The sequence below is a fragment of the Eretmochelys imbricata genome, chromosome 1 (genome assembly GCF_965152235.1).
Source record: "Eretmochelys imbricata isolate rEreImb1 chromosome 1, rEreImb1.hap1, whole genome shotgun sequence".
In the NCBI taxonomy this organism is placed as follows: Eukaryota; Metazoa; Chordata; order Testudines; family Cheloniidae; genus Eretmochelys; species Eretmochelys imbricata.
In genome coordinates, this window is record NC_135572.1 from 12,352,079 (window position 1) to 12,424,167 (window position 72,089).

At 44.1% G+C, this 72,089-nt stretch overlaps 1 protein-coding gene across 5 annotated transcripts; it reads left to right on the top strand.

Moving 5' to 3' along the window:
• Positions 1-3,843: 3,843 nt before the first annotated feature.
• On the top strand, positions 3,844-50,049 carry POLD3 (DNA polymerase delta 3, accessory subunit). 5 transcript variants are annotated; one of them, XM_077834651.1, is made up of 12 exons: positions 3,844-3,983; positions 6,101-6,156; positions 7,783-7,885; positions 10,635-10,674; positions 13,324-13,456; positions 16,448-16,712; positions 21,978-22,050; positions 24,249-24,411; positions 25,763-25,872; positions 34,966-35,060; positions 35,297-35,375; positions 49,811-50,049. In XM_077834651.1, the coding sequence occupies exons 1-12, from the start codon at positions 3,924-3,926 to the stop codon at positions 49,888-49,890; spliced, it is 1,257 nt and encodes a 418-aa protein (XP_077690777.1). In that variant the 5' UTR covers positions 3,844-3,923; the 3' UTR covers positions 49,891-50,049. The 5 variants fall into 5 exon arrangements, with proteins under 5 accessions (XP_077690777.1, XP_077690667.1, XP_077690708.1 ...); XM_077834541.1 differs by lacking the exon at positions 49,811-50,049 and adding an exon at positions 42,371-44,088; XM_077834582.1 differs by lacking the exon at positions 49,811-50,049 and adding an exon at positions 42,371-44,088 and having other exon boundaries at positions 25,766-25,872.
• Positions 50,050-72,089: the final 22,040 nt, after the last annotated feature.

Below are 72,089 nucleotides of genomic sequence, written 5' to 3' on the forward strand. Positions count from 1 at the left end.
ATAAACACTTCAGAATTAATATCATGTTGTAACTATTCATATGGCACCCTCAAGCATGTTAGGTGCTTTATAGACATGTTATCCCCTCTTCTTTCTTAATCTTATTGAGATTGCAGGAGCAGCTAAAGTCTCCAATCAGGGATCAGGGCCCTACGGTCCAATGCTCTGTAAAATGAGTAAAATAAAGACAGTTTCAGATTTGGGGCTCATAGGCCATTTTAGTCCATTGTAGTCAATAGGAGTTTTGCCCTTGATTTCAACAAGAACAGGGGTAGGATCCAGAGAACTTACGTTCTAGGATTATGACAAGCCACAACAGGGTGTTAGGCAAACAGGGGTGGGATGGAGGACAAGTAACAGTGCAGATGGGCATGTGAGTATACATTAATAGACTGAGTGCTCAAAGCAGTCACTGGTAGCCACCAGCCTAACCTTGTTTAATCCTATCTGATCTCTCTTCTATTACTAACCTTTTCCTGTTATCTAATGTTTCTGATCTTTCTTTGTTTTTTTTCTTTATTTTATTTTATTCAGACAGAATTGGTGTTCTGTGTTTCCCTGGTCATATTTTTTTTTTTGTGGTTTTCAAATTTGCCTGTTTTGTACGTTTGCACCTCCATAACTTGCCATGCATAATGTCAACAAACCCAAATTGACAAAAGCATTGTTTTGAATGCATTTAAACTTCCTAGAGTTTCTATGTTGCATGTATATCAGTCATTTTATAAACTTTAATATTTTGTTGTCTTCCAAGGGAAGAATTGTAGTTGTTAATTACTGTAGATGGTATGCTTCTTAGGGAAGAAACCAGGTTTCTTTGGAAATAGAATTGAACACTCTAAGGTTAGTAAAAAAAACAACGCCCCAAAAGTCCATAGGCCTCAACTTTGAAGGAGCTTAAGTATGAAGTGACTGATGGCTAACAGAAGTATAAAATCTCCCATTAAAAACATCCACCGTTCCAGAGGATTGGAGGGCAGCAAATGTATCTATATTTAAAAAATGCTCTAGGACTGGTCTGGAAAATTATAAACCAGTAAACTTTACATCTGTTCCTGGTAAACTGGCTGAAATGATAAACAGCATAACCAAAAACCTGGAAGATCAGATGATGTGGTCTAACCAGCAAGGTTTCTGCAAAACAAAATTGTCGGTGTCTTATGTCTTAGAATTCTTTGACTGTGTCACTCACCTAAGGAATAAGGAACCGGTTGATATATTTAGATTTCCATAGGAGTTTTGACAAAGTCCTGCACAAGTGGGCTACTCATAGAGCTAAGTAGTCATGGCATGAAAGGAAAGTATTGGCTTGGATCCAAATTGGCAATGAGAGAGAAAGTAAAGGGTAGGATTAAATGGTCAATTTTCCTTAAGGAATAAGGTTAACAGCAGGCATCTCAAGGTTCTGTACTAAGTCCCATGTTGCTTAATAGATTTGTGAATGATCTGGAAAGGGGGTAAGGTGAGCAGTGAGGTAGCAAAATTTGCAGATGACACACTCAGTTATTTGCAAAAAGAAAAGGAGGGCTTGTGGCACCTTAGAGACTAACTAATTTATTTGAGCATAAGCTTTCGTGAGCTACAGCTCACTTCATCGGATGCATTTATTAGTCTCTAAGGTGCCACAAGTCCTCCTTTTCTTTCAGCGAATACAGTCTAACACAGCTGCTACTCTGAAACACAGTTATTTATCTCAGTCAGGACCACATTGGTCAGCAAGGAACCTAAGAGAGACCTAAACAAGCTTGGTGACTAGGAAACACAAGGGCAAATTAAATCAGTGTAATCTACATTAGAGAGAAAAAAATTAAACTACTGATATATTTTACGGGGTTCTAAATTAACTGAATCAGATCATGAAACAGATCTGGGTCTCACTGTGGGCAGCTCAATGGGAACCTTGGCTCCGTGTGTGGGTGCGGTCAACAAAGCAAACAATGTTCTGATGCATATTGTGAATAATACAGAGAATATTCTAATGTCTTTATTTAAGTCAATGGTGCAGCTTCATTTGGATACTGTGTGCCGTACTGGTGACCCCTTCTCAAAAAGGACACTGCAGAGTTAGAGGGGGTTCAGAGGAAGGCGGTGAGAGTGATCCAAGGCCTGGAAACACTCTCCTACGAAGAGAAGTTGGAAACATTAGAATTGGTATGTTAGAAAGGAGACGAATAAAAGGGTCATGATACAAATATATACAATAATAAATGGTTTAGAGAAGGGAGATGGGGAATTTCTGTTCTGTCTCATAGTACCTGTCTGTGACATTCAAAGACATTAAAACGTGGGAAATTCAAAACTGCCAAAGGGAAAAACTTTTTCACACATCTAATTAGGTTGTGGAACCCATTGCCACAGGAAGGTTAACAATATTTAAAAGGGAATTGGACATTTATATAGATATCCAGTTATCATAACTAACAATAACAAAATGTTGGGAAGGGCAATTAAACCTCATGCCTCCTGGTGGGTGGAATGGGGTTGGGCAGGGAGGAGAGGGGCTGGGATCATGAGGGTTAGGTGGGTGGATTTGGGGGAGGTTAGGGGGCTCGGGACTGGAATCACTAGGGATACTGCCGTGGTGGTTTACAGGCCTTGCAAGAGGCTGGGTTGGGGGGGCTGAAGGCAGCGGGGGGTGCTCAGAGCTGGGATAACTGTAGGTAGGCAGGGGGATGTTTGGGGCTAGGATCACTGGGGGTATTGCTATGGTGGCTTGGGGCCCTGCAAGATGCCATGGCTGGGAGTCTTTAGGAGGGCAAGGCTCAGGAAGGGGCTGCTGGGATAATTGGGGTTAGGAAGGTGCAGGGACTGGGATCGTTGGGGGTGGGTGTGCTGGGGGCTCTGAGCAGGGGGACTTGGGGCGGGGGCCTCAGAGCTGGGGTCACTGGGGGGTTTGGGGCGGGGGTCACTGGGGGACTTGGACCAGGGGGCTCAGGACAGGGGTCACTGGGGGGCTTGGGATGGGCGTCACTCAGGGGCTCAGACCAGGAGGCTCAGGGTTGTGGTCACTGGGGGCTCGGGGCAGGGGTCACTGGGGGGCTCAAACTGAGAGGCTCAGGGCAAGGGTCATTGGGGAGCTCGGGGGGGGGCAGCGGGAGCTCAGAGCTGGGGTCATTGGGGGGCTCAGGGTGGAAGGCTCAGGGTGGGGGGCTCAGAGCTGGGGTCACCGGGGGCTTGGGGCGGGGGTCAGCGGGGGCACAGGGCAGGGGGCTCAGAGCTGGGGTCATTGGGGGGCTCAGGGTGGGGCTGAGAGCTGGGGTCACTGGGAGGCTTGGGGCGGGAGGCTCAGAGCTGGGGTCAGCGGGGGGCTCGGGGTGGGAGGCTAGAGGCGGGGGTCACTGGGTCTCAGGGCGGGGGGGCTCAGAGCTGGGGTCACTGGGATGCTCGGGGTGGGGGTCAGAGCGGGGGGCTCGGGTCACTGGGGGCTCGGGGCGGGGGTCAGCGGGGGGGGCTCGGGGCGGGAGGCTCGGGGCGGGGTTCAGCAGGGGGCTCGAGGTGGGGGGCTCAGAGCTGGAGTCATGGGGGGCTCGGGGCGGGGGTCAGAGCGGGGGGCTCGGGGCGGGGGTCAGCGGGGGGCTCTGGGCGGGAGGCTCGGGCCTGCAGTCACTGCGGGGCTCGGGGCGTGGAGCTCGGGGCGAGAGGCTCGGGGCGGGGGGTCACTGGTTCCCGGCCCCGCGCACTAACAGACACCGGAGCGGAAAGGGCCGCGCAGCCGGCGTAAAAAACGGGCGGGGACGGGGCGGGCCGGAAGACAGGGGGCGGGTCCAGCGCGTGTGACGTCAGCTTCACGACACTAGCACGGCGAAATTCTGTCCCTGCGCGGCCGCCGTAGCACGCCCCGGAGGTTGCTATGGAGGCGGCGGGGCCTTGCTTTGCCTGGCGCTGATCCGCGCGGGAAGCGGCGCGGCTGGCGCCCCGGCACCATGGAGGACGAGCTCTACCTGGAGAACATCGACGAGTTCGTCACCGACCAGAACCGCATCGTGAGACGCGGGGCGGCGCTCGGGAGCGAGGCGGCGGGGTTGGGGCTGGGGCTGGGACTGGGGCTGGGACTGGGATCAGGAAGCTGGGGTAGGAGGAGGAACTGGGAGGCGTTGAGGGGATGAGCATGGTGCGGGAGGGGAGTTGGGGGATGGGGACACGGGGATGGGGACACGGGCGGGGGGTGGGGGCGGGGGAAGGGTGACACGGGGTGGGGATGGGCAGGGGGGGTGGGGGAGGGGAGTTGAGGGGAGGGGGTGGGAGGCACTGGAGGGGGGCGGGGAGGAGGTTGCAGTGCAGCGGGCGGGATTCCATGACTCCTAGAAGCAGCAGCGCTGGGCTCGCAGAGCCCCGTTAGGACAAGCTCATAGCACCCAGGCTCTCCCCCACGCCACCTCCCCTGTGTTAGACCAGCTCTGTGGCAAGCTCCATCTCTGTCATATTTAGGAAGGAACAGCACAACTGCAGCCTAGTGGTATGGGAATGTAGGTGGGGCAGGACTCTGACTGACCCTGCGTCCCTTTTGAACATGGGGAACATTTTACCTGCTGAACAGCATTTCCTGCAGTGCTTGCATGCCCCCCACATAATGCAGAAACCTTGGACAGGGCAGGGCATTCCTTGGAGCTACAACCTTGGTGTCATCTTAGATAAAAATATACTGCCGCTTGTGCAGCACTTAACTTTCAAGGCACACAACTCGGTCAAATCAATACCAGTTTTATTGGAATAATTAAAAGAGGGCACTTCTTAGGGAGAGCTACCGTCATGCAGTTTTCTAGTCAACTATTTTGACTGTAGAGAACTGTTGTAACATTAATTTTGTTATAAAGTATTTTTTCCAATTTTTCTTGTCCTCCCCAGTAGATGAACTGTTTTTGCTAAAATCATGTTCCTAAAATCACCATAGGTCAGAGACAAATGAGGAAAAACTTCAACCCAAAAGGTGAAAGTTACAAGTGACTGAAATCAGATTTAGAATGGAAACAGTTATACAACCTTAACTCGTACTCCAACTAGTCCTACAGCTGATGAGTATGGCTATTATAATTTCCTTGTATTACAAAAATACTTAAGCCCTATTATGGTTGGCACTGTACAGAAACACAGTAAGGACTTGTCTACACACAGTTTTTGTACCAATTTAACTATATTGTTTTAGAAATAGATGTAGTTAAACTGGTGCATCCCCATAGTGTGGACGCAGTTATACTGTTATGAAGGTGCTTATATAATTTACAGCTTATTTCAGTAAACTTAAGCATCTAAACTGATACTTAAATTAAACCTGTATAAAAACAGATGTACATCAGCCCCCAATGTCAGGCCCTGCCCTGAGTACATTAGTCTGAATAGACAGGAGGGAGGGAAAACAGACACAAGCAGATGATTTACCCGGGGTCACATAACAGTTCAGTGGTAAAGCCAGTGAGCAGAAGCCATGAAGTTGCCATGCTATGCCGCAGCACCTGTAACATAACTGGAGTTTGTCCTGTGCGTGAGACCCAAAGAGAGCCATGGCAATCTTTGACATAGATTCCAAGGCCAGAAGGGACCACTGTGATCATCCAGTCTGACCTGTATAACCCAGGCCCTGGAATACCCCGTCCCTACCCCCCCATAATTGCTGTTTGAACTAGAGCTTATGTTTTGTTTTGTTTTTTTTTTTTAAGTCCCAGTCTTGATTTAATGTGCCAGTTATGGTGAATCCATCACACCCTTGGAGTGTCCTTGATAGCAGTGTTGCGTGAACAGCAGCCACTTTTCACAGTTATATATTGGGGTTTGTTTTATTTTCTTCTCTCCTTTGGAAACGTCAACTCAGCAATGTCCGTGTGTTGCTTTCTGAACGTCATTGGCTATATCACTGCCATTCTTAGAGGTTTCAAAACAACATTCACAAATATGCACCATTTAGGTAGAGGTAGCTTCTTAAATATTTTTTAAGCACTACTAGTGTGCTCAGCATGGTACAACACACTTAGGCAAATTGCTTCCTCTCTCCATTTCTTAGTCTCCTCAAAGGCTGGTGGGATTTAGTGCGTCACTGAATGGGGTTTTGTGTGCGTCATGAATTCAGATTGAAAGCCACTGACCTGTGCAATTTTTTTTGTTACAGGTTACATACAAATGGCTGAGCTTCACCCTGGGGGTTCATGTCAACCAGGCTAAGCAGTGAGTATCTGTGTATACCACAAGCCTTTTATTCAGTGGCAATGCCTAATTAGTTGGTGGTTTTGATTAAAAAATTAAATCCAATCTTTTCCAGAAAGATGTAAAGTCCTGTGTTTTCTTTCAGATACTTATTTAGGATTGTATTTAACATGCCTTATTCATGCCTCACTTAAGCAAGTATTGCTTTAGAAAGAGATCTTAATTAGGCCCTTTTTATAGCTTTATATAATAGGTGTGAATATTATGTAGGAAATGATAATCTTAGAATTGTATTAGTGTAGGAATGTGTATAGGTCCTCTCTTGCTGAAAGGTCTCAAAGCGTTTTACAAGCTATGTCCCAGTCCTGCAATTGGATCTGTGCAGATGTAAGAGGCCGCCTCTGCATATCTAATCTCAGGATTGTGATCCCCTGTATTATGCAGCATTAAGGTGGAAATATAAAATACAGTCAGGAAATACAAAAAGTCACTGACAGCAACTATAACTGACCCATTCTACAAATAAATATTTGCAATCACTATCCGGGGGGTTAAATGCACACTTCACTGTATACTTACACGTAACAGCCTAGATATAACCAAAGCTAAATATTTGCAATATGGACAAGTTAACTTTACTATCAGAACCTTTTGGCATTTCCAGACTTCACTGTAAATTTGCAACCTTAACATTGTAGTAACATAGCTCTTTGTACTTCATTTTCTAGGAGTGTGAAAATGTGAAAGTAACTTACATTCCTTGAAGTACATAATTGTCCATTACTTACAGGAGCCATATGATTCCTCTAGGAAGTTTGTTGGGAAGTGGTCTGTACAGCGACTTCTCAGGGTAGGCTACAAGTGGCCAGTGAGAGTCCTAGGTTCCTGCTTCCCACCATGGAGGGGGAGGGCCAAGGAATGGCCCAGAGACCCATTCCTAATCTTGGATGAATACGGTCTTGAGGATGGACAGAGGAACCCATTTGAGTATTTAGATGTTCTGGGGGCTGGACTGTGTTCTAGGGTGAATGAAAAAAGTACTCCTTGGGATGAGACAGGAAGATTAAGGTGAAGAGGAGCTAGTTAGATAAAACATAAATGGGAGATGTTTCGATTCCATCTTATATGGATTCCATCACTTTGGTATCCATAAGTATCCCAATAAATACAAATACACATAGAGCAATTCACTGATGTCTGTATGTATATATAATATAAAAATCAGACACACACACACACAAATTTGTCTAAACCCGGTTTTGTGACGTGAGGTGAGGGCATACAAAACAGGAACTGGTAGTTCAGTATGTGTATTATGTGAACAGAGCCTTTAATATCCTAATGATAGGCAAGGTATAAATGCCTAGATAGAACTATGGAGTGTTGTAGCTGTGTCAGTCCCAGGATATTAGGGAGACAGTGCAGGTGAGGTAATGTCTTTTATTGGACCAACTTCTGTTGGTGAGAGAGACAAGTTTTTGAGCTACACAGAGCTCTTCAGAAGAAATAAACATATTTAGTGAGTTCAGAACATTTTACTGTTATCAATCCTATGAATATCACATAAATCAGTGGGAATTGGTAGATGATAGGGTGAAGAGTTCTTTTCCTTCCAGGTGGTTAACATTGGTTTCTTTTGTTGTGCAGGATGCTGTATGACTATGTAGAAAGGAAGCGAAAGGAGAATTCAGGAGCTCAACTGCATGTCACCTATTTAGTGGCAGGAAATCTCATTCAGAATGGACACATTGTGAGTACTCAACTCCCTCAATTGTGTGTGCCTTGTTTCTCTGTGTCCTGCCTTGTTCTGTAATCTTTGGTGCAACAACTCTATTACTGCTTTTACTGTTGTTTATTTCTGGTGGTGCCCACAATGTGCTAGATCTTATATGACCATAAAAGAAGGTGCAGTCTCTGTCCAATGAGCTTGCAATCTGACAGACAAAACGACAGACTGAGGAAGGAATTATATTGACCATGTTTTGATAATACTTTGATAACAAAACAAGGTTTTATTCTGTTGATATTACACTGTCAATTAAAATGCACAAAACCAGTGTTTTCTTTTTCTTTTTTTTTTAAACTGGTTATATAAAATTACCTTAAATGTGCTGGATACATAAGGTGGAAAAAAAATAAGCTTAACGAGACATGTTTTGCATTTAAAACTAACTAATATTTATTAAACAAAGGAATTATTAACTACAGTTAATGAATTGCAGAGTTGTCTGGTCACGCTGGGCCAGATTTGCAAAAGTAAGCACCTAAAGATGCAGACAGTGACTCCCACAAGGCACCTAAGTAGGTTAAGTGCCTATCTCCCATTGAAACTAATGGGGGTTAGGAGCCTAAATTGCTTAGTTGCTTTTGAAAATCCCACTTTAGATGCCTAAATACATTTGAAAATCTGATCCCATGTCCTTCATATTTTTAAAATTAGTAGATCTCGTCCTCACCCCACAGGTTTATCCATAGATTAGAAGAGGGAAAAAAAGCTTTGCTGCTTTTTGAACTTCTAACCAGTTCCTCAACTTTGAACGAGCTCGACCAAATGAAGAAAATATTAGTTCTGCGCCTGCTCGCTAAACTGAAACCCAAAGTAATTCGGGCCAAAGCTTTTCTGTGCAGCAAAAATTGAAACTACTTGCATTTGAAAAAAAATGTAATACCAGGATTTGTTCTATTGTAAAGACTAAATACTACAGATATTTACTAATGCTGTACATAACCTTTTGACATAGTTATAAAGCTTAAGATGACCTTGGAAGTTAAAGATAGGTTTTCCCCGTGTCTGTATATAATGAATAAAACAGAATACGTTAATTCATAAATTTGGGGAGGGCTCATTGATGCAGCATTTTTTTTATTCATTTACGTGATTTGAATAGATTACAGTAAATGTACATCTTACCATAGATTGTAGGCTGTCATAATGTCAAATTTAGTTTTAAACAAGTTTATTTTTTAAAATTAAAATGTATTTAATTTAAATATAGAACATCCATTTATAATTTAAAAAAATATTTTTATCCATTCTGTGAAATATTATAACATGCAATTAGAGTGACACGCAAGGAAGATAATACTTAGGAGCAGCATTTTGTAAGTGCTGCATGGGGGGGCAAATAACAAGTTTTGAGAGAAGCCCAGAGAGGAGCTGTAGGAATTTAAAGAGAAGGCCTGGTCTTGGAAGAAATGATAGGTTTTGGAATAGATGAGGCTTTATCTGACACAAGGTTATTTAATGTGGAGGAGACTAATGAGCTTGTGTCATGGCATTTTACATTAAACATTGTTTCTTAATTTGAGAGTTCCTGATGATCTTGCAATACTGACTCCTCTCAGGAGGGGCTGCTGCAGGGCTGTAGATTTAACACTGCAAGAATTACTTGAGTGGAGAGTTGGAAATTGAATACCTCATAGATCTCTCTTCATAGTATCCTATTTTATTCACTACATGCTCCTTTTACTGTTATCACACTGCTCGCTACCTTTTCCAACCCTCAAGGGATGGCTCAGACTGCTGCTTTTCTATCCTTGGCTCTTAGACTGTTCCCAGATTTCTCTTTCCTCCCACTTCAACTGCCTGTTTGTGGGTATTGAATGAACACACAATTGGTTAATGTTGTCCGACCCATGAATTCTGATATTCTTTGCATGGATTGCAATCATCTTTACATGGTAATCCAGCTGTACACAATAATAATACTTAGCTCTTACACAGAGTTTTTCATCAGTGGATCTCAAATCAGGAATTACATGCACATTGTGGAACACGTTTCCCTGGATCTGTGTCTCTGGCTGTTGGTTGAATGCTCAATTTCTCATTGTATAAGACCTTGTCTGCGCTAACCATGTTAACTGTAATGTGTCCATCATCTTAAATGCTTACAACTAACATGGGTCAATGCATCAGATTTGTTCCTGGCACAGCCATATGTCCGCTACCTTAGCTTGTGCACACGTACCGTGCTGCACAATTGTTCTTTAATGCATTTGGGCAGCTGTTCCGTTACTGCTTCATCTGCTGCCGCCAGAGATGGAGGATTGGGTGTTTCTCCAATGTTGTAGTGATTTGGGGGATATTGCCCCAGGAAAGTAGGCCTACAAGGCCCCAAAAGACTATTATGACAGAGCCATGATCAAGTTTTGTGCTACTATAAAGCTGCATTGAATATCCATTGACCATGTATTTTGTTTTCTTTAAATTTCAAGACCTTGGTTCCTCATTGTGATAAATTATCGTTTCTTTACAAAAAGAAAAGGAGTACTTGTGGCACCTTAGAGACTAACCAATTTATTTGAGCATGAGCTTTCATGAGCTACAGCTCACTTCATCGGATGCACCCACATTATGCATCCGATGAAGTGAGCTGTAGCTCACGAAAGCTTATGCTCAAATAAATTGGTTAGTCTCTAAGTTGCCACAAGTACTCCTTTTCTTTTTGCGAATACAGACTAACACGGCTGTTACTCTGAAACCTGTCATTTCTTTACAGTGCCACAAGGTTGCAGTAGTGAGAGAGGATAAACTGGAAGGTAGGTGATTTCGGGAATTAAGATTTTTATAGCTTTTTTTTTCTCTGAAGGAATAATGTCAACAAAAACATTGCCCATCTGTACACGCTGTCTTCGGGTATTTTAATCAAATTATTGGATTCAGGTGTATTCGCTTTTCCCCAGAACCTTTAGAATCTGAGCCCATATCAGCACAACTTCTCAAACTTGTAGCTTAGTAACTGATTTTTAGGTAGCACTTCTTTTATGGAGCAAGGGATCACTTCACCTGTCACTGAGGCAGCTGCCACTAGGCTGGAATGTAGCAGTACTGGAACTGTGCACAGCAACACCTCACAACATGTTAGGATGGCAAGGGAAGAATACTGAATCTGGCTGTGAAACTATAAGGGGAGCTTAGGCCGAATCAGAACACTGGGGCCAACAGCCCTACTTTCTGGGAAGTGCAGTGGGGATCTTCATTAGCCACAAGTGTCTTAATGTCCCATAACCCCATGCAGGGAAGTTTGATTCAGTGCTGAATGGGAAGTGCTACTTACTAAACTGCTAACATCGCTTTCTGAAGCAGCTATAGTCATTTGCTGACGGTTTTTCATCCAACTGTCTGAACCTAACCCTGTCTGTGAGATCTGATGAATCTCATCCTAAATGCTTAGGACTACAGGCCATTATTAATTTCCATCTGATGACTTTGGCATCAGATAATATACCACTATTTTCATTGTTCAGTTGAGTCTGCAAATGCCTCAGTACTAACATTCCAGCTTCACTAGTCAGGCTTTTGTCATTTCACTGTTGAAAACCAAAACTTAACAAGTCTAACATGGGATTTTTCATAACTATTCCATTCTTGTAATCTGAACACCTTCCAGTAGTACATTAGACAATGTGACTAACATTGCCACTTGTTTTGTTCTCTCATCCTCTCTCCAGGGAGAGAGTTGTGTGTATGGTGGAGCGTGTTGTTTTGATAGGGTTTTTTCTGTAGTTGTTGTCTTTATGTGCATGTTGCTATGCGTTTATATTAGACTTCAAAGCCAGATGGGACCATCGTGATCATGCAATCTGACCTCCTGCACATCCCAGGCCACAGAATCTCACACATACGCTCCTAAAATAGACCCATGTTAAAGAAGGCAGATCAAAAATATGCGTTGAACGTGGAGTGGAAGGTATTGAGGTTTATGATGGTCCATAATTCTAATGAGAGTTCATTTCACAGCCCGGGAATAGCCTCCATGACAGCTCTGTCTCCCGCACAGATAAACTTTACCCTTAAGATAGAAAGTTCCATTGTGCAAGAGGAGAGTTGTCAACCACAGCCTTCAGCCCAGCGCTTTAGGCAATCTCTTAGATATCCTGGATCCAGGCCACAGAGCACCTGGAAGATTAGGATGGAGACTCTGGAATTTACTCAGTATTCCGTGAGAAGCCACTGTAGAGTGGAGAACAGGTTTGATGTGCTTGTGGAAGCCTGAATTCTGAGTCAGTGGGTAGGTTAAAAATGGGTGGTACTAAGATCCAAGAATGCTTTTGTTAGGGGGCTTATTCCTTCACCCACTTACTTCCCTGGTCCTTCTCGCATGAACAGAGAGCAACAATACCCGAAGTCCAAAGGTGCAAATAATTCAATGTTTATTGGGGTGAACTTCCAGCAAGCATGATTCCAGTTTCCTTCCTTAGTATCCTCCTTCCCAGCTCTGACACCACAGAGCCTTACACCTGTGTCCCTGTTCCCATTACTACCCTTAGCCAAACATGATTCCAACTTCCTTACTCCCATTCCCTGTTCCCATTTCCCCCTTTAGCAAAACATGATTCCAATTTTCTTACCCCCATTCCCTGTTCCCATCTCCCTCACCCACATGCCCATGCCCACCCACACCCAGTCACTTCCTCATTGACTACAGATTATATAGTAAAACTTGAGTTCTGCTTAGCTATACCTTAACCAATCATTTTCCTGAAATTTAACTAACCAATCCTAACATATTGTAACATGATTATGTAACCAATTATATCCCACCACCTTAATTAGTTTACACCCAGCAAAGTTAATTATACAGCAGACAGGAACAATCACAGAACCAGACAGAGATTATACAGACAAACAATAGGGAAATGGGGACTATAGTGATAGAACAACAAAGAAATGAGGATTTCACATCTCAGCTATTGATAAGTAAGTTCTTGCCAGACAGGATGCTATCAAACTAAGTTTCCTTGTACATTTTCTAGGCACTTCCCTTTCTCTGGAGGTGATAGGATACAATCCTGTCCTGATAGTGCCTAACAGCCCAATAGCACCTTATTTCAATGTGACTAGTTTGGAATGTGAGGATGTGACCGGTCGCTTCCTAGCTTATGGCTGCCTCTGCTGCTTAGCCAAAGGCCTTAGCCTAAGAACAGGGCCTCAATCTGTCACAGTAAGAGAAGGCCCTTACACCGGCAGACAGTGATTTCTTTCTTTTATACCTCTAGAACTAGCCAAGCGATAAGAATACACCTAAATTCTTAAAGTACAGGCCTTTGCAGACAGGCCTGAATATCTATATCCTAACAGCTTTCTCAAAGTTAGAACCGGGTATCAAACACACCGCTCTTCAGCTTTTCTGTCATCTTCGATTGAGGCTGGTTGTGCTAATGAAGGGCTTTCCTGTTGATTTTCAGCAATGACGTCTAAGCTAGCCACGATTGCTAGTGTGCATGTCTACAGCATTCAGAAAGCCATGCTGAAGGACAGCGGGCCCCTCTACAATACAGACTATGATATCGTCAAGACAAACCTGCAGAACTGCAGCAAGTGAGTTAAGCAGTGCTATCATATGAACGTTCTTCTTGGACCCCCTTTTCCTTTTAAAATTGTTTGAATGTGGGGCTGATGAGTTGCATTTATATAGCACTCTTCATCAGTAGAACTCAGTGTTTTACAAAAACGAGTCTGCGTTGTTACTCTGTCTGTCAGAAAGGCAAATTGAAACTGATGTCCAGAAACGTGCAGTGACGTGCCTATTAGGTTGCCTATTAAGTCAAGGGCAAAGTCTCAGATAGAAGCCAGGTCTCTTGACTCCCATTCCTGTGCTCTGTTGTCTGGAGCATGCTGCCTCCCAAAAAGGTGCCCTGGAAAGTGATGTCCTTTTGTACAGAACAGATAGTCTGGGCAGAGGCAGTGCAAGCCTTCCCCATACCTGATTGGGAAAGGGATCACCCCTGAATTGAGGGGAATTCTGTCTCCATGGCTGGTTAATCCTTTTTCCTTTCTGAGATTGATAGCAGGGGGCCAAGTAATGCCAATTGTGAAGGTGATTTCTGTCAGGTCGGCAAGGGACTGGATTGAGGCCACCAAAGTAACTTTAAATAGGCCTCCAGACAGCTATTAGATAATGACTCCACATTTGAGCCTCTTGTGGAATTACTATCTCCATTGTATTTATGCACCTCTGTTTTACAAACACCTGTTGTATACTTTTTTCTTTGTACACCTGGGCAAATTAGAGTGAATTTATTTTCCATAGTGATAGCTGATCCTGTCATGAAATCCACTAGGGACTTTCCTATGGCCAATCTATTTCATGTGGAAGGCACTCCGCTACCAAAGTGATGGGCAGCAGTACATATCCTAAAATAGATAGGCATTTGCAAAGCAGCTACTTACAAGAGAATGTTTACTATCCCAGCCAATGTTCTGTAGCTCAGGGGGGCGCAGGCAGAGTTGTTTTTCCTGAGTAGATAGAAAATTATGGTCCAATTAAAATGTACAAAGTTTGGCCATAGTTGCCATACTTCGATATTAATGTATCCTAGGGCAGTGCTACTCAAAGTGGTGGTCCGCGGACCGGTGCCGGTCCGCGAGCCATCGGCTGCTGGTCTGTGCACACATTGGGGGAAAAAAAATTGCTGGTCCCCCTCATCAGATAGCTTGAGAAGCACTGTCCTAGGGCACCCTCTGCAGTGAAATCTGTATCTTGGTGTAAATCCATGTTTCTGACTTAAAAATTGCTAAGGTTTAGGCCATATAGAACTTTAAAATAACTCTCTCTAAAACTTGTTTTTAAATTCATGCGGTGTCTTGGTGCTGAATTTTCTAGCTGAATTTAAAACACGTAGCCTGTAATTCAGAGGTGACTTACACTGCAGGCAATGCTTGCTATTATGAGCTGAACTGGTTGGGCATAGCAGAGGAATAAGATATTCTTCTCCATTTTATCATTGTAGCTTGTTAATTTGTGACCTAATTAGAATAAATTTAGACTGATGTGTTTCCTCTTTCTGAAAATTGTATTAATGTAGTAGTCAGCTATTGGGTTTTAACGCACACACAAAAAGCAAAAAATCTTACAGCTGGTTTTCAACATGAAAACAGTCCTGTGGACTTTGGGCCTGATCCAAAGGCCATTGAAGTCAGTGGATAATGGGTTTTAATTTGGGGTAATCGCACTGCTCCTCATTAAGTTGTAGTGCAGATGCAAAACCTTAACAGTGACCTCTGCAGTGTTAAGGCAGATTAACTTCCCAAATATATGGAATTTGTGATGGTCAGATATGCTGACCCATTGATATAATTGATGTAAGTGAATGAGAGTTGACTGTTAAAGTTTTGCATTTTGCTGTGAAATTGGTGAAGTTGGGGTATGTATTACTTATGGGTGTCTGGAGATGGCATCTAAAGTGAAAGCTTTATGGGGTGTTGGAGTGTGTTATTGTTAGTTTTGAAGGCAAATGAAGGTGGAAAGGAATGCACACATCTTTTCCCTTCTTATTTCAATGCTTGTAAGGTTTTGGGTGGACTGGGTATGTCCTCTCGCAACCTTAAACTAGGTTAGTGACTATGTTGTTTGTTAGTGTATGTTAGTTTCTACTTAATGTGAAATTAATCATGAGCTGTGCTTATACAGTGCTAAGTCACAGTAGTGGAATGGTATGAGATTGTTTGTTTGTTTATTTCTTATGTAAATAAAAATACTCCATGATGAGTTAATTGGATAAATCAGAAAGTGCAGTTCTTATCAGCTCCCATAGTGCTTTGGTGTTTCAAAACAAAATCAGGCTGGGAGTTGATCTGGTGGTTCACAAAGGGGATAAGGATTCAGGACCTGTCAGTGAATTGTTTTGTAACCTTGAGCAAATATTTACCTTCTGCCCCTCAGTGTCCCCTGTCAACCAAATTTCAGATCATATAAGGATGTGTTCCTTATATCCAAAATGTGCATAGAAATAACTTTTGTGTACTGAGTCTCTAAATGCTTTGGATGTCCTCTGAGCCACTTGGATAGTATGGCTCAATCTATAATACTTAGCTATTTCACAGGGTGGTTTGTGAAGCTTGGCTACTACTGTGAGGGGTGCATTAGAAATTCTGAAAATAAGATCATTTGTGTTGTAGACTGTCAGATGAAATATATTTACAAAATATTATTATATTTATATGGAAAGCTTTAGCAAGTGATTCACTGGTAATACAGATGTAACCAATTTAGGAATAAAATTGCTGCTTTCCCTCCCGTTTTCCCACTGTGTAATGACAAGTGTTTTTCCTCAATGAAATTTGATCAGCTTGTTTTGTATTTTAATGCTTCAACCCCTGCTGACATGTTCAAATGATCGTTTCGGTGTGATCTCTCCCACTCTTAACTCTCTGCTAGCTTTTCTTTGTAGTCCATGCCTGAATTAAATTACTCCTTTTCCCCATAACAGTATAATATAAAACCAGGAAAGTAAGACACTACTAGAGAGGAAAGTGAGGTGGAAAATAAGACGTTAAAGTGCTAATTAAATTTTTCACTCCATCACCCAGGTTTAGTGCCATTCAGTGTGCCGCTGCAGTCCCCAGGACGTCAGCTGAAGTTCCTCAAGTTCAGACGTCTGCACAGGCTGATTCCCAGACACCAAATGACACACATGCTGTCAATGTGCCTACAGTCAATGGTCATGTCTCATCAACTGCTAAACAGCCCTCCCCTCAGCCCAAAGGGATCATGGGAATGTTTGCTACAAAATCAGCTTCCAAATCCCAAGACACAAATAAAGAAACTAAACCAGAGTCCAAAGAGACAACAATTGTAAGTTACCTCAACATCCTTTGGCAATTTGTTTGGATAATAGCCTTACTGACTTCTCTTTTACTCTTCAATCTAAATAAAATTTTTTCAGTGGCAACCCCCTCCCATTGCTTTGAATTCTAGCCTCATTGTCGCCTGAGAATATTGTGGTTGTGTTAACACACAATAAACCACTATCTTGGGAAGGTGACTTTGTTCAGATTTTTTTTTTTTTACGAAGGCTAGGTCTACACTACAAACTGATATTGGTATAGCTACGTCTCTCAGGGGTGTGAAAAATCCACATCTCTGAGTGACGTAGTTATACCTATTTAACCTCCAGTGTAGACAGCGCTATGTTGACGGGAAAGCTTCTCTTGTCGACATAGCTACCGCTTCTCGGGGAGATGGATTAACTGTGCCGACAGGAGAAGCTCTCTTGTTGCCTTAGGTAGTGTCTTGACTAAAGCGTTACAGTGGTGCAGCTGCAATACTGTATGTGAAGACAAGCCCAAAATTCCTCAAAATAGAGCCTCCCTTGTGCCAGTTTTTTATCAACTCCAGTGTTGCTAACACAACAGAGGAAGTACAATCCAAAGCTAAAGTATGAGGCAGTTTGGTCAGTTACTTACATCCAGTTCATTAAGGTCTCCTTCCCAATGACTCTATCATAGTCAATCCTTTTAACTCACATCCCCACAAATTGTATTAGCCCTAGGATCTGATTAATACTCCTAACTACCCAGCATAAACTCCTACGTTTATAACAAACTGTATGCACTGAGCGCACTTTAAGAGGCTTACATACTTGATCTCATTTTATGTCTGTGTACACTTAGAACTCAAAAGGCAGTATGAAACTTAACTGTGGTAGATGTGTACACCGTTTTATAATCTTGGTTAACAACTGTAATTTGTTTAGTTTCAAAGATACTTTACAACAAAGCTGATTGGAACCTTTTACAAAACAAGGACACACACTGTAACTGTGACACTCAACACTCTTTAACGCTCATGCCCAACCATGAATACTTCCTTACTAATTTGTATCCAATTTCAGTAATCAGTCAACTAAGAAGAACTGTATTACTTATCAGACTTTTCCTCAGCTGTCAGCTTTCAGCTCACTGTTCACTGTTGACACTGCAAATGCAGGTGGAGGAAAGAACAGACAAGTCTTCCCAGTGCTCTAACAGGCAACCTGAATTGCTGCAAAATAGAAAATGACATGGAAAGGTTCCTATACAAGATAGTATTTGATGTCACCCCCAGGACCCCAGTCTTCTACCTTCCAGATGTCTTTGGCTTTCAGAAAGTGATGTGATGCAGGAGACAGGTCGTTTTATCCCATTTCTACTGTGTGGTCCTGCTTGACTCCTGGTTTTGGAGGTGCTGGTGTGGACCAATGAGATGGTGACCATACTTCTGCCGAAGATTCAAAATGTCCAATCAAAAATGAGAGTTGTTCTTTCTCACCATCTGATCAGGAAGTGAGACATCACCTTTGAGTTTTCACAAGTGGGGCTGGAATTTTGCAGGGTTTTAGAACATAAGAACGGCCATACTGGGTCAGACCAAAGGTCCAGCTAGCCTAATATCCGATCTTCCCATAGTGGCCAATACCAGGTGCCCCAGAGGGAATGAACAGAACAGGTAATCATCAAGTGATCCATCCCCTGTCGCTCATTCCCAGCTTCTGGCAAACAGGGGCTAGGGACAGCATCCCTGCCCATCCTGGCTAACAGCCGTTGATGGACCTATCCTCCATAAACTTATCTAGTTCTTTTTTGAACCCTGTTATAGTCTTGGCCTTCACAACATCCTCTGGCAAAGAGTTCCACAGGTTGACTGTGCCTTGTGGGAAGAAATACTTCCTTTTGTTTGTTTTAAACCTGCTGCCTATTAATTTCATTTGGTGACCCCTAGTTCTCATGTGATGAGAAGGTGTAAATAACACTTTCTTATTTACTTTCTACACACCAGTCATGATTTTATAGCTCTCTGTCATATTCCCCTTTATTCGTCTCTTTTCCAAGCTGAAAAGTCCCAATTTTATTAATCCCTCCTCATACGGAAGCCATTCCACTCCCCTGATCGTTTTCGTTGCCCTTTTCTGACCCTTTTTCAATTCCAGTATATCTTTTTTGAGATGGGGTGACCACATCTGCACTCAGTATTCAAGATGTGGGCATATTTTGGATTTATATAGGGACAGTATATTTTCTGTTGTCTTATCTATTCCTTTCTTAATGGTTCCCAATGTTCTGTTCACTTTTTTGACTGCCGCTACACACTGAGTGGATGTTTTCAGAGAACTATCCGCGATTACTCCCAAGATCTTTCTCGAGTGGTAACAGCTAAATTTAGAACCCAGCATTTTATATGTATAGTTGGGATTATGTTTTCCAATGTGCATTACTTTGCATTTATCAACATTGAATTTCATCTGCCATTTTGTTGCCCAGTCACCCAGTTTTGTGAGATCTTTTTGCAGCTATTCTCAGTCTGCTTGGGACTTAGCTAACTTGGGTAGTTTTGTATCATCTGCAAATTTGCCACCTCACTGTTTATCGCTTTTTCCAGATCATTTTTTAATATGTTGAACAGGACTGGTCCCAGTACAGACCCCTGGGGGACACCACTGTTTACATCTCTCCATTCTGAAAACTGACCATTTATTCCTACCCTTTGTTTCCTATCTTTTAACCAGTTACTAATCCATGAGAGGACCTTCGTTCTTATCCCATGATAGTTTACTTTGCTTAAGAGCTTTTGGTGAGGAACCTTGTCAAAAGCTTTTTGAAAATATAAGTACACTATATCCACTGGATCCTCCTTGTCTACGTGCTTGTTGACCCCCGCAAAGAATTCTAGAGGATTGGTGAGGCATGATTTCCCTTTACAAAAACCATGTTGACTCTTCCCCCAACATTATGTTCATCTATGTGTCTGAGAATTCTGTTCTTTACTGTAGTTTCAACCAGTTTGTCTGATACTGAAGTCAGGCTTATTGGCCTGTAATTTCTGGGATCACCTCTGGAGCCCTTTTTAAAAATTGGCGTCACGTTAGCTATCCTCCAGTCATTTGGTACACAATAACTCTTTGTGCAAAACATCTTGTCATAGCAGCCTGCGTAAGACAAGTTGGTCATAGCTGTTGGTACAATCACCTTGGGACATACATTAAACACTGGATGGTTTGTTCTGGTCAGCAACTTACCTCCATAACTTACCTCACTTTCCATGGGCCCCTCTGTGGTGCCTCCCTTGGCCAGCTTTGCTGTTATGCTTGCTCAGGTTGCACTGTCTCCATCAATGCTCTGCTAGCTGCTGAAATGTCCAGTTCTAAGTTCCTATTGCTAATACAAAGTCCCTCGGCATTCTTTAAACTTGTTTTAACAGTCCATTATACAATTCAAAGTCACTTAAAGAACAGTTGCTCCCTAGCAGGCTGGTACAGCTGTATAAATCTTCCACTTCTTATTTTAACAGTGGTGGGACCTTTGTAAATATGGCTCAGCTGAGTCTGTGCTTCATTGATCCGTACAGTTCTGATTATTCTACTTTGCGATCAAATGTCTTCATAACATACTACTTCCGTCTTTTTTTTATTTACTGCCTCTTTCAACACAGAAGTATTTCACTAACTTGATAGCATAAGCATGTTTGATTGCAAATATTAGCCTTGCTTCCTCACTTTTCACTAAACTACAAGAAATCAATATGAATGCAACCCCCTTTCTCTAACAGATTTTCCCCTGAGTTAAACCGTGTCATTAAAGTTTTCTACATTTTGACCAAAGTTGTATCATTTATAGTTGACTTCCGTTTTACACAGATAACTTCATTTAATCGCAGTTGTTGATGCAGGCTGGTTCTCTGTTTTTCATTTGACTTCGATCTGGCAACACAATGTAGTATCTTAATATTTAGTATCCATTTTTAGTTCATTCATTCACAGACGGAAAAAGGGAAGTCTCTTCGGCTGCACCAATAGTACACTCTGGTGAAAGGCTGAAGAAACTCAGTCTATGTGGAAAGTTTGACGAAACCTTGCTGTTAGACTTTGAGGTTTTTTTTATTCTCTCAGCCCTCTGTCCTATCTTTTCTGAAAAGTCTTGATGTCAGGGCAATACTTAAATAGTGATGACTAAGGCCCCCAAATTTTAAGTTATTATGCCCAGTAGAACGATGCCAATTTATGCCAGCTGAAGTTCCTGCCCTTTGTAGTGCCTAGCAGTTAGTGGAATGTGAACCTAAAGAGTATCCATGAGCTCTCCCTAGATGATAACTTATGTTAGGGTCATTAAAGTTTGGACTCTGAGAGAGGCATTTGCAGCTGGCTTTTCACGTGCCCAAAATACTCTTATCCCCTGTTTCTTCTGAGAAAGGTAGGATACTCATAGTATTGAGACGTTTAAAAAAATAAATAAAAAAAAGAGGAATAGCAGGAAGATTAGACCTTAATTTAGAGTAATGTTGATAGATTTTTAAAACACTATGACAGATAAATGGATATTTTTTTTAAAAAAATGGTTATCGTAGCTTCACAATGTCTATGTTTTCATAATTTAACATACATTGGTTCAAAGGGAATTTAGGGATGGTGAAATATGCTAGCTTGATGATCTTGGAGACTAAGGGAGTTGGGCATTGAAAGTCAATGAGACTCGGGCATCTAATGCCCATTGGCACTTTTAAAACTCTTACCCTGCAGATTGGGTATGTTTACAGAACAAGTATAGCATGAGTAGTGGAAGTGCAAGCTCCTTTACACTGTTCTGCCAGTGTGTCAGTGAAATGGGGTAGCCTAATCTCCACAGCCCGTTCAGTCTTTGGGTGGTCTTTTGTCAATCCATGCAAATTGTGGTAGTGGTGTTTTACGATATGAACATTTGTTCACTGGGAATTGGTCTGAACCCCAACAACTTATTTAGTAAATGATGCTGAACAGCCATCAGATGGGAATGACTTTGCGATCTGGGTTGACCTTGAACCGGTGACCTAAGAGTGAAAAGTTCCATGCTCCTTTAACAGTTCCCTGAAACATTAAGTCTCTGCAATGGAGAAATTCAGTCTTTGTTTTCCCATAAACATGCTATTGAAAAGAAAAAAATTAGTATGTTGTTTTAGTGAGTTTTATGTATCTTAGAGACTGCAGTACTATGTATTTTGATGGCTGCATGTGCCAGGTTTGGTGGAGGTCTTGTGAAAATTCTAGTAAACACAAGAATTAAAATAGTGTATGAAAAACTCTCTTACAGTTTCTCTTACCTTTACTTCCAGGCAACTACAGTAAGCAGCAAAACTTCACCCAAAGGGAATGCAATGAGCAACTTCTTTGGAAAAGCTGCCATGAGTAAGCATGATATTATATGCATCTGTCTCCGGAAATCATTGTGGTAATGGGTGGGCTAATTGTAGTAAGGAACTACTTTGGAACATTAGGAAATCATTGTTTAAGTAAAGTATTGAAGCAGTTAAAATATGGATGATAACAAGTGTGTATTCTTTGCTATATAGGAGAGTTGTAAGTGGAATATTCCTATACTAAAAACTTACTAGGTGGAGATCAATTGCGCTGACACTTGTCATACAGATTTTTAACACAGGAGGAATTTTTATTGCATAAAATTTTTGATTTAAAATGAGCATATTTGGGCAGGAGAACTGACTCCTTGAAAATAGTTCCTGAAAACTGCTATACGCAGTGTGTGTTAGCGGTAGTGATTTGAGGAAAAAAAGCAAAGGAGGAAGAGGTAGCTGGTCTTGGAATTTAGATCATTTGTGGGATAATAAAGAGCGGACAATTGGAATGGATGAATGAGGGAGATTTTTCTAAGTGAAATTGTGAAGATTCTGAAAGGAAAGGGTTTGGGGAACAAACGTGTCAGACTTTCTTCAAATGTGCACCGGTAGCAAGGAAAGTAGGAGGAGCCAAGGAGGTGTTTCTGGAACAAAGCTGGGGGTGATATTGGTAGTGTTGCTATGAAACACATCTCCTGGATTTTGCACAGTGCAGGATCTGGCACGGAGCATTTAATAAATGATATTAGAGTAGTGTCTGATCGTAGCGATAGAGATCCGCTTAAGGTTCCATTGTAAGTCTTTGTTTTGTTAAGTATGACAGTGTAAGTTGAGGAGATTGTCATCATAAACTTTAAAATTATATGAACAGTTATTACCATGAATCCAATTAAATACTTAATATCTACAAAGAGCCCAAGATCAGAAGAACACGTTCTAAAAAGTGGAGAAGCTGACATAAAATGGAAAAGTAACTAATTTGGAATAAATGACTTTCTTCCTCTACTTTGTTGCCATGTGTGGTGTGCTATGTACTACCCTGGTACTGAGCTCCTGCGAATACACCCCTTCAATGACCTTTGTCTGGTGACTGAAAGGATGGAGCAGCATTGCCAGGAACAAGGGGGCTGAGAGAAACTTGGCTCTTGGGAACTAATATCTGTCTTCCCTAGCCTCAGAAACTTTATCTCAAGTCTCTGGCAGTGACAAACAATGATTGGGTCCTCTGACTTTTGCTGCTCAACATGCGGATAGTCATTTTGTGTCATAGGTGAGATGCGTTACCTAGCTAGGATCACTGAAATTTTGCTAGATGAAGCAGCTGGCATGTTTTTGATGAACCTTCATCCAACTGACGGCTTGATTCAGCATGAGCCAAAGGTGGGTGCCAGAAAGATCCTGATGGCAATTTTATTAGACTGTCAGCAGTCTCTGATCCCATTGATCGTGAGGTTTTGTTGACTCAGTTGTTGAATATTTACTCTTACTCCGTGAAGTATCTAAGATGTGGGTTTTAGCTTGTCATCTCTCCTATTCAGTATACATTTAAGGCTGCTGAGTGAAATCAAGGCATTGTGGTTAGACTGCTGGTGTATAAGACCACTGCCTATCATTCTGACCAATATTGTCTCACTTGTTCTTTGTATTCCCCTGTCTGTCTGTGTCCACCTGTTGTCTCTTGTCTTGTACTTAGATTGTAATCTCTTTGGGGCAGGGACCATCTCTTTAGTCTGTGATTGTACAGTGCCTAGCACAGCTGGGTCCTAAGTTATAACTATGGCTCCTCGGTGCTGTGGTAATACAAGTGATAATCGTGGGCTACAGTGTCATGACCATAGAGGCTAAACACAGCTCCATCTGCACTTCATCAGTCCTGGATTTTGCTGTTTCTCTGCTTCTTGTACCTGACTAATATTTGGACTTGGGTAGGAGTGAAGTGGCTGAGCTGAACCCAGAAGATAGAAATTATGTTGCGTTGAGGGATTCATCTAGAGCAGTAGAGGGGATCATGCCTGCCCTTTCATGTGGAAGTGTAGTGGTTCCCTTTTTCTGGTATGGCTTGCAGTTGTAAGGTCATATAGGATCCCTTGATGCTTCTGGATTTGGTCTGTAGTGACTTCTTCCATCTGTGGCTGACTGAGACTACAACCTTTCCTTTTGCGTGCAGACTCTGTTTATTAATTCCTTTGTCATTTCCAGTCCATGTCGAATAACCAGTGTGCGCTCTTACTTTGTTTGTATTATTCACAGATAAGCTTAAAGTCAACTCTGAGTGTGAACAGCCAAAGGAAGAAAAAACAGTAGCCAAGCCCTCAGTTTCGGTAGTGGAACCAAAATCACCCCCCAGTGCAGCAGTGGAGAAACCTGGGAAGAAAATGGAGCCCATGAAAATTCAGCAGAAGGACAAAAGAAGGTACAGCAGTGGTTTTCAGACTCTGATCTATAGGACCGCTTGCTGATGGTCTGCAGAGAGCTGCCTGGTCACATGGTGCTGGCTCAAATCCTTGTTTCCAGCAACATAAATTGCATTAAAGACAGCTAAAAATATATTAAAAAATTTTCCTGCTATTTCTTTTCCATGTAAGCAATAGCTGTAGCTACAATAGGGACATTATGCAATTGCAAATGGTAGGGCGGTAGTCCAGGTAATCACCAGTGGGCGGGGGAGGTGTTCTACGAGACAATCTCTTTATGAAGTTGTGGCCCAAACTGAACAAACTTGGTAACCTTTGAGAGCAATATGGGGAGCTGGCAAGAGCACCTGTATTGCAGGGTGGATTTATATTCCCAAGCTTGTGTACAGACAGCTTTCAGCATGTGAAGTTCTGCTTGATGGTTGAAGTAACTGATGTACTGCTGCATTTTAAGACACTGAATTACCTTGGGTGATGTTCCAAGTAAAATTAAGTGCAGTCCTGTGTTTTTAATCCAACCCAAGCTGACAGACCAAAAATCATCACAGCCTCATGGCTGTTTGGTGGCCTGGGTATAATTAATTGGTGGTCTCATTCCATTTCCTGCTGCATAGGTATACACATCACCCAGCTCACTGTCACAGCTGCTGCTAATTGGCTTCCTTGTAGATCGTCTCATTTGAGAAGCCAAGGGCCTGGAAACTGCACGTTGGCAGTGCAGTGTAGGGAAGGCTACTTGGGTTTACCTGTTCTATGAATATGCAGAGGCCTTCAGCCTCCAGGGCTTTTAGTCTGGCATGTCGTGCCAGCTCTAAAAGAAGAAAGAAGCTGTTTTACTTTTCCAGTAGCAAAATGCGATTACATTAAAAAAGTCTTTAAAAAATGGCTCCAGAAATCTGAGACACTACCTCATAGTCAGTGGCAAGGAGTCTATCAAAATAACTTCTGAGTGGGTCTGTTAGGACACTAGTTCTTAGAAGGCTGAGCTGTGGTGACGAGGTCAGTAATGCACTCCTGCCAGGCTACCTTGGTCAAGCGAGATGAGGTTCTAGACAAACCTCTCTGCATGCTGCACTGGAGGGGTGCTAGAGAAACTTTTGCCATATGAAGAGCTAGGACTGGGTGAGAAGGTCCTAAAAAAAAAAAAAAAAAAAATTCCATACATGTGTGCGCGTGTGTATCCACTTACGTACTTAGTTGTGCATTTTGGAGATGTCTGCAAGGTACTTGCTTTCCTTGTGATCTGAAGATTGTAATTATGAAGATTGTAGTTGCCTAAATCTGTGTCTTTTTTTTTTTTATAAGCACACCAGAGGGGTGAAGCATGTTCAATTTGTTCCTTTGTGCCAGTAGAGCGAAGAGGGTGGATATGTCAGATAATGAGGGGAAAGAGGATGAAAATCTGAAGAAAAAGAGGAGGCGAATCAAGCGACCTCAGTCTGACAGCAGTGAAGATGAAGGTAAAAAGATGTGATTACAAGAAACTAACCAAGGAAACCTGGGGCAGGGGTTCTTGTTTTGACCATATTACTAAGTGATACCACCACCCAAAGCTATTAAAGTCAACAGTTGAGGGAATAATTTGGAAGACCCAAGAAGTATTTGTGGGCCCAGTATCCATGCAAGTGGCTGCAGTCCGAGTTTTTTTCAATATTTTTGCCACAAGCCACCTCAGTGTACATTCTGGAGGCCCCAAGTAATTTGGTCTTACCGTAGCTGAGCTCAGACCTGGCTCTGTCCTCGGCGAGTATGTTGCCAGTTGCACTATCTTGTGCAAAGTGGTTTCTTTGATATCCTGTGAAAGGTATAGCGCCTCCTCAGTGTCATAACCAGTTCATTTAGTAAATTGTAAGTAGGGTGCCTCAGGAGTTAGTTTTTAGGATCTTGAGTATTCATAATGTTTATAGAAATGATTTGGATGACAATACTAAAAGTGAGACTTTCAAGAATACAGATAATAGAGAAACGGGATGCAAAACAATACAGCCTGACCCAGCAACATGCTGAGTGTTTTTGTTGCTCATTGACTTTTTGATAGAAGCTGAATGCACAGAACTTTGCAAGATAGAGGCCTGTAACAAGGAACAGCACAACCAGATTCCAAAGGATTTGGGTATTGGAGGTCACAGATGCCGTTCAATGTAGATAATTGGGAACCAAACTGGGGAATGCGTGTTAAATGAAACAATCGTTCAACAAGCTGATCAGGAAAAGAATTCGGAGGTTGTTGAAAAATGAATGAAACCATCATTCAGTGCACAACAAGAAAAGGTACAACAGATGCTAGGTTGTATTGGAAAAGGATTGGAATACAGAATGAGAATTTGCTTTATGAGAAATACTGTGCAGTATTCGAGAAACATTCCTAAAATGAATAGAGGTTGTCATAGAAGTTAAACATGGGAAAGACCTCTTAGATTATTTTGTCAATCTCCCTACTAATGCAGAATTGCTTTCTTTGTTCACGTTTTGTCCAATCTAGTTTTAGATGTCCCACATGATTTGGACTTCTACCACTTCCCTTGTGAAGCTGTTCCTCAGGCTGATTAAATCTCTCAGGGACTTTTCCCTGATGTTCCATCTTAATTTTCCCTTTCTTAATTTAGTCACATTATTCCTAAATACAACTCCTTGTACACTGTTTTAAAAAACACAAAAAAACCCTGCTCACCCTTCTTGGTATTTACATCTTCATGTTATCTGGCCTTTCCCTTTAGTTCCCAAGCTCTTATGAGGGAAGATTAAAATCAGCCTGTCTAGCCACCTGATCACTTTCATTGCTCTTCTGTGATTTTCTTCCAATTTGTCAATATCATTCTGGTAAGAAAGTGACCCGAACCGAATGCATTATTTCAAGTTTCCAGCAGAGCCAAAGAAAGAGACTATTCCCAATGTTCCATTGGCCTCTTTTTTTGCTGCTATATTGCATTGCAAGTGCATCATATTTGCTGTTCACCAACACTACTGTCTCTCTTCTGCATTAGAGTTCTTCTGGTCTCTCCCATTCAATATCTGCTCTGGATTATTATATTTTGGGTAGTTAGGTCTTCTGGGTACACTATCTTGTCACTTTCCTCAAAATTTGATCCAGGGGTATACGTGTTCTCTTCTTCCTGTCTGGGTGTGTCTAGCACAGGGCAGGCAAACTTTTTGGCTCGAGGGTCACATCAGGGAATAGAAATTGTATGGCGGGCCATGAGTGTTCACAAAATTGGGAGGGGAGTGAGGGCTCTGGTTGGGGGTGCGGGCTCTGGGGTGGGGTTGGGGATGAGGAGTTTGGGATGTAGGAAGGTGCTCTGGGCTGGGACTGAGGGGTTTGGAGGGTGGGAGGGGGATCAGGGCAGGGGTGGGGAAGGGGTGCAGGTTCCCAATGGAGGTGTGGGCTCTGGGGTGGGGCTGAGGATGAGAGGTTTGGGGTGCTGGGGGGTGCTCCGGGCTGGGATCGAAGGGTTTGGAGAGCGGGAGGGAGATCAGGGCTGGGGCAAGGAGTTGGGGTGTGGGGAGAGGCTCAGGGGTGCAGGCTCCGAGCGGTGCTTACCTCAAACGGCTCCCGGAAGCAGGGGCATGTCCCTTCTCCAGCTCCAACGCGGAGGCGTGGCCAGGCAGCTCTGCACGCTACCCCATCCGCAGGCGCTGCCCCTGCAGCTCCCATTGAAGTGCTGGAGGGGGCCATTGGAGCACAGAGGAGCCGGAGTGGGGCCATGCCGCAGCTTCCGGGAGCTGCGTGGTGCAGCCCCTGACCCAGCGCCCCGGCTGGAGCAGGGCCGAGCCACGTGGTGCAGTTCCCGACCCAGCGCCCTGGCCAGAGCTTGCGAGCCATAGATTGCCCACCCCTGCTCTAGTAAATTACCTCAGTTGTCCTTCCTTTGTTTTCAGTTTTCTGTTCATTGTCTCTTTACTCTAAGAATGTCGCCATCAGACTCTTAATTAAATTAGAAATATAGGAACTGCCACACAGGATCACACCAGTGGTTCATCTGGCCCAGTATCCTGTCTCTGAATATGTAGCTCATAGGTGTTGTAAATAGTTTTGGCATAGCGCTACCTCTCTTCCCCTTTTGCCCCAGTTCACTTAAATTGATTGTAGCCAACCCGAGTCAGCTTTGAATCCAGAAGACTGGTACCTCTATTGCTTAGGCAAAGACCATCTCAATCAAATCTGATTTAAAAACAAGGAGGGGCTGGAATTCATTGGAGTACTCAGACAAGAGCAGTGTGTCATCAGCAGAAATGCATAACATTCAGTGTGTGTGTGTAATATAAGAACAAGAATATAATCGATTCCAGTGCTTCGTGAATCCAAGCGCCCGCCTTGTTCGTATCCTGTTTGTTTTAGAAGATTTTCACTTGAGCGATGTAGTTATCAATTTGTCAAATTAGGCGTTGTCTAGGCTAGAAAGTGTTGCTGCTTTGATTTTATCGGTATAGTTAGTGTCAAAACCTTTGCTAGGGTGAATGCAGTTATACCTGTATAGCTTACTGCAGTTCAGGAAGTGCATTACACTGTATTGGTGTAAGGCACCTTTATACTGGTATAACGATCAGGAAACAGATCACACCCCTAACCAAATTTAGGCATCTAGGTAAGAGATTGAAGTCCAGGACCTCCATGGGAGCATTCTCTGCAATGCTTCCAGTTCCATGCGCAGGGCCAGTTAGACAAGCAAACCTGCAGGTCTGAATGCGTGGATGAGACAATGGTATAGGGAGGAGGGGTTTAGATTTATTAGGAACTGGGGAAACTTTTTGGGAAATGGGGAGCCTATACAGGAACCATGAGCTCTACCTAAACCAAAATGGAATCAGTTTGCTGGCACTAAACACTAATAAGGTCATACAGCAGTTTTGAAATTAATAGCTGGGGGAAAGCCGACAGGTGTGGAGGAGCATATACATGGTTCAGACAGAGACATCCCTTAGGGGACGATCTATTAATAGAGATTCTCTGTGTCCTAGTAAGGAGTAGAGGATGGAAGATGATAAAATACAGGTCGGAGCTGATGAGAAACAGTCAAATGAAAAAGAATCCTATTCAATGACATCATGTAATGGCAGACAGCTAAAAAGTGACAGTTTTTTAAAGTGCTTATATACAAATGCTAGAAGTCTAAATAATAAGATGGGTGAACTAGAGTTCCTTGTATATGACGATATCAATATAATAGGCTGTGACAAGTTGGATCACAGAAACCCCCTTGGGGACTGCCACCTGTTGAGACTACCTCTGAGCCCGTTTTCCCCCTGGGACTTCAGAACCTTGCCTTGTTTGAGCCAGACACGCTTGCCTGCTGCAAACATAGACTCAAGTCTGAACCGTGTCCCCTAAAAGCTTTAGGCTTAACTGAAAACAGCTTAAGTGTTCCTGTCTCCAACACTCAGATGCCCAGCTCTCAATGGGGTCCTAACCCCAAATAAATCCGTTTTACCTGCATAAAGCTTATACAGGGTAAACTCATAAATTGTTCACCCTCTATAACACTGATAGAGAGATATGTACAGCTGTTTTTTCCCCTCTCCCTCTCTCTCCCCCCCCCCCCCCGGTATTAATACATACTCTGGGTTAATTAATAAGTAAAAAGTGATTTTATTAAATACAAGTGGATTCAAGTGGTTCCAAGTAATAACAAACAGAACAAAGTGAATTATCAAGCAAAATAAAATAAAACATGCAAGTCTAAGCCTAATACAGTAAGAAAACTGAATACAGATAAAATCTCACCCTCAGAGATGTTTCAAAAAGCTTCTATCACAGACTGGATGCCTTCCTAGTCTGAGCACAATCCTGTCCCCTGGTACAGCCCTTGTTCCAGCTTAGGTGGTAGCTAGGGGATTTCTCATGACTGCCGCCCCCTTTGTTCTGTTCCACCCCCTTATATAGCTTTGGCACAACGCAGGAATCTTTTTGTCTCTCTGCGTCCCCACCCCTCCTTCTAAATGGAAAAGCACCAGGTTTAAGATGGATTTCAGTACCAGGTGACATGGTCACATGTCCTGTGAGATCCCAAGCCTTCATTCCTCCCAGCCTGACTCACAGGAAGGCCTGCCTGCAAATAGCACCATCCACAGTCAATTGCCCTGGTTGATGGGAGCCATCAAGATTTCAAACCATCATTAATGGCCCACACTTTGCATAACTACAATAGGCCCTTAGAGTTATATTTCATATTTCTAGTTTCAGGCACAAGAATGATACGTACATACAAATAGGATGACCACACTCAGTAGATTATAAGATTTTTAATGATACCTTACAAGAGACCTTTTGCATGAAGCATGTTCCAGTTACATTACATTCACACTCATTAGCATATTTTCATAAAATCATGTAGAGTGCAACGTCACATAGGCATCACAGAAACTTGGTGGAATGAAGATTATCAATGGGACACAGTAATACCAGAATACAAAATATATCGAAAGGACAGAACAGGTTGTGCTGGTGGGGCAGTGGCACTATATGTGAAAGAAAGCGTAGAATCAAGACACCATAATAGAGGCTCAACTTAAATATATACCCCAAATTCAAAAACATACTAAGAGAACCAAAAAAGTGCCACCATGGCTAAACAACAAAGTAAAAGAAGCAGTGAGAGGCAACAAGGCATCCTTTTAAAAAGTGGAAGTTAAATCCTAGTGAGGAAAATAGAAAGCAGCATAAACTCTGGCAAGTGAAGTGTAAAAATATAATTTGGAAGGCCAAAAAAGAATTTGAAGAACAGCCAAAGACTCAAAAAGTAATAGCAAAACAATTTTAAAGTACATCAGAAGCAGGAAGCCTGCTAAACAACCAGTGGGGCCATTGAACAATTGAGATGCTAAAGGAGTACTCAAGGATGATAAGGCCATTGCGGAGAAACTAAATGAATTCTTTGCTTCGGTCTTCACAGCTGAGGATGTGAGGGAGATTCCCAAACCTGAGCCATTCTTTTTAGGTGACAGATCTGAGGAACTGTCCCAGATTGAGGTGTCATTAGAAGACGCTTTGGAACAAATTGATCAATTAAACAGGTAATAAAATACTAGGACCAGATGATATTCACACATGAGTTCTGAAGCAACTCAAATGTGAAATTGCAGAACTACCAACTGTGGCTTGTAACCTATCATTTAAATCCGCTTCTGTACCAGATGACTGGAGGATAGCTAATGAGAAGCCAATTTTTAAAAAGGGCTCCAGAGGTGATCCTGGCAATTAGAGGCTAGTAAGCCTGAGTTCAGTACCGGGCACACTGGTTGAAACTATAGTAAAGAACAGAATCGTTAGGCATATACTGAACGTAATTTGTCGGGGAAGAGTCAACATGGTTTTTGTAAAGGGAAATCATGCCTCACCAATCTACTAGAATTCTTTGAGAGGGTCAACAAGCATGTGGACAAGGGGGATCCAGTGGATATAGTGTACTTACATTTTCAGAGAGCCTGTGACAATGTTCCTCACCACAGGCTCTTAAGCAAAGTAAGCTGTTATGGGATAAGAGGGAAGTTCCTCTCATGGATTGGTAACTGGTTAAAAGATAGGAAACAAACGGTAGGAATAAATGGTCAGTTTTCAGAATGGAGAGAGGTAAATAGTGGTGTCCCCCGGGGGTCTGTACTGGGACCAGTCCTATTCAACATATTCATAAATGATCTGGAAAAAGGGGTAAAGAGTGACATGGCAAAATTTGCAGATGATACAAAACTACTCAAGATAAATCCAAAGCAGACTGGGAAGAGCTACAAAGGGATCTCTCAAAACTGGGTGACTGGGCAAGAAAATGGCAGATGAAACTCACTGTTGATAAATGCGAAGTAGTGCACATTGGAAAACATAATCCCAACTATACATATAAAACACTGGGGTCTAAATCAGCTGAAAACATTCACTCAATGTGTAGCAGCAATCAAAAAAGCTAACAATGTTGGGAATCATTAAGAAAGGGTTAGATAAGATGACAGAAAATATCATACTGCCACTATATAAATCCATGGTGCGCCCACATCTTGAATACTGTGTGCAGATGTGGTTGCCCTATCTCAAAAAAGATATATTGGAATTGGAAAAGGTTCAGAAAAGGACAACAAAAATAATTAGGGGTATGGAATGGCTTCCGTATGAGGAGATATTAATAAGACTGGGACTTTTAGGCTTGGAAAAGGGATGACTAAGGGGGGATATGAGTGAAGTCTATAAAATCATGACTGGTGTGAAGAAAGTAAATAAGGAAGTGTTATTTACTCCTTCTCATCACATAAGAACTAGGGTCACCAAATGAAATTAATAGGCAGCAGGTTTAAAATAAACAAAAGGAAGTATTTCTTCACACAACACACAGTTAACCTGTAGAACTCTTTGCCAGAGGATGAAGGCCAAGACTATAATAGGGTTCAAAAAAGAGCTAGATAATTTCCTGGAGGTTAGGTCCATCAATGGCTATTAGCCAGGAGGGGCAGGGGTGGTGTCCCTAGCCTCTGTTTGCCAGAAGCTGGGAATGGGCGACAGGGGATGGATCACTTGATGATTACGTGTTCTGTTCATTCCCTATGGGGCACCCGACATTGGGCATTATGGGAAGACAGGATACTGAGCTAGATGGACCTTTGGTCTGACCCAATATGGTTGTTCTTATGCTAGCAGGTTTAGTCCTCTGGCTAGCCTTCAGTGAATGTTTCAAGCCTTGCCAAGGAGTTTTCCAGACCGTGGTTACTTTCAGAATAATTGCAAATGCGGAGAATTTGAAACTGTCTGCAACTTTTCACCTGGGAAAGGCTAGTAGCGAGCTTTGTCTATCTCGGCAGGTAGCACCTGCAGAAAAGATCAGTGATTAGGTGTCACGGGTGAAGAGTGCTCTGGAACCGCTCTGAATGAAGTTCAGACAGAACCCTCCTGTAGGGTGGCACCCCGCAGGGCACACACTCACAAGGGCGAGCCTGCTTGGCTTCATTGCCTCCTGGGTCTGACCTCAGAGTGTTCAGCATGCGTTTCACGCCATGAGTTCCCCACAGCGACTCCACCTGAATAGGACACCTGGGAAAGCCTTACGTGCCCCCTTAAGCGGCCATGCACCCCCAGCTTCCCAGTCAGCAGTGACTCTCAGCCAGCGCTGTAAAACAGAAGGGTTTATTAGTCATCTGGAATACAGCATAAACAGTTCTTGTTAGCAGAGAAAGTGGGAAGGTTCAGCAAAGTCCATCGGGCGGGGCGGGAGGGGGAGGCAGGGCTCTGGATCCCCCTAAGTCCCAAACCAGAAGACTGCCCAGCTTCCAGCAGCCTTCCCTCAGTCATGCCCAGTTACCCATCCTCCGTCTCTTTCCTGGGCATCTCTCTTTGGTCTCCAACTCCTTCGGCTGGCTCCTTGCAGAAGATGGACCCTGGCCATCAGTTGCCAGGATACAGTGTGTCTGGGTGTTGACTGGGCCCAGGGAACTATGTGGCAGTCAGACCTGTCCTCGAGGGGTCTCTGCCACAATCACCCACCCTTGTCCCATCACCTAGATACTTGTGCAACACGTAGGGGGAAACTGGGGCACTCATACTGTTCATGGAAAACATTAAGAGAGTTCCCACTTCATCACATTAGGTTCTAGTGTTTGCATGACACCTGCCACATATCGACGATTTGCAGCAAGGTGAAATACCGAGTCATGTGATCCTGCTCACTGTTTGTGTTTCTGTGTCTCGGTCACCCAGGTAGTTATGAGATTGAGTCCTGGTTTGAAGAACGTAATTTATTATTTAGTATTGGCAGCCAACTGTTTCACTTGAGCCCTGCTTAACCTATGAAGGTCAGCTGGCCACACGCCTGGCACAGTCAGAACTCTTAACGCTGACCTAATCGGTTGGGATAGTTACAGATCCAGAATTCATGTTACACCTACAGCATGCACGCTGCTCTACAGCCAGCCGAGGCAGGGAGGAGGTGGAGCCCAGCAGGAACTGTGTCCCCCCTGCCAACACTTTCATTGTTCTTATTAAGCAATAGGTTGGAGGAGGAAGTTTTCCCCCCACTACTACCTCTCCCCAGGTTTGAAGCCTCACATGGGAGCAACTTTCACTTGGGCTGAAGAGGACTCTTCTTATAGCCATGTAAGCTAGTCAGAACTGTGCCTCTGGAGTGATGCAAGGCACTTCTCCCCATTGCCCTGCGCTGAACTCACAACCCCCTCACATCTCTCTCCCTCTGCCGCACCCACATCTCTTACACGACTGCAAACCTTGTTGGCTTCTGTCTGGCAAAGGTATGGGAAGCGCCAATGCTGCTGCGGCTGCTCTCCACGGGCTCCAGAAGGTAGCACAGCATCAGGTTTTGTTCCATTTGCAATTTGAAGCCATTGAGAACTGGGAGTCTGCAGCACCTCTGACGATGTAGCCAGTCACTTGGGGCTTAAACCTGGACTTAGATGCCTGACTTTAGGCATGCAACTTGGAACATTTTGCCCTGACTTTAATAAGACAGCAGCTTTACAGGCAAGGGCTAAATGTGCTTAACAAATGCCATGGGAAATGCTGCAAGCCAACATGGGGGCACTGTCCCAAATGCCATCACTATGTCCAGCTCTTTTTCTCTTGGCAGATGTCTCAGTATCTCCCACACCTCAAGAAGCTACCCCCCCCTTGCCTTCTCCAGAGCCTGCACTGAAGATTGAACTAGAACCAGAAACGACTGAGGTAATGGCACATTATGGTGACAACTTGCATTTATATGTGTTTTTGTCTTGATAAAATGAAGAAATCCAGGGTGTTTGCAGAAGCAGGGCTGAAGGGTGTGCTGGGGCGGGGCGAATAGTTGGTCAGACCTGACTTTGATAACGAGACGGACAACGTTTGGTTCTTGGTGATCATGCCCATAGAAGCTCTCTACACACACCCTGCCTTAACTCTTGGTCCCTTGTGATACCCTTCAGGCTTCGACAGGAGGGAAGAAGCGGAAACGGAAGCGCGTGCTGAAATCCAAAACATTTGTGGATGATGAAGGCTGCATGGGTAAGAATAGCTAGCGTTCTCCCGCACCCACACGTAGGGGCTCACTTTATTGAAGTCACTGGGGTTTTTTGCAAGTTTTACAGACTAAACCTATCCAGGGAAGGGCCCCACAGTATCACTTTATTCTTCTTTTCTTGAGCTCTGAGGATTCCAACTCCACTTTCCTGTATGTAACTGTCCCTCTGTCAGAGGAGGGTGGAGTGGAGTTGTCATTGACTGTCTCACGCTCAATCGAAAACTTTTTGAATATTTTCTTTTGTTCCCTCTTTCCTACCATTATAACCAGCACTAGCACTTTCCCTCCTTTTCAAAAATGCATACCTTTTTATTAAAAAAAAAAAAAAATCCTTGGATTCATTGGTGACACAAAGCAGCTAGAATGGTCCAGAACAGCTGGGTTATACCAATGAATCTGGCCCTCAATATAATCCGGAATACCCCAAATAAACTGGGTAAGAGCAACAAGCAGCATGTTGGGGATTTGGGATTTAAAACTCTAAAAAGCAAGTCCTTTGTTCCTAGCAGTCCTGTGCTCTCTTGCCCTTGGGAGAGGCAGGTCTGAGCACAGATCTGGGAGCCAGGAATGTTTAAATTTTAACCCAGCTCTGATTCATATGGTGATTTTGAACAAGGCACCTATTTCCCTACCTTGCAAGAGTGTTGTAAGATTTAGGTAATGTTTATAAAGTTCTTTAAATTTGAAAAACTGGTGGAAGCATTATTTATACTAAGCACAATGTGTGCCTGATCCTACAAGATACTGAGTGTCCTCAACTCCTCTTGATTTGAATGGAATCCAGGGAGCTTAGCTTATTCCAGGAGAGGGATCAGGTCCTGTGTTTTACATCTCCTTTAAAGAAAGCTAAAGCTACCAGGAAAGTAACTGGCTTCAATAGTAGCTAAAGGCTCTAGTACTAGGTTTTTGTCAGAGGGAAACGGATTTGTTGAGAATTGCTTGTTGACATGATGGGGTGTTTTGGAAGGAAAATGAAAACCTTGCTCCACAGCTAGTGGTTTTAATAAGGTCTGCATCCAGACCTCGCCATAATGAACATTAAAGCTTTTATTTCCAGCAAAGAATTCTGCATTCCTTTTTCTATTCAGCCTTTTCCAAATGTGCCAGTACTGGGAAGCTTGCCTTTTTCCCCCACTGGACCATGGGTTTAAATGGTCTCTTGTGAAATAGGCAGACCTTTGGTTTACAAATTAATATCCACTACAGTTTTATGAAGGGGAAAATAAGGCCCCTGTGGTGTACTTGGAAAAGGCTCAGAGTAGCAAGGACAGAGTCAGATGGGGCTATGATGCTGAAGAATTGGGTAAGAAGTATGTACCAAAAATTTGCACCAGTCTGTGGTCCAGAACTTGCTGTGTCCCCATTTCATCCCGTCTCTCCCCCTGCCCCATGTGGGCCTGATAATCCTACGGTCTTGCAAAGCTCCTGGGCTGATATCAGATATTTGTATCTTTTGAATTGTGGGATTTTTCACCTTTTTAAAATGCGTTAAAGCTGCCTAGATCAGAGCCAAGATATTGGATCTTCCAATCTCATTGTTCGGAATATCATCCTGCTATATACCCTCCCTTGAGTGTCTCCATGGTTTTAGTGCCACTTTCCCAAGAACGACTACAACTAGAAACTGGTGATTGTAAAGCAAATCAAAAAACTAAGCACCTGCAGCACCTAGTTGAAGTCAGCGGGAATTGTGGGTGCTCACCATCTCCTAGGATCAGGTCCTTAATCTAAAGGCTCGTCTAATCACAAATGTTGTATAGTTTTTTAACCATGCTGACATAGCTGAAGTTCTACAACCTCCTCCCATCACCATTACCACCCCAGTGTGGATGCAGTTATACTGGTATAAAGGTACTTCTGCTCATATAGCTCAGGGCTTGTCTGCATGGGGAATGTTTTAACAGGTGCACAGCTGTGGTTCTATAGTTCTGATCACCCATGGGGACACTCTTACTCCAGTATAAGAGTGGCTTTAGGTTTAGCTTAAACACCTTTCCAAGTGACACAAGCTAAACTGAAAAAAGGCACTTTTATGCTAGAATAAGAATGTCTACATGGTGGGCTATTTTGGTATAACTATAGTGGTTTAAATTCACACCTTAAATTATACAAAAAAATAACTTTCCTGTGTATATGAGACCTGCATCCCTGAAAGGAAGGAGAGTCGCTCATACTGGTTTAAGGTACCTGGATACCGTTATAACTGTGTCCACACGGGGGGTTATTACTACTGTAACTTTCCGTTGTTAATTAATAATCACACCCCTAACCAAAAGAGTGTTACAGGTTCAAAAACTGTATGTGGACCAAGTCTTACTTAACTCTGCTTCTTATGAGATTGGTTGCTAATGTCACAGTGGGACACTTTCAGATTTAGTAAACTCCTCCAAGTATTGGGCCTGGTCCAGGCCTGTGAGAGTGTTTCAATCCCTGTTTACCATGGAAAAGCAGCACTTGAAATGTGCACTGGCTACTACAAAAACACAAGACAACCTAGCAAAGAAAAACGTTCAGCTAAATGCTAGATTCTCTGTCCTACAGACAGTCTCTTACAACTTGGGCCTAATGGAAACCCTCAATAAATGATTGCACACAGATAGGATAGTTTAACCTCCGAGGATAATTCATGCTAAGAGCAAAGGTGGGGAGTGAGTCGGCCAGGAATATCGGCCTCTTAAGGCTGCTTTTTGAAAAGCTAATTGATTGTAAAGAGAAACTGGCTTATGTTTAGAGTCCCTGTTTGACTGACTAATCACACAGAGGAGCAGGGTTTAGTACCACAGGGACTGGTGCTAAATGGTTTCTCCTTACAGCCACGGATTGTGTAGAAGACCTCATTTGATTTAGCTGGTACAACTAAAAGCCAATTTTCCAGAAGTGAAGTTCAGACCCCTGCAAAAAAAGAGTAGAGTTGCTAAAGAAAAAATGGTTTACTAGAAACCTACCAAAACGCTGCATTGGAAGCTGGTGGATCAGTGTTTACTTGTGGATGTTGATGGTTGCCATCAGTGGAGTTGGGTCCAGATCCATTTTAGTAAGCATTGTTTTATAGACCTAAAGACTCCATCATTAAACGCTATGACAGCACTGAAAGGGGGGAATCCCACTAAGTAATACTCATTCAATGATTGGTTGGTTACTAAATGAACCCTTTCCAGTACTGCTTTGAAATGCCAGCTATTTACTCTCTCTGTAGAAAAAATCAACCATCTAGGTTTAATTTGTGTCTCTCCCTAGCTTGTAAAAACTTTCAGAGAGGTGTTATGTAAAAAAAAATGAGCTCGTCATCTGAATTTCAGAAGCACCAAGCTCTCTTTATCTAGGTATACATATGACCATCATCACAACAGCATCCAAATCAAGTCAGTGGACCTTCAGGTGCTCAGTATGATGGGTTCCCCCCGGGGTGCCACCTGGAACTGCGGTACCACTGAGCCCCCCGACTCACCAGCATGGGCTCCCTCTTACACTGTACTGCTCTGACAAGCTGCAAAGCCCTCCAGGCTTCAGCCTGCACTCTCACCACATACATACAGGTAGGGCCACACCCAGTTGCAGTTACATGTAAGTGCTTTGACCAGGCCCTGCATACAAAGGCGACAGCTAGGGCAACAACCAGCTCCTCAGGCACATACCCCCTCTGGAGTATAAACCCAAAACTATACTGTATTGTGCACAGGGAAGTGTACAGCGTAAGCTCATAAAATTTGCCCCCTCCCTCAGTGTGGAGAGGAATATGCAACAGCCTTCTGCCCCTAAGTTATGATTCCCACACACTGGTTTAGATAAAGCAAAAATAAGTTTAACTACAAAAGATAGATTTTAAGTGATGGCAATCTGCTTTGAGGTGTTTGCTTAGCAAATAAACAAAAAACGCAAACGAAGCTTAAGATACTAAATAGATTGGATATGAATAGCAGATTCTCACCCTAAGAGATGATACAAACTGGCTGCAGATTCTTAAGGGCAAGCTGCACTTGCTTTGCAGCTTGGAATCCACAGGTGTTCCATTCACAGGCTAAAAATCCCTTTTGTCTGGGTCCAGCCCTTTCCCCAGTTCAATCTTTTTTCCTCAGGTGTTTCCAGGAGTCTTCTTGGTGGGTAGCGAAGAACACCAGATGATGTCACTCCCTCCCTTATATAGCTTTTACATATGGCGGGAGCCCTTTGTTTCGTAGCTTAGCTCCCAGACCGGTCTGTGGAAAAACACTAACATCGCAAGATGGAGTCCAGAGACATGTGGTCACATCACATGTCTTCGTAGAGTCTTAGCAGCCATTACTCAGAGGCTGTCTGTAGCATCCTCAGGAAGGCTTCCCAGGGGGAGATAAGCTTCTTCTAAGGCCTATTGTTTTCCTAATGGTCCATTACCCTGAATAGGCCCTTCCCCATCCACTGTCTAGAATGAAACCATCTTGTCTAGTGGGTGTTACCCAGGTGTAACTACATTGGAAATACGGATACATAGTCAATATTCATAACTTCAGATACAAAAATGATGCATGCATACAAACAGGATAATCATAGTCAGCAAATCATAACCTTTTCAATGACACCTCACATGCCTTGCATAAAATACATGATGATTATGTCATAATCTTATCATAATATCACTGTGAAGAATATGGGATGCAATGTCATGCTCAAGAGCTTGGAAAATCAGACCATCTGTGTATCATGTTTTTTGTAAGCATTGGTGGAAAAGGTTGCCCTAGCAATGCTGTTGTGGGAGTGGATGGGATTCGGATTGGGCTGTTGAACCTTTCCGTACTTGGGTAACGACTCAGATTCAGTCCTGGTCAGTAGTTACTGAAAGCCGTTACTCTCTGATGGCTGCTGCGTGTTCTGTGAAAGATGAATTGGTGTCTGCAATCTAGTCCTTAGTGGACAATCGTTCATGTTGCAAAAATCTTCAGTGTACTTGGCACCCTCCCTGTTGTAGGGTCTATGCAGTGAGAAGATTTGGCAACTGAACTGCTCTCTCACCCAGGGAGGCAGTCCCACCCAACTGGGCTGAAGGGCTTGGGTGGGGAGCCTGCTGTCTGGCGGACTATGCACTCAGATACCAAGGAGATGGGCACTGCATAAGGCCCTAGGTAGAAGAAAGGACATAATCTTCCACAGCTGTTAATGTGCCATCTTTCACTACGTAATCTCACTCCATTCATCTAAAAAGTGATGGAGGCAGTCTAGCCCAGTCGATAAGAGCACTGGACTGGGACTCAGGAGCCCTGGGTTTTATTCCCAGCTCTGTGATCTGCTGAGAGACCTTGGACAAGTCATTCCACCTCTGGCCTCTGTTTCCCCATCAGTAAAATGGGGACAATGATACATGCTGCCTCTAAGTGCTTTGAGATCAGTGGGTGAAGAGCACTGCATAAGAGCTAGGTATTGTTACTGTGTCAGTGGGAGCTATCCCAGCTAGTTCTTTTGTTTTTGGCCTCTGCCTTGTTGACATTGTCGTAATTGACATCACGAATCTGGTTGAGTGCCCTCTGCTGGACACTCACCAGACTGCTGTGAGGGGATCCAAATGCTGAATTCCACGTGCCCTTAATTTGCTGGGGCTGGGTAGAGCGTAGCTTGGCTTTAGGCCTCTAGGCACGCGCTCCAGGAGCAAATCTTGTGCCTGACTCCCTTTTTAGCAGTGTAGACTCCAGGACCGAGGCGATTGGACTTTGAAGCCGGAGTCATCTCCCCCAAGCCTCCTCAGCAGCTCTTGCATGTTCCCCAGAATGCCACCAAAGGTGTGAGACTTCTAGTTTACCTCATAGAATATCAGGGTTGGAAGGGACCTCAGGAGGTCATCTAGTCCAACCCCCTGCTCAAAGCAGGACCGATCCCCGACTAAATCATCCCAGCCAGGGCTTTGTCAAGCCTGACCTTAAAAACTTCTAGGGAAGGAGATTCCACCACCTCCCTAGGTAACGCATTCCAGTGTTTCACCACCCTCATAGTGAAAAAGTTTTTCCTAATATCCAACCTAAATCTCCCCCACTGCAACTTGAGACCATTACTCCTTGTTCTGTCATCTGCTACCACTGAGAACAGTCTAGATCCATCCTCTTTGGAACCCCCTTTCAGGTAGTTGAAAGCAGCTATCAAATCCCCCCCTCATTCTTCTCTTCTGAAGACTAAACATCCCCAGTTCCCTCAGCCTCTCCTCATAAGTCATGTGTTCCAGTCCCCTAATCATTTTTGTTGCCCTCCGCTGGACTCATACACAGGACCTGTACAAAATAACAAATGCGCCTATATGCATTTCCCTGTCTCTGGCTCCTCCCCACTCCGGAGAGGTCTTTGGGCTTGGGCAGAATCCTCTGGGGTGTCCAGGATCCTTACTCTGCATCTTGTGACTTCTGTTCTGAATCACAGAGTCTTTCCAGCCCCACTGGCTTTCTCCGACCTTGGCTGGTCCCTGGTGAAAGTTGACTCTTCAAAAACCTACCTGCCTCCTCCGTTCTCCCTCCCAGACTCTCCTGTCCTTCTTCTGTTTCCTCCTGAGCCTGTCTTTTTTTTTTTTAACCCCTGTTTGTCACCTATCTCTGCCCTGTTTGCGTATTTCTCTCTGTAGACAAGTAGGAGAAGCTACTTCCACCTTTCCATGCCCTACTGTTTGGTCCAGAGCATGTGTTAATCTTAACTCCTCTTCATTGTCCCTGGTTTGGTAGGGGGGTACATATTGCCATCTGTATCAGCAACTGGTACATTCCGCATCCACATAGAGGCATTCCCTGATGCAGCAATTTTATAACAACTTTGTAGCATCAACAAGAATTCATACACTGAACCGAGGCAGAGTCTCCAAATTGTCCCACTTGCATACCTGAAAACTGCAGAGCCAGGATGCTATTAATTTTAACTGTCCTTGTGTTGTGTGCCTCTTATACATCCTCATTGATTCCCTGAATGTACTGCTTGGTTGGTTGCAACTGTTCTGAGCAAAGGCTTAACCACTCCTGCCACGTTCTCTTTCCAGTGACTGAAAAGGTTTATGAGAGCGAATCCTGTTCAGATAGTGAAGAGGAATTCATCAAGTCCAAGCTGCCAGCTGCACACAGTCAGTCCACGGCAGCTGTGAAGAAAGAACCCAAGGAGGATCGGAAGGGCCTGAAGAAAGGGGCTGCCACAGCCAGCAAAGCCAACAAACAAGTCTCCATCATGGGCTTCTTCCAGAAGAAATGAACTGAATCTCTCCCCACGATCCCTGGGCGGTTTGGAAATGTCACTCCTTTCAGTAGCTTTCGGCTTTGGAGGAGAACAACAGACGGGTTACCCTGGTGGGAAATATCTAGTTTACTGTGGAAGTAAGCTGTCTGCACCAGGTTTTGCATCAGAAAACTTAATTGTATCCATATCTTGTAATTCTCTTTCTATGCTAAGCCATATAGAAAGCAGTAGCTGGGAGCAAGCTCTAGAGGAACACTTAGAGATCCGTTAACTTGTTTACATGATGATATTTAAAATTTTTAAGCATGGCCTTTGACCTGTCTGGTACTAAGGCCTGTTCCAGGAGTAGATGGACAAAATAAGAAGCTAATCCTTTTAGTGGAATCATTTGATTTTTTTTTTTTGTCTTGTTTGTTTAAACGTTCAGGTTGGTTAAAAACTGTAATGTAACAGGCACACACGCAAATAGTGAACATCTGCTGCAGTTATAACTGGATGAAATGAATTTGATTTCTCCCCCAAGGCTGGTAAATAGTTTTCTCTCTGCCTTTATAATCTTTGTCCAACAAAGTACCACATATAAAATTCTCTCAACCATTTCTTCCTTAAGTACGTCCTCTGTAAAGTGCTTAGATGCCTAATTATAGACCATGGCACTGCTTGTGCTCCATCACTCTTTGCAAAAACATCATTAATGGCTTCCTACGCAGTTGGATATAGTGAACCTGGGACAAGGCCGAAGCCCAACCAGCCACTGGGAAAGGAACTGTGTGCTCAGCTCTACGAGTGGGTGGTTTTTGACTCAAAGGGGGCATGTGGGTGGGTTGTCCTGATGAAAGTGGCAGTGTACTTGCCTGCATCGTAGCCAGGGACAGAAAGAAGTATGCAGCTCCTCTTTTGTTGGCTTTTATTTATTTAAAGTCTAATGGGAATGTGCCATGTACAAATGTTTTTTTTTTGTTTTTTTTTTAAAGTCTAGTGTCTAAGGAAATGTGCCATAGCAAAATACTGGTTCCAAGGAACCAACAGCCTGTGAAGATGTGCAACACACTGGGGCCCAAATTGTCAAAAATGACTAGAGATTTCGGTTGTCTGAGCTCTCGTTTACAGCTAAAATTTAGATGGGCCTCTCTATGTTGCTCAGGGGTGTGAAAAATTCACACCCTGGGGCACCGTGGTCAAGATGACCTAATCCCCAGTGTAAACGCAGCTGTGTTGATGGGAGAATTCTTTAGTCGACCTAACTAGCACTGCTCAGGGTGGTGGATTCTGCACATGGACAGAAAACCCCCTTCTGTTGAGCTAGGCAACATCGACACTATGGTGCTACAGGTGAGTAAGGTTTGGCATGTTTCGGACATGTTTTAATGGAAGTAGAGGGCCACCATTGGAAAAGGATGGAAATCTTTACAATGAACTTTTGTATCTTTCCCAGAAAAATACCACTTCAATGTTTCTATTTTTCTTGGCATAGCTGGAAGTATATTCTAAGAGTAATGTTAAATAATAAAACCCTTTAAACACTTACCTTCTTTTGTTTGTGTTACTGATTGTTCTTGGAGAGTTGTGCTACTTTCTGATTTCCTATATAGCTTGTATAAATCTGAATAAAGCAGGTTCATGGCATTCAATTGCATGGCAAAACTTCCAGATATAAAAGCAATACAAGACTTTACAGAACAAAGGATACATATATTAAAAATACAGCTGGAACTATTAACCAGTCTGGTAACAATTTGGGAGTCCAGAGGGGGTTTTGAGACAATGCTTTAAAATTCCAGTTATATCTATTTAATATGGTGCTGTGCTAGGAGACAAAGGTGCTGGTTTCTCCTGTCGTTTATAAAGATTAAAAGGGCACATTCTGGCATAACTGTTATGATAGGTTCTGGCCCTTTGCTCTATCCATTGTTCTCAGATTCCTTGGTGGTCCAGAGGTTAAGGTGCTAGCTTAGGACATGGGGGAACCAGGGGTCAGTGGGCAAGTTCCCCATCTGTAAAAACTGGAATAGCACTTCTTACCTCCCAGGGGTGTAGAGGATAAATACATGAAAAGATTGTGAGGGGCTCAAATACTGAGATAATGGGAGCCATATAAATAAATATAAATGGGTAGTAAGCCATATAAATGGGTAGTAAGGTTTTCTTTGTTCTCCCATGTTCAGATTGTTTGCCCTGGATGTAGCCCGCATTAACATTCTGTGTCTCTAGGTATAATAATACACAGCACTTGTGGGGCAGTGCTGCCCGCGGGAGCCAGCTGAGGTCACTCAGTTAGGGTGAACTGCAAACAGAACAGGGCAGACAAATCCAAGAAGCTGGTGGATAGTCCAGCCCACAACAACTTCTATAGCACCTCCCTGGTTACTCAGCAGTCCAAACAATGCAGTTCCCTTAGTACCCAACCTCAGGCCTCCTTCCAGACACACATAGGATGATAAATTCTGAAAATCTTATTACATGATAGAAAAGGTTCTCCTGACCCCAAAGGACCAAGCCCCAGACCCAGGTCAAATGATAACTTAGATCTAACCCAAAATACACGCTTATAGTCAATTCTTATTAACTAAACTACAATTTATTAAAAAAAGAGAGCGTGTTGGTTAAAAGATCAATATACAGACAGACTTGAATTCAATTCCGGAGGTTCAGATACGTAGCAGAGCTGAGCTTGTAATTGCCAAACGTCCGTTTAGAAATAGTGCATAAGTTATGGTCCAATGTCCATATTCAGGGTGACTCCAGTCAGTAACTGGGGACCTAAATCCTTATGGCTTAAGGTTTCCTCCTCTTGAAGCCCAAAGCAAATCTGAGATGAAGAAGGATCATGTCCCAAGGTTTTTATACATTTCCAGCAGCCTTTTGGCCTGAGAAAACAATAGGCTTAACTTTCCTTCTCCTAAACATCATGGCCATTAGTACAGGGTAATTTATCCATTAAACGGTTCAGATACAGGTTGTCACCACCTTCAAAGAGACCTATTGACAATAATACTATTTCACTGAAGTGTCTTCCTAAATGTTAATCTCCTTTTTTGATCTTTGAATCAAAGCTATAGCAATAGACAAGACTTGTTTGCTTACATCACAAGACCTGAGCAAACATCTACCCTTCTATCTCTAACAATACAGGCTTGCATTTCAAAGCTCTATTCATTGACATATCTTCCTAACTAGTCTCTAAAGTTCAGCCATAGGTCAGGTCAGTTTGTGAGTTAATTAACTCTTTCTGGCCCTGTCACCTTTCAATGAGATATTGTATTACACTCATAACGTCACAACTTGCATGATGCCTCTCTTCTGGGGATCTCTGAAAGCACTTTACAGATGTTGGTGTCACTGTCCTCATTTTAGAGATGAGGAAGTTGAGGCTCAGACGGAGTAAGTTACACGTTCTGACATTGGGGAGTAAAAATCAAGAAGCTAAGTCTGCCAGGCTCCTGTTCTGACCCCTGGATCTTGTTGCCTCAAGGCGGAGGGTAGTTTAAAAACAATGCACACATGCTAAGTGATGGCTTGAAAAACTGCAGATTGTTTGAAAGGTGAAAATATACATCCTTTGCTTTGTAAGAGGTCTGGAAAGATAACTTGTAAAAATGCCTCTGACAACTTCCCGCATCATTAAGCAGAGCAGATTCTGTTTGGAATGAATGTCAGCATTTTCACTCTATGCTGCCTTGGACTGGTTAAAAAGGTCCTTTGACTATAATTGCCATTGGAAAAAGAAAGCAATTTTGGGAGGGGCTGGGAAGCATTCTTATCAACTTGCACTGCCCTGTTCAAATAAATGTCTGCAGTGAAATCCATCAACGCTTGGCATGGAAGTCAGTCATTTCTAAGCCATCCCTCTCCACGCTCGGAGTGGTGTTAGCTCCCCTAAAAGAGCATGTGGAATTGTTTTGTTCTCTCTGTATCTTCATTCCTGGAATGCAATGCCAGCAGAACAATAGATATTGAACAGGAGAGTGCAGAGAACAGCAGGCCCATATAAGGAAATAAAATCACTCCACAAGGTCATGAGTGGATAACATGCATTTGCCAGCAATGTACTGTGCGTCAGTACTCCGTTTTCGTAGACTCCTCTTTTTCCTCCACTGTTAGGAGATCCTACAAAGTGTAATAGCAGTTTTAGTTGGAGCTCTTCTTCGTGTTCGTGTGCAATAGATTATGGGAGGTATGGCTTGGCCTTCAGGACGTCAGCTCACTGGATTCAGTTTTGTCCCATTGTCCAATCTGGGTCACATAAGAGCTTTAAATTCCACTGCTCTGCAGGTCCACTGTCCCTGTTCCTTCATCTGATAGCCAAGTCTCTCTAGTAGCCCTGTCCATGGGGGAGCAATTAGTATGTGCCACCTTGATTCTGCCAAAACCAGTAAGTGTATCCCAAATAATATAAGTCCAGTTGTATCAAGGAAATGAATGTTCCCTCCCCATTCCGAAGTTCACTTGCATATCCAATTTAAGTTCTATGGTCCACTGATTTCCTGGTGATGGCACATCAATGCTTAGCGCTATTACAGTGAGGAGCACTATAGATAGCAAAGGTCTGTTCCCTCAGAGAGATTTTGCTATGTACCTCTTGCCCCATTGCTTTTCCCTCCAGAGTCCTCAGGATGTTTTACCTAACGCATCTTCTCACCCTTCAGATAGACCGAACAGAACGGGTGCTTCTCCAGACTATTAGGCTGCTTTGTTCCAGCTACTGGTGAATTTCCTAGACCCACCCTTCCCTTAGTGCTGAAGACTATCCAGGATCAGCAAAGATTATGACTACTGTGGAATGGGCATTTGTTCCTAGCCTTCACATCTTTCATTACTAGCAAACCAGTGTATGGACTGGAACCTCAACTGATGTCCATCAGTGTAGCGCCATGGAAGTCAATGGTCCCATAACACTAACTACCATAGAATTTTCTCTCGACCCCTTTCTGACACCTTTCTTGGCTGTTCTTGCTTTTATCCTTTTCTTGGAAATTTTTGTAAAGCTCAGACCAAGAAATTTCACAAACCAGCGTTTGCCCCCGGCATGCTCAACAACACATGCTCTTGAATCTCTCTGTGTTTAGAATGAAGTAGGCTTGCAATGTTTTTTTTTTTTTTTATGCCATTGACGTTTCAAATTGGATCTTTCAGTAAGTATTAATACTGTACTTATAAGGCGGAAAACCTCCACCGATGTCTATAATTATTATTATGGATATGTAAAGCTGGAGAGAGAACTTCTGACCATATGGAACAAGGGTGGAATTCGGTAGAAAGAATTTAAACCTCTACTTTCTTTGTTCTGTGTGGCTTCCAGAGCCGATTCGCAGCTCAGCTTAATTCTTGCTGGATGCATGGTTACAGCGTTCCTCCTTACATCTAACAGAACAATACCTATTGAAATGCATAAACTTGTCCTATAATTGCAGGATCATTGTGAAGGAGTCAATAGATGGTCTGGTGCATAAGGACCCACATCCTAAGGAAACGGCTCATGCATTTGCCGTCAGTGGTCCCTTGGAGCATCAAATATCTATGAAAAATGCAAAGAACTCAACTGGAGCATCCAAATTATTTTTGCCTAGAGCACGATTATGCGCACATGGTGCATTAAAGACCTGACATGCTTCTGCTCTCAGGGGCTGAGGATTGAAGTTCGTCTCACAACTATAACAAGAGGTGAAGACAGACAAAGGGTAGCTTATCTAAGACAAACTCAAGTTACAATTGCTTGTATGAATAACTTTGCTGTATGTATTTTACTGGTGCCTTTTTGTTGTTTCTGTAGAGGATTAAGAGGATCTGCTGTGCTAATCCAGTTTTGTTGCTGCACAAGGAGCTTTGGCCTTATTGAACTGAGGGGAAGGGGAGTCATTCTAATGGAATCCTCACCTCATTTGCTACCTGAGATGGCTGGTGTAATGGAATTGGCCGCCAACAGATCATCACTGGACAGATTCTGTGCCTGCTCACATGGGCATGAGTTATGGGGTGTTTCTGAGCAGAGTTTTTAATAGATTGAGAGTGAAGTCTGACCTGTGATGCTGGTCTTCAAGTTATGCCCCTTGTGCTGGGATCCATTTATATCTTGTAAGCTAAGCAGGGTCACTATGTGGACAGGAGATATTCTGGGAACTCCTAGGTTCTATGGGGAGTTGTGATGGTTATGCAGTAAGTGAAATTCCTTCCCTCTGAGCCACTGTTGAACCGATGCCCAACAGGGTATTGGAGGCAGGCGGGTCCACACTGCTAGAGATACTGTCTTTCGCAGGAGACATAAAATCAAGTTCCAGACCAGTTATGGTCATTTAAACTCAAAATTCTTTCTACAGATCATTGTAATCTAGGCCTTTAATAATATAACACTACTATGGAACTGCAGTCTGTACCTGTTACACGTTAACATGGATCTGGTCAGTTCTGGAGAGCAGCAGTTATTTACTATTGGATATTTACATGGAACCTTAAGTGTGTGCGCGTGCTGCTTTATGCAAATAAACCAGCCCCTGCCCCAGAGATCTTTGCAGCAGATTGGGGTCCCCTCTTGGTGAACCAGGGAATGTGTATGTAAAAACATCCTAAGGAATGAAACTATCACTGACTGTATCTGTCTATCACTGTAAGGACCTATCTGCATCATCAACAAGCAGCAAAGCTTGTTTTTGGACATGGAGACTGGACACTGAAGGATGGTAGAAAGGGGCAGTGTTTCAGGGACCTGGCAGAAGCTGTTGACTCACCTTCCGTTGAAGGTATCAGACCTCTGACTGCCAAGATGGGTGTGTGGTCATGGATCCATTTGGACCCACTGCTGTTCCTGGACAATCATATATCAGTGGCCAGAAATGGCTTTTTCTTTGTTAGGCTAATTAGGAGACTTCACTGTGGTCCTTCATGGTGGTCCACACAACTTCATCTCCAGGCTTGTCTACTGCAACACGTTCTGCTACCGTGGTGTCCGCAAACAGAAAATCTGGTCTCGCTAGTCTGTTAGAATTCTTTGAATGTTGCTAAAGTAGTGGGTAAAGGAGAACTCATTGATGATTTATTTAGCACAAGGTCCCTTGCAAGAGTCTGCTAAAGAAACTAAATAGTCCACACATCCAACCTTGAGTTTATGAAAGGTTCAAGCATGTCAGTATAAGATATGGCCTCCTCCCACCTCCCTTTCCCAGGAACCGATACCTGCCTTAAAACACAAATAAGCAACTTGAAAGACAATCTTCTTTGCCATATACTTTCACTGTTTCTTTGCTTTTACCCCTAGATACGTATCTGTTGGACAATCAAAGGAGCTACTTCATTCCTATGGACCCCAAATTGAATTCAACATATATTCTATATTAATACATTTATTAAAGTACTAATTAAATGCTAAATGTTAATTTAGACCATTGAGACCATGGGCGGAGACATTATGTAACCTCTTGATCATTGGCTACTGTGCTTTCGTGTCTTGCAGCTAAACCTATCCGGGGGTGTGGGACTGCCTACCCTGTCACTTTCCCCGCCCATAGAAAATCCATATATTCGACTGTAATCAATTGATTGACAGTGTCCCTGAGCCGAATAAGCGAGGTGACACTCCGTCAGCGCTGTACGTAATAAACTCCTATGCTTGACCTCTACACGGTGTGGATTTATGTCCTTCAGTTTGGGGGCTCGTCCGGGACACAGGCTTGTGAGCTAATTGAGGATCTGAGACTAAAATCCAAAAAGGAGGTGAGTATGTTTACTTTACCACATCATTAGGCCAGGGATAGAAGTCTCTCATCCCCTTTCAGACACATCTTGTTTCCACTTTTTAAATTTAAGTGTGAAGGAACCTAGACACGTGAAGTCCAAGCAGAGGGGTTAAATAAGGGTACCAACTGGGAGGGAAGACAAGTGCAAGAGGGTCATGTACTGTTTAAATTAAGGGGGTGTTACGGAGGACTTGGATAAACCACCAGCAAGCGATTGGCCATGAGTTAAGCCCAGGACTGGCTGGGTACACAAGCGGTAGGCAGTGCAAACTGATGGTCCCATTTCCTCATTGCACGTAACATTGCAAGTCCTAGGGGAGTGCCCCTCCCCCCAGCCATGTGACGTACATGCTTTCGAATAGCACAAAGTCTCCAACCGATAAGGCCGGCAGCTGTGTGTAACGTAAGACTGCACGGTAGTTAAAAAGAGGGGGGAGACGTCCTCATAAAAGGCTGTGGAAATTGAGACCATAGCATAAAAAGGGGGAAAGGTAAATCCCCATCAAGGCTGTGGAAATTGAGACTACGACATTTAGAGGGGAAAACGTAAGTTCCCAAAAACAAGGTCAGCAGCCGGGGCAAGTAAAAGCCCATGGCATCAAAAGGAGAGGCAATCATCAGCCCACAAGAGTATTTGGAATATAAACATGTCAAAACTCGACAGACAGCGCTAAAAAAACAAACTACTCTGCAGCCGGACCAGAGGCGAATCTGGTTACTTGGTGAAATAATCAGAAAAGTGACAAAACAGACAAGACAGTAATAGTGTTATTACATATACTCAACCTAAAAGAAAGAGAAATTGCAACTTTAAAGTCTGAGAATCAGGCTCTAAAGGATAAGAGCTTGTGCTTTAAACCATGTAATTGTCAGGAAATTGGAAAAGATCCCAGAACAAAAGAACTACATTGACCATGCCTGGAACACACGCCCAGAGCAGGAGGGGGAGAGTCCGCTCCCGGCATTTGTCAGCCAACTGCACCACTGGTTAACTATCTGGGGGAAAACTCAGCAGCACAAGGCAAAGGGGAGGAATCAGAACCCCCTCCATACATTTCTTTGTGTGAAAGGCCAAATTTGGGCACCCCCAGAGCCAATAAAGGGGCGTTACAAGGATTAATTGCCCCAGGGGAGCAAGTACAGCGTATGGCTCCAATCAAAACGCAGTTAAGGAGGTTCAGAAATGTTAATGCGGAGGGTGAACCAGTAAGGGGACTCAGGACAGAAACGACTGAAATCTACCGTCCCTTTGCCCCCCAGGAAAAACAGGCGTTACTGTCTGATTTACCCAAACTCAAACGAGATAACAAGAATGCTGAGTTCTGGGACAAGCTGGATGGCCTGGCTGAAATACACGGCCTCCATAGGAAGGATGTTCACACCCTGGTCAAGTGTAAATGCCCCAGGGATGTGTGGGACAGCCTAGAAGATAAATGGAAGACGGGGCACTGGGCTGAAGATCATAACCCCAACCCTGCGGGAGGGGATCAAGCTGGAGAACCAGCAGGAATTCCAAACCCAGAGGCAGACATTGTAACAGAATTCAGAACTGCACTATCTGCTGTTCTAGGAGCCCAGACCTCTAACTGGGGGGCTCTGCAATCAGTGGTTCAGCAGAAGGGGGAGTCTGCCACGTCTTATGCTGAAAAGAAATGGAATGCATTTCGAGCTTATTCAGGTCTGGAGAATATAGCATCCCCAGACCATGATGTATTCCTCCAAATCCTAAAGGAAGGGCTGTCTGCAGACCACCAAGCAGTCCTGGCATTAGGCATCTCCGTGGGAGAGACATACTCAGCAGTAATGAAATGGGCCACAGAAGTAGAAAACAGGAAAAAGAGGAAGGTAGCAGCAACCACCCCATCTGAGGAAATTACAGCAGTTCATAGAATCAAAACCACTACCTGCTTCACGTGCAATAAGCCCGGACATCTGGCACGTAACTGTAAAAATAAAAATAAAACCAAAACATGCAGCAATTGTAAAAGGAGCGGCCACATAAAGGAAGACTGCTTCCACCCCAAGGGGTGGGGTGGGGTAAGGAGGCCAGTGGCCAAACAAACAGAATAAAACTGATACAACTAGTACCCAAGAACAAGAAAAAGATAAACAAATCCAGGAGTTGCTCAAACTCCTGGCTAGCAAATAGGTATTAGCGGCCTCTGTGGCTGGAACCAAAGGTGTCCCCAGGATGTTTCTTAACGCACGAGTGGGGGGCCGACCGTGCAACATGTTAATAGACACAGGAGCCTCGGTATCAATAACCAGCCAAGAGCTCCCCCTCACCTGTCGAACCATATGGATTGAAGGGGTAGGGGGGGAGATTAAAAGCAACCCTAAGCCAGCCAGTAGAAATAGAATTTGAAGATATGGTCACAGTCAGTCAAATCTGAGTTTGCCCCAAGCAGGGAAACACAATTTGCAGCATAGATCTCCTTAAGGAGCTCGGGGGAGTAATCAACCCCAGAGCTAGCTGTATTGAATGGGCCAGAAGGTCCAAACAGGAGAGATTATCTCAAAATATAGCCATGATTGCCAGTAGTAAAGCAATAATACCGGGGGGGGGGAGGGTCCAGTAGAAAACTAAATGGGTTAGTCTCTAAGGTGCCACAAGTCCTCCTTTTCTTTTTGCGAATACAGACTAACACGGCTGCTACTCTGAAACCTGCCATATATTTCGGAGTACTCAGAGATGGTGGAACCAATTCAAAGCCTCACTAGAGGAGGAAAGCCTGCAAATGAGTTAGTAATATGGGGCACAGAACAACAAAAGGCATTTATAAAAATAAAACAGGCTTTAGCCTCTGCCCCCAGCCTGGGTTTACCCGATATGGGAAAGCCGTTCCACCTTTACTGCAGCCATAGTGAAACTCAATACTCAGCTGTATGGACACAACTTCAGGGAGATAAGCAGCGTCCAGTAGCATACCTATCTACCTTAAGACCCCCTGTATCCCAGGGACTACCGGAGTGCGTGCGGAGTAGCTCTAGATTGCACTATGTGGTCAGTAAAAGCTTGTAAATCATACACTCTCACGGGGAAATTAGTGTTACATATACCCCATACACTTATTGATCTCCTTAATACCGGGCGGCTAAGATCTGTAACAGATGCCTGCAGGAGTCAGTGGGAATCAACATTGTGCTCCCAAAACCCCAACTTCTCTATAGTAAGGGACAAAGGAATAAATGTAGCTGAATGTCTGAACATAGAGGAAGAGGTACACGCATGTCTTATAGATAGGGAAGAGGAAGTGTTGGGGAGAGTTAAAGAAGAGCCATTAAAGAATTCAGATATAATTTTGTATGTAGGTGGATCAAGAAAGTATGAAAATGGACTGCCACACACTGGATGGGCAGTGGTACTCTGTGATGGGACAATGATAGCGTCAGGTCAGATGGAAGGATCAAAATCAGCATAAGAAGCGGAGCTAACAGCCCTCACTGAAGCTTTGAGAGTGGGGGAAGGCAAGAAGCTCACTGTATACACAGACAGCAGATATGCATTCGGAATAGTACATGACTACATGAACGTGTGGTCACGCAGGGGTTTTATAACAACAGTTGGCAAGCCAATTAATAATATGGAGGCAGTTCAAAGACTAACGGAAGCTGCCAAACTACCATCAGAACTGGCAGTAGTAAAGATAAAAGCACATACTAAAATCTCAAGCGAGGAACAAAACGGAAATTACTAGGCACATAAATGGGCCAAAGAAATTGCACAAGCAAGTCCTATTAAGGTTTGTGTAGCTGTAGTGCCCGAAGAGGAAGTAAATTTAAAAAAACTATATGCAACCATAAGCCCAGAAGAAAAATGTAAATTGGAAGAACAAGGCTGTGTATATAAGAATCACCTCTGGTATGGGCCGGGGAGGAGGAGCTGGTAGCCCCGGAGTGCATAGGGGCTCTGCTGCTCCATGCCATCCTGTCTCCAGCTCATCTGGGGTGGAGACAAATGAAAGCCGCCCTGAAACACTGGTGGTGGCCCTCTATGGAAAAAGATGCTTTACTATTTTAAATCAGCATCTGTCAATACTAACAATGTTTCCACAAGTGTCTCCACAGGTAAACAAGAGAAGGTGGAGGAGGAAGGACTGAAGGGTGACCAGGACAACCAGAGCGACCATGGGGAGGCTCCTGCTGTCCCTGTGGTGCATGAGGAAGGACGCAAGTAGTGTGCCATGGGCAGGGTGACACCCTTAGACGATGCTGTGGCCCTCTTCGAGGGACAGTGTCTGTACTTAATGCAACCAATGTCCGGATTACCTTTAAAGGGGGACAGCTGCATACTACTTGTGAAGGGGACTACAAGGTCCTGGGTTACCCCTCAATTGAACACAATTACAAGGCATATTGCCATGATGGCTTGGGAGGAAACACACAGGAAACACTTTGATTGTCATACACATTGTAAGGAGAGTGATCACTTTAGATAAGCTATTACCAACAGGAGAGTGGGTTTGTGTGTGTGGAAAAAGGGTGGGGGGGGAGAAAACCTGGATTTGTGCTGGAAATGGCCCACCTTGATTGTCATACACATTGTAAGGAGCGTGATCACTTTAGATAAGCTATTACCAACAGGAGAGTGGGTTTGTGTGTGTGGAAAAAGGGTGTGGGGGAGAAAATCTGGATTTGTGCTGGAAATGGCCCACCTTGATTGTCATACACATTGTAAGGAGAGTGATCACTTTAGATAAGCTATTACCAACAGGAGAGTGGGTTTGTGGGGGGGGTGGGGAGAAAACCTGGATTTGTGCTGGAAATGGCCCAACTTGACTATCATACACATTGTAAGGAGAGTGATCACTTTAGATAAGCTATTACCAACAGGAGAGTGGGTTTGTGTGTGTGGAAAAAGGGTGGGGGGGAGAAAATCTGGATTTGTGCTGGAAATGGCCCACCTTGATTGTCATACACATTGTAAGGAGAGTGATCACTTTAGATAAGCTATTACCAGCAGGAGAGTGGGGTGGGGGGAGAGAAAACCTTTTGTAGTGGTAAACACCCATTTTTTCATGGTTTGTATGTATAAGAACATCTTCTGTATTTTCCACAGTATGCATCCGATGAAGTGAGCTGTAGCTCACGAAAGCTTATGCTCAAATAAATTGGTTAGTCTCTAAGGTGCCACAAGTACTCCTTTTCCTTTTGCAAATACAGACTAACACGGCTGTTACTCTGAAACCACACAGACCTCGATACTGGAATTTGTGTGGGATTTTGTGAGAAAGAAACCAAACACTCATGGAAGACCATGTGCCAATTATACTGACATGGTACCTGTGGAGGCTGGGCCTGTTAATTCAGGATGGGGCTTACCACTTAAAGCACAGACAGAGGTATCCCCAAAGGCATGGCATAAATTTGTTAAAAAATGGCCCAAATTAGAATGCCCACGACTGGTAACAATCAAGTTATCAGAGACAGAGTGGAACCACCTGACTGTGTGTCATGCCCTGAACAAATCCCTGTTCCAGAATCAGGATTGGTAATGATAGGACCAGCACTACCGTTCCTCACCTCGGTGGTGTTCTACTCTTACAGGGTTGAGGTGCGTATTCCATTAGAGGAAGTGAACAGGCAGTGTGCAAAGATCAGGCCTCGAATGAGTAGAAATATTACTAGCCTAACAAACCAAATTGGTGAGCGCTTAACCAGATAGAAGAGGGGATTACTAGATACCCTTGCAGGATGGTTTGGTGCAGGTAATTCTGTTGGCAACACCTATACCATAGCACGCCAAGCTGAGAGGAGGGACCGACTTGAATCAAGGCTGGCAGACGCTGTAATCTCTAATGCCTGGGGAGGATTGGATACTAATAGGGCCAGCCAATTGATCCTAGACAGCTTGAAGGATCTGTCAACCTCTGTATCCACCTCATTAAATATAACAAAATACCTGGGTCAAGAAGTCACCAGCCTGCTAATAAATGGTACTAAAATAAAGGCACTGGAGGAGAGTTGTTGGAGAGCAGGACAAACTTTGGCCATCACCACACAGGGAATTGTAACCGATCTCCTTGATGGCCGGGTCCACCCAGCCCTTATGGAAGTAGTGGAATCCTATCTCCCCAGTACCCCTCCATGGGCATGGGGAAACAGAGAATCAATAAGAGTCCAAAGACCAGTTTGGACAGGTCACAGTATACTCTTTAACCTTTTGGTACCTCTGGGCATCCCTCATTTACAGCAAGCCAGGATGGTGACCTCCCTGCAAGTATGGAGGAGGGGTCATGCTATTAAGATAGAAGGCGTTGCATACTCTGAGGTTGCTGGGAGAGCACTGGATCCTAGTGAATGTTGCACCCACTCTGATAAGGAAATTCTGTGTACATGCCCATATAATATTCTAACGAATCTGTCTAGGTTCGAAGTGGCCATCACTGAGAAACTGGCGCACACGGAGCTGGTCCAGATGAACGGTACCTACTGGTGTGTGACTGCCCAGAACCACTCCATCGAGCTAAATGGAAAGCCCTGCCCCTCGAGGCATCCATCCGTGTGCATGATGGTTCCCCAAAGGGCAACCCTGACTGTTGACAGGACGCGGCTCCACCGTACTCCGCCAATGATGGGTAACCTAACATGGGATCCGGAATGGCACTCCGGAAGTAAATATCTAGAGGAGATTCTAAAGGCCCTGCAGGCGAAGATCGAGGCATTGGTGGCCAAGGCCCAGAGGCATATTGGGGAAGGCCGTCTGAGGTACACCCTGATAGGGAAAACCGTGGACCAGGCTGATGTGAAGTATTGAAGGCGCAGAACCAGGCAGTGGAGGCAAAAACGATGATCATGGGCAATGCCATCTCAGGTGATAAGGTCCCCTGGGGATGGATCTGGGTGCTATTTTGTCAAGTTATGTGGGGAGTGTCTATACTGACATTCCTGATGGTATTGGTGCTTTACCGGCAACTATGAAATAGACTGGGTACATTAAAATTGGTATATTTGACCTGGCGGGTTAGGGAACCCTAGGGTCACGAGGAGGGACTTGAAGGGTTAAAATCCATTGCTGATGTAATAACCTGGTATATGGATTTGTGTACAGGCCCAAAGTCCAGAGTTTGGTCAAGAGGTAGAGGCCTAGCAATATCTAAGAGAAAGCAGAATAACCAAAGATAACCTTACTTTTGCTAAGATGTGCCTGGTCAGCAAAACACCAGATGTTGGGGGCAATAATTGTGTCTTATTCAAAGTTGCAAATAGAACAAAAAAGCCCTGTTTCTGTTGTGTTAGTTTCTTCTGTAGGGAGATGTTCTTCCCACACATCCAACCTTGAGTTTATGAAAGGTTCACGCATGTCAGTATAAGATATGGCCTCCTCCCACCTCCTTTTCCCAGGAACTGATGCCTGCCTTAAAACACAAATAAGCAACTTGAAAGACAATCTTCTTTGCCATATACTTTCACTGTTTCTTTGCTTTTATCCCTAGATACGTATCTGTTGGACAATCAAAGGAGCTACTTCATTCCTATGGACCCCAAATTGAATCCAACATATATTCTATACTAGTATATTTATTAAAGTACTAATTAAATGCTAAATGTTAATTTAGACCATTGAGACCATGGGCGGAGACATTATGTAACCTTTTGACCATTGGCTACTGTGCTATCATGCCTTGCAGCTAAACCTATCCGGGGGTGTGGGACTGCCTACCCCGTCACTTTCCCCACCCATAGAAAATCCATATATTCCATTGTAATCAATTGATTGACAGTGTCCCTGAGCCGAATAAGCGAGGTGATACTCCGTCAGTGCTGTACGTAATAAACTCCTATGCTTGACCTCTACACGGTGTGGATTTATGTGCTTCAGTGGGCATGCCGTAAAGTATTGTTGTCATGGATCAAAAACTGGCTAGGAACAGAAAACAAGAAATAGGACTAAATGGTCCATTTTCATCATGGCAAAAGGTTAACAGTGGGTGCCGCAAGGTCCCATACTAAATCCACTGGTGTTTAACATTTTTATTTATGATCTGGAAGGGGCGGGGTGAGTAGTGTGGTAGAAAAACTAGCAGATGATACAAGTTGGGAGCAGAGAGGATTGTGAAGACCTTCAGAGAGACCTAAACAAACCAGGTGAATGGGCAACATAATGGTAAATAAAATTCGCTATTGATAAATATAAAGTAAAGCATGTTGGAGGGAGAAATTAGATTACTCATACACCTTGCAGGGTTCTAAATTAACTGTATCAGTGTGGGAAGGGAATCTGGGCACTGCTGTGGACAGCTCAATGAAGACCTTGGCTCAATGTCAAAAAAGCAAACCAGATGCTGGAATGTCTCTGGAATAGGATGGTGAATGATACAAAGAAAATTATAATGCCTTTCTATAAATCAGTGTTGTGGCCTCATCTGGATACTTTGTGCAGTCCTGTCACGCCATCTCAAAAGGATATTGTAGAGCTAGAGAAGTTCAGAGAAGTGGAAACAAGGAATGAACATAGGTCTGGAAAAACTCTCTCATGAAGAGAGTGAAAACACTGGGATTGTAACTGATAAAAGGAAATGCTTTTTCATACAACATATAATTAGACTGGGGAATTCATTGCCACAGGATGTAATTGGAGCCAAGAATATAGCAAATCTAAAAAGGGATTGGACATTTATCTGGTAACATGCATATCCAGAATTATTATCATAGTTAATGCTTTCCAAAAAAATTGGAAGGGATCTTAACCCTCATGCTTCAGAGTTTCAACAAATCTCTGGCTATTGGAGACGAGGATTAAATCTAAACTGGGTGACAGGTTATCCCACATCCACCAGCTGTGAGGTCCTTGCCCCTTGCTCTGAAACAGCTGGTTCTAGTGACTGTTGGAGCTAGATGGACCTTGTGTATTGCGGAATTGCTGTTCCCGTGCACCTGGGACTGACTGTGAGGGGCCCATGGTACCATTAGCTGTTCTACCATACAGCACCCATTTATTGGGTCATACAGCCCAAGGGCAACACAGCACTGTTTTCTACACTGGTTCCCTATCCAGTACCAACCCCCCCGCCCCAAGGCTGTGGTGCTAACATTTGATGAACTAGGGCCTGGAGACTACTACTCTCTCAGGAATGGGGGATGCAGTGGCTGACAGAGCCTGAGGTGAGACTGCCATGAGCCATAACTAAGCATGCTGGGTGGCAAGCTCTCTACTACGGAACTCCCTGCTGCTGGGCATCAGGATGAGCCCGATCTGGCTAGTTTTAGGGTGCAATGCAAGATTCATCTGTGTGCCATGACAACTACTAATATAAACTGAATTGTCGTCAGTGCCTTCTTTTGAAGGAAACCAGGAGCAACCCTCCTTAGCAAGCGGCAAAACCTATGGAGAGCATGAGCATTTTGTTTACTGGTGAATTGTGTGCATGGGGCATCTAGACACACTGTTTCTGTGGTATTCGATATGGCTACAGGTAAGTGAAGAAGCAGCACAGGGTGGGTCACGCTGCTGAAGGATCAAGAAAGGGCTCAAGCTTTCCCCCTTTTGGTAACCTCTGCAGGGAGCCTGGCCACGCACGCGTGGCCGTGCTATCCGGCAAAGCGTCTCTGATGACTGGGTCTGAAGGCAGATCAGCAGGTTTGAAGCCTTTCTCACACAGATTAGTAGAATTCCAGTACTTCTGAAATTTGAGAAGCACATCTCATGCCAAGGGGGAAAGTGAGTGTAACCTGAGCAGGTTTCAATCTTCCATTGCCAGGCCCCGATCTGAAAAGAACTAGATTCGCTTTTGATGAGTTACAAGTATTTCTCCTTAGCGGCTGATTAATAGCCTTGTGGTAGTTTGAAGTATTTTAAGAAAGGTTGCGGGCAATTCTTCCTTTGGTTGTGTCACCCGGGTGGAATGCGTCTAAGATACCAAATTACAGTAACACTTTTATTTGTGTTGCTTGATGCCATCACTTGTCATTTTCAAATCATGTTGTACCATAAGCAAAGCAAGGATTGCAAACAACAAATGGCCTTTTATGGAAGCTTATAAATCCAGATACTTTAAGGAGACAATGATCAGAAGTATAACCACCCTTACTCCAGGGGAATGTTGAGGTTGAATGTAGAGATGAAGTGGTTAGCTAAGATTTTATGAATAATGTTGTTGGTGTTTTTACATGTTGGGAATCCTGGAAGGACAGATTGTTGGGGATTATGCTTTACAGGATTAGTCTTCTAAAAACAAGAATTGAAGCATTATAGCAGTGTGGCTTAGTGCATAAGGCATTGGACTAGGAATCTAGAGAACTGGGTTCTGTCCCAGTCCATGTCACTGACTACATCTGTGATCCTGGGGAGTCACTTGCCCTCGCTGTGCCTCTGTTTCCTCATCTTTAAAATGGGGGCAATGATACTGACCTCTGTTGTGAAGTGCTTTGAGATCTTGAGCTCCTTGTTAGCTGCTGTGTGTGAGGAGCCACTGGGTAGTTTTCTTTCTTGTGGGGGTTTTTGCAAACATATTTTCCTCCTCTTAAAAACCCTCTTCTCCATGGCTCACAGGAAGGGAATTCACCATGTCAAAACTCAATGTTCTCCCTACCTCTGGGTTTCCCAGAGTGAACTGTTTACTATGGGCCAGATCCTCAATACACGTGTCTCTTTTACACACACACACACACACACCCTCTTTTCAGGGCCTTTGTGTCACACACACATACACACACACACACACACACCCTCTTTTCAAGGCCTTTGTGTCATTTCTGTTTTCCCCTTCATTGGTTGTAATAGTGCCTTGGAGCTGCAGAAATAACATTTGATCTTTTTGCCCATCCTGTCCTCTCTCACTGGGCAGCTGCTGCTTGTTTTGCAGAGCTGGAAATGGATGTGAAATTGGCTGAGCTGCTGCGTATTTTAACAACAACTTCCACTTAGATCGCCCTGATGCCAGAACAACATTCATCTTTGTCCACTAAAATTGGCCAGCACAGCTTCTGTTGTTAGACTTCTCGCTGCTGCCAGGCCGGCAGGGGGAGCACAGAACATCTGAAACAAAGGTGTTTTAATTTTTACAATTTCTGGATGAGGGTAAAGAATTTTAGTAGCAGCAGAAATGGTCAAAGCCCAGCCAAAAGGCCTGATCCAAAGCCCATTGAAACCATCAGGAATCCTTCTATTGACCTGAACAGGTGTTAGATCAGGTCCAAAGAAAGTTCACTCAAGATGTGCACATGTGGCAATGGGTGGCAAAAAGGGGCAGACTTTAAGGTACAAATTGATCCAAAGCATCTTTCTTTTATTTATTTCAAGCATCCATCCATTGCACTGGGCATGTTTGCAAAAATTAAAACACACAGTACAATCATTGGAAGGGATATAAACTCTCATGCTTCAGGACATGAGCCAACCTCTAACTATGGGGGTCAGGAAGAAACTTTCCTGGTAGGCAGCTTACTCCGTAACTGCTGTTGGGTTACATGTACTTTCTCTGAAGTGGCTAGTCCTGGCTACTCTTGGATACAGGATACCTGATGAGATGGACCGTTGGTCTGATCAGTAACAGCAAGCTCCTCTTCTTAGAGCCTTTACATCTCCTTTCCTTTATCCTTGTGAAAAAAAAATCTAATGTAATGAACTAGTAGGGGGAAGAGAAACTGGGCATTCATGGGTGGGGAATTCAAAAGGCTAAGTGGCTTAATTTTGATTTGACATACTCCTGATTTGCACTGGGGTAACTCATTTGAAAACAATGGATTTACTCCAGTGGATGCTGGTGAAAGTGAGATCAGAAGGAGACCCAAGGTTTCTAATTCAGTTTTTGTGCACATTGCATATACATAGCAGTTTCTGTGGAGGATCTCTCAATGTATATGGATGTGAAGTACACCTGAGTTAATCTTGTGTAGGAGATTCTATGTTCTTGAATGTCCTGCCTAGCTGTGCAGTGGGATTGAGAAATTAACATTACATTTTGCATGTGAGGATACATTTTACTTTGCACAGAGTCTTACAAGCTGGGTGCTGTTTAGTTTACTGCGCTATACAGGTCAGACTGCATCATCTGATGATCCTGTCTGGCTTTAAACTCTATGGGTGCATCTACACAGCACAAAGAGACCCCTGGCAGTGAGACCTAGCGAGCGGGGAAGGATTGAACATCTATAGCTGCTATTTTTAGCCTCTCGGCGAGAGCCCAGAGCTGGGAAACTCAATGCCACAGGTTTTTGTTTTTTGGGGTGTGTTTTTTTGTTTTGTTTTTGCTGTGTTGTACAATGATCAGTAAAATTAGAAAGCGAAATTATAAGCAGGTATCAGTAGCTCCTATGGGGACAATCAAGATTAATTGCCAAATATTCAGTGAGAGAAACAAATATTCTGCCACAAATCCAAGATCGTTATTTACTTTGAGGAACATTTTAAAAAAATTATGAAACAAGAAGTCAGTATTTGCATCATGTCCTTTTTTATTGTCAGAGTCGGTCAAACAGCCAGACTAGAATTCCATCTAAGTACATAAACCACCAGCAGGTATTTTTCTTTAAAACTAACATGCTAAAAGGGACAGAATGTCGTGCAGGTCAGTATTATTACCCCCATTTTACAGGTGGGGAAACTGAGGCCCACAGTGATTAAGTGACTTGTCTAAACATGTACAGGAAGTTAGTGACAAAGCCACACCTCTGTTGCCATAAACGTCACTTACCAAAACTAAGAGGGCAGTAGCTATGCATTACGCTATGGACTCCTTGCACCAGCCTGGGGTATGGGGAGAAGGAAGGCAGCCTACGTGTCATTACATATAGCATTAGAGGAAGATGCAAGAACTCCCTTTGTGGACAATTATGGAATAACATGCCAGTGGGGAAGCTTCTTCCTAACACCCAGCAGTTAGTTATTGGCTTCTGATATATGAAGCTTCATAGTTCTTTTATCCTTTCTATTATTCCTGTGATGTTTTCATTCATATGAATGCCAGATCTTGGTTTTTTTATCCTATTAGGCTCTTGCCCTCTGTGTTATCACATGGCAGTGAGTTCTCCAGGTTAGCTTGTCTCCTCTCCATACAAAAAAGTCCCAGTCTGTTTCAATCACTCCTTTTTAAGGAAGTCTCTCTATGCCTCTGAATGTTTTTATCAACCATATCTGGCTCCCCACTCACCCTCACCCCTTACCATATGGAGTGACAAGTACTGAACACAACTTTCCAGATGAGGTTCTACCAGTAATTTCCAGAATGACAGTTTAGTACTTTTAGTATTTTCCATCTTGTTCTTTGGAGAGCCTAACACTTGCTTTTCTGATTACCATGGCGCACTGAGCAGAAGGTGAGCTGCTCGCAGGTTGCCCCAGCCCCTTTTCCTAGGCCAGACAAACAGAGACACCATTCCTGTCCCGAAGAGTTTAGGCCTCAATCCATGAAAGTACATAAATGCCCAAACCCCAAACACAGGTTCCTAAAATTGAGGTTTAGGGACATAAGTGTAACCCTTCTGCCAGGCCAAGTTGATAGCAGCAAGGGCCGGGTTCAGTACACAGGGGTTCCCTCTCATCAAAGCAAATGCAAAACTGGCTCAAGCCCCCACCCAGTGACCTGGGAAAATCTTACACACCCTCTGGCCGCCTCAAAAAGGCAATACTTCCCCTCTTGCAAGCACAGAGTCTCGGTGTAGCAGAGAATCTTTAATAATATGAGGTAAATGACATCAACATTAAATTGGGGAAACACCACAACTAGTGTTCATTAACCAAACCATGAGCAAAGACCCACCCCAGCAAATTGGGCCACATCCTTTCCCTCAGGTTCTTGAGTCCCACAACCCAAACGTCTCTTGAGTCCAGCAATCCACAAATCACCCAAAGTTCAAAAAGTCCAGCCCCAGAGTTCAAAAGTTTCATCTACAGAGTGTTGCTCCCCAGTCTGGCTAACATGTGCCTGTGTGTGGGGGGGAAAGAGGTAAGGGGCACCTTACGTGTCCTGAAGCTGACTGCCCCACAAGGCTCCACTCTGCACAGCTTACCTCGCCATCTCACAAACACTCCGCCAGCCTATCCACAAACAGCACCACTGCACTCTAGATCTTCCGGCTCCCCGCTACTTGACACAGCTCTCAGTGATTCCAGCTCATAGTATTGGGAGCCTTAGTGCTGGTGCACCATAAGGCCAAAGTGAATTCAGCACAGTACCTGTAGCAAGACTCTTAATAGACCCAAAATTAGCTCTGACATTCTACAGTGGAGAGAGACAGAGGTGCAATTGGTGTTTCAGACCCTCACAAAGGGGCCACATCACCAGGTACAAATACCTGTCTCAAACCTCTTTCAATTCACAGAGTTTTGGAACCCATGTCCCTTGCTAGCGAGTGCTACTTAGTTGATGGTGAGTCCCTCCATCATAACAAAAGGCCAAGTACTGTTCCAAGCACAGTTCCCATAATCAGGGTAATAACAATTTATTCTTCCCACCCCAATAACAGAGACACTGGGGATCCTACAACAGCCAAAGTGACCATTTGGGCAGGTGGGTGGGGTGGGTGTGCCTATGCAAATGAGATCAGCCCCTGAAGTTCTTTTCCACAACTTGCCACACCTCACCACCAGATGTCAGGGTGGAGCTCATCCTGACTCTGCTTACATAAGTACCAGTTGTAGGCTCCGCTCCAATTCACAAAATTCCCACCGACCGCTGTGGGCACCTAAACTCGCTCTGCACCTAAGGACTTGTGTAAAAACTTCTCTGGGTGCCTGTTTCTCTGCCTCTGGGCATGCGCCCTGCTGCCTCCTTCTAGGTGTCTGGACGCCTGTCTCCCACCTAAACCCCAGAGCAAGTCACGAACCGGGGGAAGATAGGTGGATGAAGGCCTGGCTCATGTGTGGGACCTGATCAGGAAGGCGTGCTCAGAGGCTGCCTACTGCACTGAGTCCCCTTCCAAATCTGGCAGGAGGAGAAGGGAGGCTATTGTGAATAAATTCTTCACTAGTCACTGGGCCAGAGAGCGTGAGAGTGATGCTGTAGCCTGGTGCTTAAGTTACACCCAAGTGGGAGGTGGGAGACCCAGGGCCTGGCTCCCTACTCCAATCCCTCTTTATCCACAGTGGAACTGCTTCAGCCACATCAGAATCTCCCATAGTTCAGTGATTAGAGCTCACTTTCTCCTGAGAGATGCTTGTTCAAATCCTTGCTCCCCTCAGGCAGAGGGAGGAATTGAACCGGGCCCTCCAACATTGCAAATGAGAGCACTGGGCTAAGAGCTATGAGGGGGGTGGTTCCTCTCCCAGCTGTAGGTTGAGTGAAGCAGGTGCCTAATTCATTCCCCCAAGAAAATATGTCGATGCCTAGTTCCGTGAGAAGGGCAGAGCTTAGGACACACCTCTGTCCTCAGCGTCTCCCACCATATGGCTTAGATGGCTCCCTGCCTAGTGTGCAGGCTTTTGTGGATCATATTCTAAGGCACCTGTGTCTCCCCGTTCACTGGGTGCCTCCCTCAGGCTCTATGGATTGCAAGGTTGCTCCTGCAGTTTTCTAGGTGCTGCAACACCTAAATCCCTCCGTGGATCTGGGCCTTACAGTCTAAATAGACACAACAGACAAAGCGTAGGTAGGAACTGACTTGCCAAAGATCATATGGAGGCAGAACTGGATCTAGAACCCATGTCTCAGTGTAGTGCCCTATCCCCTGGACAACGCTGCCTCTAGCCTTCATTTTTAATTCATTCATTGTCTCCCATCTGGAAGCATTTCTCTGCCATACTCTGTACTGTTGAATTGCAGCTCACTGGCATTACAAATACCTCGAACTCGGCCCCGTTTTCTTACTCCTATACACACGTTACCCATTTAGATCGATATTCCAGCGGGGGGAATCATGCCACGAGATTCCAGGTATGCCCAGTGGATCATAATCACCATCTTTTGATAACGCTTCTTCTGGCTTGTTTCTCTTGCCCCTGAAATTCGGGCACAGATACTTTCCGTACATCTCCCTCGGTATCTAGTGTGGGACGCTCCGTTTATCTCACAAAACTGCCGCCCGGGAGGGGTGCCTTTCAGTCAATACCAGCAGGTCTGGATTTGAAGCAGGGAGTTACTGTATAAGGTGTGCAACAGTTGTGTGCGGACTGAAAGCTGTTCGGTAGGGGGGTGCAGCCTGGGACAGCGCGCACCGGGGTCAGGGCACTGGGCTGAGACCTTGGAGACCTATCTTTTTCAAAAGGTAAACAAGATGACCCAGGCAATTACCAGTCTGGCAGCCTGACACTGATCCCAGTAAGAAACGTAGCAGCTGATACGGGACTCAGTTAATAAAGAGTTAAAGGAGGGGAATGTAATGACTGCAAATCAACGTGGGTTTATGAAGAATAGATCCTTTCAAACTAACTTGGTATCTTTTTTTTTTTATGGGATTACAAGTGTGGTTGATAAAGATAATAGTGCTGATGTGACATATGTAGATTTCTGTAAGATGTTTGACTTGGTACCAAGTGACATTTTGATTAAAAAACGAGCATGATGTGAAATTAACCTGGCTCACATTCAATGGGCTTAAAAATAGGTGAATAGATCTCAAAATGTATTTGCAAACGGAGAATCGTCAGCGAGCAGGTGTGTTTCCAGGGCGGTCTTGCCTTCTGCTATTCAAAATTTTTATCAATGAGCTGGAAGAAAACATAAAATCATCACTGATAAAGGCTGCAGATGACACGCAACTTGGGGAGTGTAAATAATGAAGAGGAAAGTCACTGATTCAGAGAGGTCTGGATCACTTGGTAAACCAGGCACAGTGGCTGCAGGGAGGTGGGGGGCCTCTGTGCTCCAGTGGGGGGAGGGGCAGAAGGGGCGGGACCTTGGGCAGAAGGGGCAGGGCTGGGGGCTATCCTCCCTAGCTAGCGGTTCATGAACCACCCATGGAGAAGAGCCACAAGAGCAATTAAAGGATTAGAAAACATGCTTACAGTGATAGACCCAAAGAGCTATTTAGCATAACAAAGAGAAGGTTAAGGGGTGACTTGATCACAGTCTATAAGTATATATGTGGGGAACAAATTTTTAATAATGGGCTCTTCAATCTAGCAGAAAACAGTATAACATGATCCAATGGCTGGAAGCTGAACCTAGTCAAATTCAGATTGGGAATAAGGTGTAAATTTTTAACAGTGAGAGTAATTAACCATTGGAACAACTTACCAAGGGTCGTGGTGGATTCTCCATCAGTGGCCATTTTTAAAACAAGATTGGATGTTTTTCTAAAAGCTCCGCTCTAGGAATTATTTTGGGGCAGCTCTATGGCCTGTGTGATACAGCAGGTCAGACTAGATGATCACAATGGTCCCTTCTGGCCATCTAGGATTCTATTTCTGGGTTGGTCACTGACCTGCTGCAGACCTTGGGCAAGTCACTTCACCTCTCTATGCCTCCATCTCCCCTCTCTGCCTTCTCAATTTCACTTGCAAGCTTCTGTCTCTCTTCTCTGTTTCCACTGTAAGCTCTTCAGGGGGAACAGATGGTCTCACTGTGTGTTTGGAGGGTGCTTGGCACAACAGGGCCTTTATCTCCTTTGTGGGGTCCGGGCCCTACTAGGAGCAGTACCAACAATAAACAAAGCAGTGTGTAAATTTGACACTCTCAATGATTTTCAGTGCTGATAATGAATGTCACCAGCTTTCATCTGGTTCCAAGTCCATGTACAACCACTTCCTCTTCAAGACAGAAGATGATATTCCCTAGAGGATGCTCAGTCACAAAAAAGAAAACTACCGTGTCTGGAAAACCTGCGTTACCGTGAGAGACGTAAGCAACTCAATCTATTTAGCTGAGCCCAGAAAAGGTTAAGAGGTGACGTAATCGCAGTCTGTACCTACACGAGGAGAGGATTTCTGAGGTATGCAGCTCTTTAATCTAGCAGGCAAAGGCAGAATGCAGTGCAGTGGCTGGACTCTGTAGTTAGACACATTCAGACTAGAAATAGTAAAGTGCATACTTTTAACAGGGTAATTTACCATAGGTGCTGATTTCCCATCTTTCCTGTGGGTGCTCGACACCCCTGCTGCCCCCGGCACCGCCCCCACTCCACCCTTCCATGAGGCCACACCTCTTCCCACCCCTTCCCTGCCCCCATTCCAACCCCTTTCCCAAAGCCCCAACTCTGCCCCCTCCCTGCCAATATTCCAACTCCTTCCCCAAATCCCCACCTCTTCCCTGCCTCCGCCCCTCAGTGCACCACATTCCCGCTCCTTACGCCCCACCCCGGAGCAAACAAATGCTGCCAAACAGCTGTTTGGCGGCGGCTGGGCAGGAAACACTGGGAGATAGGCGGAAGAGTGGAGATGCGGTGCCCTTGGGGGAGGAGAAGGAGGTGGAGTGGGGGATGGGGGGAGCTTGGCTGCTGGTGGGTGCAGAGCACTCACTAATTTTTCCCCGTGGGTGCTCCAGCACCGGAGCACCCACGGAGTTGGCGCCTATGTAATTTACCATTGGAACTACATACCTAGCGATGTGCTGGAATCTCCATGAGGTTAGACTAGATGATCATGATGGTCCCATCTGGCCTTGGAATCTACAAAAACTCCCACTGAAGAGCTAAGGGTAGCTGTATGGCTAAAGGCCTGGATTCAAGATCTACCTTATGGCCACAGTACAGCTGTAAAATGAAGGTGGAAGGTAATGATGCTGTGTGCTGAGAAAGCTCTCTTGATGTGTTTTCACTGCTTCTCTGAGTTTCCAAATGCTTTTTGGTAGCTGACAAGGGGTGTGTTCAGGGGCTGGGTGTCTCCTCTCACCCGTCTGGTCTCTGTTATTTTTCCCATAGAAAGGAGCATTGTGCAGTTCAAAGCAGGTTAGCTCAGTGCATTAATCACTGGTTTGTCACAGCCAGAACCCCAGCTTGATTCTAGTGCTGAGCAGAGTGACAGAAATTTTATACAAATCAGATGGCAGCAAAGGGTCCCCAGTGGAATGAATTTCATGATCTCATGTCGGCTCAAATTCTGGTGGGCTGCAGTCCACAGCACACATCACACTCCCAGCTCAAAGCTGGTACATCTGGTGATGCTTCTGTGAAAGACTCTTTTGGGGAAGAGGGGAAACAGCAAACCTCCATTCCCTCCAGTAGAGGACAGGCTCTTCAGTTGAAGGGTCAGGTAGCTCACAGTTGCATTGTGGCTGGAAAGCATATTGGGACAGATTATATTATAAACACAGGGAATGTTTTTGTTCTTCACTTCCCCAGAGATGTCTTCATCACAGAGTTCACGTACATTTCAGCTTCAGCCCTGAGATTAAAGTGTTTGATTGGTTTAGTGAATGTAATACATATATCATCCTGCTATGAAGCTTCCATCTCTGTCTTATCATAGTATCTAAGCGCTGCACAATCATTCATGTATCTAGTAGTACTAACCTGGAGGAGTCCTGTTATTCATTTTGCTGGTGGAGAACAGAGACGCGCAGGCCCAGATCCATAAAGGCTTGATTTCAGTGGCAGGCAGGAGCCTAAATACGTTTGTGGATCTGGGCCCAATGGGCTAACTGACTTGCCCAAGGTCATGCAGGAAGCCTGTAGCAGCACTGGGTAGTGAATCCAGGTCTTGAAAGTCAAGGGTTACCACCCTAACCGCTGCACCACCCTTCCTCTTAGCACACTGCTCATTCTAATGAGTTCAGCTTCCGGACACCCTGTAAGGTACTTAAATATCATTGCCCCTGTTTACAACCAGGGAAATGAAGGCACAGAGAGGGAAGGCCCAGATCCTCGGTATTTAGGTTCCTAATATCTATCAAATGACATACCACTGAGGACCCAGGCCCATGTGAATTTTCCAAGGTGCCTCAACAGGCCAGGGCGGGGGGAACTGTATCTGAAGACTTTAACTAAAGTCATACACAGAGTTTAAGGCTAGAAGGAACCATTAGATCATCTAGCCTGACCTCCTCCTGTCTACCCCAGGCCACTGCATTTTACCCAGTTACCCTGGCATTGAGCTGAATCACGTGTGTTGAACTAAAGCATCTCTTCCAGAAAGATGTCCTGATGTGAAGACATCAAGAGACGGAGGATCCACCCCTTCCCTTTGTAGTTGGTTCCAATGGTTCATCCCCCACACTGTTAAAAAAAAAAAGTGCCTTATTTCTAACTTGAATTTGTCTGGCTTCAGCATCCAGCCACTGGGTCTCCTTATACCTTCCTCCATTAGATTAAAGAGCCCCTTAGTACCCAGTACTAAGAAAACCCCTCATCAGGGAAGAGGCTCCCCCATGTCGGAAAGAAAGGGAAGGATTGGCAAGGAAGGAGAAACAAAACAAGGAGAGAAAGAAGGAAAGAGGCCCACCTTCCAGGGAGGAAATGCTGGTGAAGTATGGCCCTGAGGACAAGCCTCATTCACAAGCTGGATGCTACATCTAAAGCTTTCTCCAGGCAGAGGACAAACAGCTAGAACCAATTCTAGTTACTCCTATCCCACCTCAGCTCTTTCAGCTCTTCCAGTTCCTTCACACCGGGGCAGGCTCACCTCAGGCACCTGAGTGATTTCCATGGTCTGGGAGGGGTTTGTCCTAGAATTCTGTCCCTTCCTACCTCTCTCCTTTCCTAGATTCCAATGGCAGAAGGGACCATTCTGATCATCTAGTCTGACCTCCTATATAACACAGGCCAGAGAACTACCCTCAGAATAATTCAATCCACCATGACCCTTGGTACATTGTTCCAATGGTTAAGTACCCTCACTTGACTTCTTATTTTCAGTCTGAATTTGTCTAGCTTCAACTTGCAGCCATTGGATCGGGTTAGACCTTTCTCTGCTAGATTGAAGAGCCCATTAGTAAATATTTGTTCCTCATGTTGGTTCTTATAGACTGTAATCAAGTCATCCTTTAATCTTCTCTTTGTTAGACTAAATACATTAAGCTCCTTGCGTATATCACTTTAAGGCTTGCTTTCTAATCCTTTAATCATTCTCGTGGCTCTTCTCTGAACCCTCCCCAATTTATCAACGTCCATCTTGAACTGTGAACATGAGGTCTGGACACAAGATTCCAGTAGCGGATGCACCAGAAGCCAATACAGAGGTAAAATAACCTCTGCTACTACTCGAGATTTGCCGGTTTATGCATCCAAGGATCCTTCACCCCTCTCCTCCAGCGCCCCCAGAAAAGAGGTCTAAACCAGGTACTTTGTAGTCCAGGGATACTAGGGAGGGTTGAAGCCTGTGTGGAGCAGTGTCATTCCTCCATTTGGGAAGGCAGGGACAGGGAGCACCCTGTGGCTGGCTGCAGCATACAGCAGGCCCTGAGTGCTGTGTTATGTATTGCTTAAATCAGAAGAGTTTAGTTGCTCAATACAAGCTCTCAGTGCCTTGCTAAGAAGAAGGCCACAATACTGACCTTCCAGATGGAGCCTGTACTCAATACTAGCAGCCACAGATCAGGCTATGGCCCCCTGTGACCCGAGGTGAGTGGGGTAGCCTTCACTGAAAATGCTACAGTCAGGGAAGGCTGCAAAAAAGAGAACAAAGTTTCCCAAACACTGGTGGTTAACACTGAAGTAAACTCACCAACCGGTCACAAACTGTGCTTCTGATCCCTCCAACTGGTTATCAAGAAGAAAAAAAAAAGAAAAAAAAGCATGCAGCCCCCTTTATTGCATTCCAACTCTCTGGCTCCCAGTCAGAGGTCCAGTACAGTGAGAGTTATTTAAAAATTCTGCTCACATATGCAAAATGTTCTTCTGAACCAGTCCCTCTGGAACACATCCCCAGCTTGGATGGGTCATTCAGTCCTTTGTTCAGAGCTTCAGTTTGTAGCAAAGTTCTTCCAGAGGGAAGAAGCAGTAATGAAAACAAAATGGAGATGATGCAGCTGCCCTTTATATTCTTTTGCC

Coding starts and splice junctions, on each gene's coding strand:
- POLD3 (XM_077834541.1), top strand. CDS start 3,924: ATGGAGGACGAGCTCTACCTGGAGAACATCGACGAGTTCGTCACCGAC. Junction 7,886..10,634: donor TCATTCAGAATGGACACATT/GTGAGTACTCAA, acceptor ATTTCTTTACAG/TGCCACAAGGTTGCAGTAGT. Junction 22,051..24,248: donor CTTTGGAAAAGCTGCCATGA/GTAAGCATGATA, acceptor TATTATTCACAG/ATAAGCTTAAAGTCAACTCT.